The 72089-nt window shown below is 36.8% G+C and overlaps 1 pseudogene; it reads right to left on the bottom strand.

Moving 5' to 3' along the window:
- Positions 1-48939: 48939 nt before the first annotated feature.
- LOC138384798 (chromobox protein homolog 1-like) lies at positions 48940-67208 on the bottom strand (annotated as a pseudogene).
- Between the last annotated feature and the right edge of the window lie 4881 nt (positions 67209-72089).

Genomic DNA, 72089 nt, shown 5'->3' with positions numbered 1-72089 from the left:
TAATTAAATTTATCTTCTAAGAATTTCTTCTGGGCAGTGTTTTTTTTTGTTTGTTTGTTTTTTTAATTTAAAAGACAATTTTGAAAACTATCCCCATAATCATTCTCAATTCTTTGGCTTAGGGATTTAAATTTAAAGTGCTAACACAGAGGCCATGGCCAGCACCATGGGTGCCCTTGCAAGATATGTGCACACATACGCCTGAATGCAGTCTTGCAATTCCTTTGCCAATTTCCTTTTTTAAGGCAAGGGAAACAGAGCCATTAGTGAGCCTAACACAGCAGGAAATGCTGCTCTGGTACCAATGCAGTTTAGCCCAGTGGACTCAGTATTGACTTAGGTTGTAAAAACATTGAAGATCCCCGTTGCCAGCCAGAAGCTTTTGGGAAAAGGGGACACATAGGCATGGAAAATGGTAAAATTATCTTTAAGATCAAAGATCAATGTGTACAAAGAGACTTCTCAGCTTCAAGGAAAAAATCAGACTAGAGTGACCCACAGCTATGAATCTGATATGATATTTACACAAAGGAGAGCCTAGGATAAAAATCAGAAAAGAGACCACAGCGATTTTGAGGACAAAAAAAGTAAGAAAAAAGAAAAAAAGACCTTTTTCTGGACAGAATGTCCTTGGTTGATAGGTTATGCCTATAACTGAGATCAGCCTGGAAGACAAGGCTGTGGCACACCTGGAAGTCAATGTACCGGGGCAGTCAGTCCTGGCACACTCTTTACCGCTGGGCAACTTGGGGGAGCCACTTGGCTTCCCCAGGGCTCCATCCCTCACCATGTGATTGTGGATTGGACCAGCAGGGCCTCCGGTCTCCAGTTGCTGAGGTCTCTGTTTCTTCCCAGGTGGAGCCAGGTTCTACCTGACCAGTGTGAGAGCTGAGAAAGAGGATCTCCGGGAAGCTGACCTCACGTGGAGCTGGAAGGAGCCTGGGATACCAGTGACGGCCAAATGGTGCAGAAATCAGGCGGCACAAGATACTGGCTCACTTAACACTTTATCAGTTTTGATACTGGGATTCACAGTAAGATTTTATTTTTCAAAAGTGTTTGAGCTAATCGTTTGACATTCATGAAATCAGAGTTCAACAGCATAACTGACATGAGATGTCTGTGTGAAAATCCAAATCTTTCTTATGCACCAGCAGATGCCAATTAAAAATTATAATAAATAAATAAATGTAAAGTAACGTGTTAAAAATTATATGTTTAATATTTAAAACATATTGAATTAGTAGCAGTTTTAATAAATATAATAGCTGAATGAATATTCTAAGTATATAAGCTATTTAAATTCTTATCACAGTATTTGTATTTATCGGGGGAGGAGAGAGAGAGAGGGAAAATAAGAAACTCCATACCTTGGTCATAGTTTTGTCATTAGTCATATTCCTTGTTTTCTTTTAGCATACATAACAGAGAAACACTCTTGCAGCATTTTATGATTAACTGCGTTTACTTGTTAGAAATAATGAAATGCCTCCCAAAGAACCATATATACAAAAACACTGAAACAGCTTCCTTAAAGAAATTGAGCATAGTCAGCATTTAAGTATAGTATTACACAAACTAATGAACCCTAAATTACTACTTATCTTCTTCAACATTCCTGTATTTTCTCCAGTGGGTTTGACCATGAAAACAGACCATCTTCACGGCAGACCTAAGAACAATGGGGACGGTGTTGCATCCTCATTAAGAAAGTCATCAGAAAAAATGTAAGATTCCCTATATTTTTTACAGAAATAAAAAGGCATATGGCAAGCATATTTTACTTAAACATTATATTTTATAAGGTATTAATAACAGAAACAGCAGAGATAGTGGGGTTCTACCTAATAATAAAGATAAAGTGAGGACGTTGTTACCTGTGCTCTTCCAGTATTCTGTCATGGAATAAGGAATAAAATTCCTTCTGATTTAAAAGCAAAAGAGAGGCAAAGCAAACTGTTAAAAATAAATAAATGAAAGAGGAGAGGAATGGGGGCTCTAAGGATGAAATACCAATACAACCATTCTCACCCTTGTACTAGAAATTGTTTTTAACCTATATGTAACTGAAAATCAGAGTTACTTTTAATAGTACAGTTTGACTCAGAGACAATGGAAGCTATTGTGACTTTGTACACTGTCCAATTAGCTTAGTCGGAACTAGGGTTCCCAAAATTCTTTTCTTTACATGGTTCTAGGTTAGGATTGGCAGTGAGAAAAATTTTCATGAGATTTGAAAGGTAGAAGTGAAACAGCAGTTGTTCTATGCTCTGAAAGCTGACACAGGGCCAGCAGTGTTGCAGCTCAGATGTGTGTTGCTCATCTGCAGGCTCACCTTGGCATAGCACAGCAGCTAGAATGCAGCAACTCCAGATCTCACCAGATTTTCTTTTATAGACTAGAGGATACACAATCTACCAAAGCAATAAGGAATGCACTGGTGAGAAGAGTTCCAACATTATCATTAAGAAGTTCAGTGGAGGCTCTCTACCATAGGCTAGGATTGATGATAAAGGAAGCCATTAGAGATCTGAGCTCACTGATGGCAATGAGTGTGGCAGGAACCAAAATAACAATGGCCAGATTCCAGTTAATAGTCATAAGACAGGTGGATGCAATTATCCTAATGAGTGGCAAAACTGGAGAAGTATGCAGCACGGGTGCCTGGGCTACAGAAAGTTATGGAGATGGCTCATAGAATGTAGTGTTCCTGTGAACAAAATAGGTAGCCAAGGTAGTACTCAATATGTACAATCAAATAAATCAAGAATAAATTATCAGAATGCTGAGGAAGTCATCACAATAATAAGTTATGATGCCTTAAACAGTTTCTAAGCCTAAGCCATTTTTCATACCCAGAACCTATTTATTAGAAGAAAAGCTGTATCCCCAGGAGGAAAGACCCATCAATACCAGGGCAAATGTAGAGTTGTGCTCCCCACAATTCTTCCCTAGGGGATCTACAGCTATTTACTTGGGTAAATATTATACTTTAAGAAAACTTTTGAACATAGAGCTCAAGTTGACATCAATACCTGGAAACGCAAATTATCATCATAGTCCCACTATTTGAGCAACAGCATATGGAGACCGGATAATGAAAAACAGACACCTGGCCCAGGTCAGGCTCAAAGTAGGTCCTCTGGGACCATGGACCCATATGGTGATCATTTTCCTGGTAGCCAAATATACAATTGAAATATTCATACTTTGTAATTGGTTCCTCCTATGGGGAGAGGACTATTATACAGAAGAAAACAACTGGAAGCTTCTGAATCTACTACCCTATCTCCAGCCAAGATAATAAATAATACTTGAAGGCAGGTAATGGCATCTTTAGTGCCATAAAGACTTAAAAGTTGAAGGAGAGATCTGTCTCCATTATATCTCTGCTTGGCATGCCTGCAAGCTTGGAACTACAGGGGGTTTATCTATACTTCCAATGGTGAGTAAAAGCTTAGAACATTGATGTCCATGTTCTCTTTTAATATACACTCTTAAAGTTATAAATTTCCTTTTAAATACTGCGTTAGCTGCACCATAGCAATTTTAACATATTTTCATTTTCATTTAGTTAAAAAAACTATTTTTTAATTTCTTTTGTGATTTCTTCTTTAATCCATAGGCTATATGGTTTTAATTGCCAAATATCTGGGGATTTTCCAGATGGCCTTATGTTATTTTCCAGTATATGGTCTATCTTAGTGAATGTCCTAAGTATTATATACTTGAAAATACTGTGTATTCTCCTGTGGTTAGGCGGAGTGTTCTATAAATGTTAATTCAGTCAAGCTAGTCAATAGTATTCTTCAGATCTTCTGTAGCATTACTAATTTTCAGTGACATCACATTTTCAGGTTCCATATCAATAAATGTTTACTAATAGCCAGCCATGTACAAGCATTATGGTAGAGATTGTACTAGTTGTACCAGAAAGCATACAGTTATAACCAGCATAATGTGCTATGGTGGTTCCAGGGAATGCCTAATCCAGAGTTGGATGGAGTAAAGAGTTGATGGCAATGGACCAGAAGAAAGTTCAGTTGATGTTCCAGGAAAGGAGGCAGAAAAACAGTTTCAGGTAGAAATAACAACATGGATAAAGATACAACGGTAAGAAGCTCTGGTGGATGCCAGAAACAGTTAGAGGCAACTATTCTTAAGAGTGGCTTTCTACTAGAGGAGCACTTCTTTGCTTTTTATATGTTTCACTGAAAGGAGGAAGAGAGGCTTATCTGCTGAGTGATTTAAGGAGGAGAGAGTAAGCACATGAAGTTCAGTTCTCATTATCTTCCTCTCTCTCTCTCTTTCCTCTTTCTTTCTGAATCTGCCTCCTTTCAGGAAGGGGGGGGGGGTCTGCCTTACCTCTGTGTGGTAAGCAGGTTAGAGCCCAGACCAGCTTTTTAGATTCAGGTTCAAATGCTTGTCTCTCTCTGGGAAGCGTATCTGCTGGTCTGGCCAACTCTCCTTCAGGATGGTAATACTTCTGGGGAGATGGTTTTAGGGAGGCTAATTAAGGCTTTGAAACCAGTAACCAATCCATTTTTTTTTACAAAATTAAAGAAAATACTTTAACCTATCTCACACCTTTGTATGTTTTCTCAACTGAGCCTTTATGAGGGTAAAAGGGGGTTGAAACTTTATTAACTATTACTTCTTCAGGTATTAGTGTTGGTAGAGTGTAAACTCTTGGGCAGAAGGTTTTGAGAAATGACACTAGCAAGGTCAGATGGAGTCTTGCCTTCACAGGAACCAGGAGCACTCTTGTTGTACACTGAAGGAATATCTTTAGCCATACAGCCCTCATCCCTCACAATAGCCTACCTCAGTTTCACTGACACGTAAATCTCCAATCCTCAGATCCCAAGCAACATGAACTATTTAGTATAGTTTTTTCAAATTGCCCACCCTACTCCTTGCACAATTCTCTCTTCAGCATTCTCAAATCCTCCATATTTGGAACAGTGAATGGGGGGTGTCTAAACCAATCAGCAGTTACGAAGGAATATTTATTCCCATGTTCTGCTCAATCTGGGTGAGTTTCAAGTTATTAGCCTGTGTATAGTGATAACATACGTATCATAAATCTATGAGAAATTATTCCCTTAATATGAGACACAATAAAGCAATCTCACTTTCTGGAAAACTAAATGGCTAAAAAAATTTAATTTGGTTTACTTAAGTCTCCAGTAACTTGAAGAAATTTACTGAAAACCCCATTTGTAAAGCAGTTTCACTATATTCAATTTAAAATTTTCTCATTTGGCTCAACTCTGCACTATTACTAATAATTGCATATAGGCGGCCATGCCTTTATCGAGTTATTGATTCTGTTTGTAAAATTAAAAATCTGTGAATAATACCTGCTGAGGTCTAGTCTTAAGTGAACCATGGTAGATGGAAAACCTTGTTATGGCATGAGATATACCTCACGAACTCAAGATATGGTGAATTTTCTCTTGATCTTGAGATGAATACCAGGGAGGGAAAGGATTAATAGCAAACCCTTCTTATAATATTCACAGTAGTTATGTAAATTATTATTTTATTAATTTTATAAGAAGACAACCATATTCAAGTGCTTACTAGTAAAAGCTGGGAGAGGTTTTACATTGTCTATTATTGCCAAAACTTTCTAGGACACTGTATTAGTCAGGGTTTTCTAGAGAACCATAACCAAAAGAATATTTATTAATTTATTTATTATAAAGAATTGGTGTGCATGCTTATGAAGGCTAAGTCCAGACACTGGAGTACTGATGGCAGAGTTCTAGTCTGTCCAAAGACCTGAAAAGCAGGAAAGTTGATGGTGTAAATTTCAGTCTGAGTCCAGGTCCAAAGACAGGAGATGCTTGAAGTCCCAGCTTGAAGACAGACAGACAGAGAGAGAGAATTCTTTCTGATTCAGTCTCTTATTCTATTCCTTCAACAGACTGGATGAGGCCCTCTCACATCAGGGAGGGCAATCAGCTTTACTCAGTTTACCAATTCAAATGTTAATCTCATCCAGAAACACCCTCACAAACACACCCAGAAATAATATTTAACCAAATATCTGGGCACCCTGGGGCCAGTCAAGTTGACACATAAAATAGCCATCACAAACACTTTTTCATTGTTTTTACCTCCTGATGCATTATAAGTTGGTAAGAAAAAACAAAGTAGGAAATGAGCCTATCTTTTAAAGCAATAAAAAATAATCTTATTTAATGATACTTTAGAGTCTTCTACTTTTAGCAATAAGAAAGAATATATCATCTAAAGGTCTTTCTTCTATTATATAAATAAATAGATCTAGTGCAAATTAAAACAACATTTTTAATACATATTACACTCACAAGTAAATAAGGTAAAAAAAATACCTCCATAGGTTAATAATATTAATAACAAGAGCAATAAAATAATAATAAGCAGCAAATGAAAATCAAAGTGGTAAGCTCTGAGAACTCCAAGGACAATCATCTTCCCATCACTGAATCATTGGGACTGGAGGACATACTCATCATCTCTATGCAATGGTAGGGGGCTTGCACCTGAGACACATGAATCTGACATCTTCAGAAAGGTGTAAAGGTGTCCCAAGTCATTAGTACTCCCTGGATGCAAGAAGAAACTAACAAATTTCTTTAAGAGGAAATCCATTTCCATAGATTAAGTTTAACCATATAAAATCACAATTAAAAGTATCAACTCTACAAAGAACAAGCCACAATTAGTAAGAGACAGCTGCAAAAAAAAAAAAGAAAAAAATCATATCACCAATGATATAATTATTAGGCATAGAATATTAAAAAACTAAGAATGAAATGTTAAAGAATTAAAATATGGAATAAAAATAAGCAAGGGATGAAATAAGTTAAGTGAATAGATAAGATGTAATCTGAATCCCAGAAGAGATAATAGAATGCAGGAGAGGCAATGTTTAAAGAGCTAATACCCAGGAGTTTTACAAAATGACTTAGATGAATGATGACCAACAATTATAGGGAGTAAAAGTAATAGTAAGTGTTCTGGTAACTGGCTCTCTGAAATTAAAGGTCCAGATTTGTAGCAGTCGTTCACTAAATGAAATTCTAAATTATGCTGCAATAGACTAAGTGATTGTATCTCCCCAAAACTCATATAATGAAATCCCAACACTCAATGTGATGTTTTTAGGAGGTAAGTCCATTGGAAGGTATTAATAATTAGGTCATGAGGATGGAGCCTTCATGAATGGGATTAATGCATTTTAAAAGGGACTTCTGAAGGCTCACACATCCTTTTTCTGCCATGTAAGTATACAAGGAATTGTCAACTGTTTGCAATCTGGAAGAGGCCCCCTCACCAGAACCTAACCATGCTGACACCCTGATCTTGGACTTCCAACATTAAGATCTGTGAAAAATGCAATTCTGTTGTTTATAAGCCACCTAGTTTGTGGTTCTTTGTTATAGCAGCCCAAACTAAAACATACATATTTCACAAGAAGCAAAAATACCCCAAAAGAAATTATCATCTAGCTTAAAAGAACAAACTCAATAATAAACTAAGAATCACTTACTTGTAAAGATATAGACTCAAAACTGACAGTTTTCCAGAGGAAAATATAAGACAAAAACAATCTGCCATTAAATAGAATTAAATAAGAGATACTAAGGAAAGAATATTCAAGCAAGTTAATGGTTTATACTAAGTACAGTTTATAATCAATGACCCTTTTAATCAGTTAATTTGCCAGATATTATTGAAGCACTATGCCACGCTAGAGGTAGAGCCAAGCACTACTAACATAAAGACGAATAAGACATGGTCTTTGCCTAGAGGAATTGTGTGTAACTAGGAAGAGAAACACAAAAATGACAATAAGATGATAAGATAAGATAAGAGCTATGGCACATTCCCAGTGTGTTGTGGCATATAGCTGAGGAAGCAATTCGTTCTGCCCAAGCCAGTCAAGGAAAGCTACTGAAAAGAGGTGACACATCATTAAGCCAAGTAGAAGAAGAAATCATTCCAGCCTAAGGAAGGAGGATGAGCTAAAAGCAGGATGAAATGGAACTGCATCCCGTGTTTGGGAAACTGTTTAGTGTATTGAAAGAATACCGTGTTTTGGGAGAGAGTAACCAGAATTGAGTCAAAAAGGTAGACAGGAGATAGATAATATAGAGTGTTTCCTGAACATGCAAAGAGATCTGGACTCTGTTCTATTTCACAGCAGTAAAAATTCACTTCATAGATTCATTTCATTTTAAGATATAAGCTAAATTATAATTTTAAATGACTGAAGAATGTTACCAGTAATAATCAGACAATAAAAGTATTCATTTCTTAGTCATAGATGTACTTATTTATGAGTGAATGTTAATTGATTAATAAAGACCTTCTGTACAAAGATAATAATAAGAAATCACAGTGGAACTAAATCTGGAATATGAAAATTTAGAACTAAGGCTGCCAACTACTATATGAACAGCCTTGAACAAGTGATTTATAGTCCCTGAACGCCACATTCCTCACCTGTGGTGACATACTGGCTGCTCTTTCTATCTCACAGGATTGTTGCAACAATCAAATGTTTTGCTCATGAAAGAGCTTTCTAAAACTGTAAAGCAGCTGTGATGTGTTATTACTGTCAAAGCAAAATTTCCATTTAACATCTTCAGTAGGTGTGTCATAATATATGAAAGAAACATGGCATTCATAAAAACACAAACACATATACCAAATACTTTTACACAGAAGTTCGGGTATTTCACAGATATCCCACAAATATCCACAAACAACAAGAACTCAGCTCAGTGGACATAATTTCAAAAAGTTCATGCTAGATCCCTGCATTGTACTTGGTACCTAGTAACAGCTAATAAATAATTGTGGATAAATGAATAAATGAATGAATGACATATCTATTTTAAGACATAATTTCATTGAATCTCTAAGACTAAGGAAGAAGTCCAATAGCTAAGTCAACAGGAAACACCTTCAAATGTCAAAGATATTTCACATCCTAACCTCCATGGAAAGGTCCGTCCCTTACCTCTCTGTACCTGGAACTTGTGTATCTACTTGCACTTCTGACAGGCTTCATATTATTCATTCTTTTACTCAACCATCTTTTAGCAGCCACTGTCCTAGGTGCTAGGAATGTAGAGGTAACTACATAGTACTTGCTCTCATTATAGTCTAGTTGCAGAGACAGACAAGTAAATAAAGGGTCATAGTAAAATGTGGTGTATCGGACCAGTCAGTATGTAATTTATACCCTTTCCACGTGTTGCAGATGACTTCCAGCTGCCTAAGTATAATGCCTAACTATAATACTGCATCTCTGAGCCTGATTGCTTTTCTCAGAAACACACAAGTCTGTTCTGTCCAAAGAACAGTAATCCCCCAAATCTGAGAATTAGCACCTACCAGACACTCTCAACCAATGACTGAAATATGCTGGTATATAGATATTCTAGCCCCTTTTCCCTCGTGGGGCTTAATTCTAGGATGTGTGTTTCATGCCAATTCCTAAAAGTTTTCCTGTAGGAGTTAAGATCCACTCGCCCACTGTGGTTAATCACACATCCCACCCTTTTTGTCTAATTTTCTCTTCCCCGTATCATTTCCCCACTCCCTGCTTGAGGTGTGAAACAGCAATGTCATATCTGGAAACTACACGTTATTTCTGTGACTGGAGTGAAGTGTCCCTGTCCTTAGTGAGATGGCAGATGAGGAAGCTAGAGAAGTAGATTCAGGTCACCTCGTGAATTATCTTGTGTGCTAAGCTCAGGAGTCTGGGTTTTATCTTGGAATACAAGGGAGACAGAGACACGGAAGGACTTTAAGGATAGGAGTCACACAATCAGATTTGTATTTGAGAAAGATTACTTTGACAGCAAAGTAGAAGTGAGATTAGAGGAAAAACAGGTGGAGGCAGGGAAACCAGAATACTTTCAACAATTCTCACGAAGGAAATTGATGATAAAGTGGAAAATACAGAATTTGATAAAAATACAAACAAGGTTTCAATCCTGGTTTCATCTGTTGACAGCTAGATGACTTTTGGGGAATTATTTTTACCTCATTGTGCTTTAGTTTCTTCATGGGCAACATTAACCTATATTACTTTCCTTCAGTGTTTTGTGAGGACTAAATAAAAACGTATGTGACAAGTCCAGCACAGTTCCTGGCAAACAATAGGTCTCATTTGCTGAACGCCATTATTACTAAGGCACTGAGATTGATGTCGGAGAAAACAGGGCAACTATGGGAGATTTCTGATAGCATTTCCTACTTAAATGGATATGGACTGTGAGTTTAAAAGATTCATTTAATTTGTAGGTTTTGGTTTGGGTGACTAAATGGATGATGGGATAATTCAGCAAGGTAGAAGAGAGCTAGATTTCAAACACATATCCTTCAGTTATCAGGTAATCCCATTGCTCTCTTGCTTCCTTCCTCTTACCATGTGATGTTGCTCCTCTTCCCTTTCTACCATGAGTAGAGCCTTCCTGAGCCCCTCACCAGAAGCAGATGCTGGTACTTCTTGTACAGCCTGCAGAACCGTGAGCCAAATAAACCTCTTTTCTCTATAAATTACCCAGTCTCAGGTATTCCTTTATAGCAATGTAAAACAGACTAATACAATTGTATTGTTCTTTGACCACATTTGGTCACCAAATATCTTAGTGGAAGACTCCACAAATCATTGAATACTATCCAGTGCTAGTAATACAATGAAGAGTAGTCGCCTTAGAAACTATGCAATGACAATGAAGAGTTTGAATGTCTTATCCTAAACATGACAGTAAAATGGCCCTCTAAAGGAAATTGTTTAAAAATATTTTGTTTACTATTTGATACTGTGTTTATGTTTTCATTCAAACAATGAAAAATTAAATATTAAAAATTAAAATAATATGATATGATATACATCTTTCATATATATTTGAAAAGCTAATGAGCTTCTTATTAAAATACAAGGATCAAATAAATCTCAATAAAGTAATGAGAATTATTATGGAATTTAATTATAGACATTATTCATTATTTTGGACCAGAGAATTTTCAAGTTTCTATCTTTGCAGTTATCTAAGAACAATCTTAAAGAAAACTATTTGACAATGTATTGTTTTTACAATGGACTAAATGTTTGTGTCTCCCCAAAATTCATATGTTAAAATCCTAATTCCCAATGTGATGGTATCAGGAAGTGGGGCTGGGCCTTTGGGAAGTGATTAGGTCATGAAAGTGAGGCCCCCATGAATGTCATTAGTGCCTGATATGGTTTGAATGTTTGGCCCCTATCTCATTTTGAAATTTGATCCCCAGTGTTGAATGTGGGGACTGGTGGGAGGTGGATCCCTCATGAATGGATGGGTGCCTTCCCCACAATAATGAATGAGTTCTCACTTTATTAGTTCACGAGAGAGCTGGTTGTTTACAAGAGCCTGGCACAACCTCCTCCCTCTCTTTGCTCCTTCTCTCACCATGTGACACGCCTGCTCCCCCTTCACCTTCCACCTTGGTTGGAAGCTCCCTGAAGCCCTCACCAGAAGCAGATGCTGACATGATGTTTCTTGTACAGCCTGCAAAATGGTGAGCCAAATAAACCTCTTTTCTTTATAAATTACCCAGGCTCAGACATTTTCTTCACAGCAATACCAAATAGACTAATACAGTGCCCATATAAAAAGCACATTACAGAGCTTTCTCACTCTTTTTCTACCATGTGAGGATATAATGAGAAGACAGCAGTCTGCAACCCAGAAGAGGGCCGTCATCAAATTCCACTCTGCAGGCACCCTGATATCAGAGTTCCACCCTCCAGGATTGTGAGTGATACATTTCTGTTGTTTATAAGCCACCTAGTTCTGGGACTTTGTTATAGCAACCCAAACAGACTAAGGAAGCTCTCATTTGGATCCTATTTTAAAAGATCATCATCTATTCCCTGTCACCTAATGATAGACACAGTTTTTCCTGCCAGGGCCTCAGATAGTATAAATAGTGCACCCAAATCGAGTCATATAAGGAACATTCAATAAGTGAATTATTTTCTAAGACATCATTAGTGAGTAGAGAAACCAAAAATGGTAGTGTACGCACTGACACTAGTAAAACTAGGGCACCAGGTTACTAACTCCACAATCATTGTAATCACCCTTGTTGACTTAGTGACTAAAGGCTACAGACGTTTGACAACCTTCGCCTTGCCCTCCATCCCATGCCACCACCAATGACAACTGAAGTAAGCATGATACATCACATGACATGAATTACCTGCGCCTCATTTCCCCCAATCAAGGAGATTTTCCCTGTGCTCCTTAAATATATGAGCGACCCACTCCCAGGATCCCGTTTTGAGGGCTTCTTTCATGGAGCCATTTTGAATACAAATTACTACATTATTTAGTGCTGCAGTGAGAAATAAATGGCACACTCAGATGGGGTCATTTGAGGAAAATTTAGAGGGACTGTTTGTAAAGGTTTGGGCAAGATGCAGAATGAGAAGTGAGAAAACAGTACTTGGGAACTTGTACCTTGTGCCCCAGGCCTGAAATGAGAAAGAAAAAGAAGGCCAAGCTCACTTATGAGACTAACAAACTTACTTTTTCCACTTGAAATCTTAAATTAGTTTCTGCCTATTATTTCTTTTTTCTTTTTTTATATGTGTAAATAAATCTAGTCAATTATTAACCCTAATTTTCATTCTCATCTCCCTTGTATTTATGCTCTTCCATTTCCCTGACATGTTTTAGTATAATTTCTGATCTTTTTATTCTCTTGAATTTACACTTATATTTTACAAATAGGTGAAAGCATCTGACTAGTTCATTATAGTTCAGATCTACCTAAATATTGAAATAGATATTTTTAATTGAAATAGATATTTTAATGTCTATTTTTATACATATGATTTTCATTTCAGGACTAAAGATTTACTTATTATAAAAGAGACATCATCGGTCTGACAGTGTTGAGATTCAGTGTTAGGATCTCAACAGTCAGGCACAATGTGGCAATGAAATTGAGGCGATCATGAAATGTAGCCACCTTTCAATTATCTAATAAAATGGACTCAGTGTAGGTAGTGGTATCTTCATTAAATTTGGCTGGTTTGGACATTCATTTCTTCTATTCTTGGACTTTTCAATTGAAATGAAAAATGGTGTTAAATAGATACTTAAAAACCAAAAAAATTAACAAGGAAACCCTTAAAACTAAGAAGGGAGTTCAAAAGCTTACAATTTAGCAAGTCAGTATATCACACTAAAGAAAGTTTCTCTTTACAATAATCACAGAAATATAAATACCAAGAGATATACTTAAGAAGAAATATGCATCACCTGTATCAAAGAAATTATAGAACTTAATGGAGGTACCTAAACAAAACCCAAAGAAGTGAAAAGTTAAAATATGCTTCTTGATGATAAGACTCAATATAATACATCTGATGATATATCATTTTCTGTCAACTTCATTTATTAAATAATGCAAATTCAATCACTACATAACGTATATGGCTTAGAATACTATATAAATATATATGCACACATATACACACATATATACACACACAGAGTCATAAGTTTCTTTCAAACATAAAATAAGGAAGAGGATTTGCACTGCCAGATATTTATCACCAATACTTTTAGGTTCACTGTGTGCCATTTTCTATAATTAGTAGGTGCTGACTATAAAGTTCATGTTTTTATTTCTTCTGGTACACTACTTCTCCTTTAAAAGTGGAGGAAAGGCTTAGGAATAATTATACATACATTAATATGCAATCAGGTAAATAATGTTAGCAAATTTATAAGATGAAATCCTGCAAAATCATTAAAAATGTACATTTTGAAAGAGTATTTAATGTGGGAAATACTCATAGTATAAATCAGTGATTAAAAGTACAAACAGTAAACTATATGTCCAATATGAACCCATCTATAAATAAAAATGTGTATTGATCATACAAACGCTAGAAGAAACTACATCAAATTGTTAATATTGATGTCATCTCAGAGTAGCGGATTTACTTTCCTTCATTAATTTTTTTGAAAACATGGTATTTTTACCAACAGAAAAAAATTTAAGAGCCCTTTGAATCATTATTTGGGCACAACAACTATAATGTTGAGTCAAAGCTCTTTTACTGCCCCCATCCCCTCTCTAAACATGCTCCTGACGCCTGCCCGTGCCGAGGGCTTACAGTGAGGAGGATGCTCTCCAAGATGTTCCAGCACTAAAGCGCCAACAGTAAAGTGATGTTTACCGAGGATCCGTTATTGTTTCCCAAGCCTGTTTATGCCAGTTGCACTTATTATTGTTATTCTGTAATTTAATCAACTAGTGTGTAAATAGATGAAATAGGAGCAGGGAAACAGATGTTGTTTCTAAGAACTAAGTTCAGGATTTGAAGAGACTCCATAAAGTCCAGTCAGTTAAAAGGAACAGAGAGACAGGAGACAGACACAGAAAGATAGATAAGGAGGAACGTGAGAGAGGAGAAAGCAGGAGGAGGAGGAGGAGGAGGAGGAGGAGGAGGAGGAGGAGGAGGAGGAGGAGGAGGAGGAGGAGAAAAAGAAGAAGAAAGAGGAGAGAAGGAAGAGGGAGAGGGAAAGGAGGAGGGAAGGAAAAGAATAGGGGAAGGAGGAAGAAAGGAAGAAGGAAGGAAGGCAGGCAGGCCTAAATAAATGTATGTAGAGTTCATTTTTTTTTTAATGGGGAGAAGGAATTAAAAATCTAGAAAGATTCATCACTATATTACCTTGCAAGTGTATTTAAGTTCTCTAATAACCTAAAGAAATTGGCACTGAAAAGAGTAAATGCTATATTATTGGGGTGATTTAAAAAAAAAAAATGGGTAACCCAATCAATGGGCACATGCCAAGAGATATGACCTGAGTCCCACACCAAAAGACTGGTAAAAAATGCACATTTCAGATTTTAATGTAAAACAAAATGTTTCAGATCTCTCAGTGTTTTTGTTCTGAGTCCCCCTAACCAACATTTTCACTTAGTTATCTACCAATACTGACAGAGTAATAGGACCATGACCATATTGTGGTGGTGTTGTTAAAGTTTTATGTTTAATCTACATTATGGCAGAGTAGAAAGAACACAGAATGGGGTCTTGTGATCTAGGTTTAGTCCTAACTCAGTCACTAGCTAGCTATGGACTTCCATGCATGCCTTTTAACCTTTTGACTTTAATTTCCTTATTTGTAAATGAGAAGATTTAGCTAGAAAATGGTTTCAAAAGTCATTTTCACTTTTCATAACAATCTATTATTTGTAAATAAACATTTATAAAGTAACCACTAAGCTTACAATGGTATAAAAGCAAAATGTTTCAATGATTTATGGTATGTAAAATGCAATTAAAAATAGCCCTTTTTGGAGAAAATAGAAAAAAAAGAGGGTATAAAGTTAGCTGTACATCAATTATTTTACAGAGGAGAAAGACCAAAAATCACCCTTATAAACTTGAATAAATATAATAAATTTATATATTCAGTATTTAAAATCATTGTTAAGATTTGAAGGAATTTATCTCCTTTTTTTAGTTAAATCTGGTCTAAAGCTATTGTTAACAATAGCTAAATTGGTCTAAAGTTATTGTTAACACAACTGAACTCCAAATCCAAACCTATTACTGAATTGCTTTGGTACCCTAGAAAAGTCTCCCAATTGTAACTTGCCAAGACAATGACATCTATTTGTCATTTATCCCCCCCCCCAACCCTACCCTAGGAGGCATGAATAAAACCAGTAATATTCTGAACAATTAAAGAGTTTTCAGAAACATGTTATACAAATTAACAATTAATAGGTATAAACTCGGCAAGGAAACCATAATGCCTGTAGTGACCTCTCTGTTCACGGGCCCACTGGCCACAAATGGTCCAGACAAATGCAATTAAAATTCCTGATGTGTTTTTAAGGCCTCTAGAATCTGCTAAATTGCACATTCACAACAGAAGATTTAAAACATTCACCCTAAATTAGTTCAAATGTCCTGGGGGGAAAAAAATGCCCCAAATATCTTTATAACCAAGTCGTGCTTTATATAAAAAGCCAATCAAAAGAAGTCACTCAACCAGCTGATTTAATACCTCTACTTAAAGCTAAGTTTAGATTCAAAACTGAAGAGGCAAAGAAAAACACATTGCAAGTAAAATCAGTTCCAAACATTTTTGGCAAGTTCAGCTTATCCTAATCCTTAAAGTAGGAACCAATAAAAATATGATATGCAAGGAGGCATAAAATTATATATGCTTCAACACTTAACGTTTTGATTCTCATATAACATATGTGTCTTTAATCATCTTTCATACTCTGTGTTTTGAGAGATGGCAGCCACAGTGGAAAGAATCTGGGAACCTAAAGTGAGGTCAAACCCAAGTTATTTTTTGGTTGTGCTACTTTGGATAAATCATTTAACCTATCAGAACTCCAATTACTTATTAAGAAAACTAGGAGTATGGCCGGGCGCGGTGGCTCACGCCTGTAATCCTAGCACTCTGGGAGGCCGAGGCGGGTGGATCGCTCAAGGTCAGGAGTTCGAGACCAGCCTGAGCAAGAGCGAGACCCCGTCTCTACTATAAATAGAAAGAAATTATCTGGCCAACTAAAATATATATAGAAAAAATTAGCCGGGCATGGTGGCGCATGCCTGTAGTCCCAGCTACCTGGGAGGCTGAGGCAGTAGGATCGCTTAAGCCCAGGAGTTTGAGGTTGCTGTGAGCTAGGCTGACGCCATGGCACTCACTCTAGCCCGGACAACAAAGCAAGACTCTGTCTCAAAAAAAAAAAAAAAAAAGAAAGAAAACTAGGAGTGTAGTATTAATACGTATTTTTCCTATTAATAGATTAGAGGAATCATATGAGATAACATATGAGCCTTGTAAATTCTAAATTCTATACGTTGTTTTGTGCTTCAACATTAATAAGTATCCAACAATGTATAATTTGTGCTTGCTGCTCATTTCCTTTACAAGGTTATAACCTCCACAATACCTTGCACATCTCAGTATCTTTCAGAGAAGAAACTTAGTTTCCTTTTATGTGTTTATTTGCTTGTTTATTTATTAACATAATGAATACTGTGAATCTGCTGTTCAATAGGAGAACTGGAGCATCCCAGCCCCCTTCCCCTTTCTCAAGCTTAGCACTTGCCTGAAGATGATGATCGCCATTTTTTTCTTTTTTATTTTTAATATCATTTTATCATGTATATACTTCCTAGGAGTATATTGTTTAAGTTAGTTTTAATATCCTTTAAAAAAATACTGACTATATCACAGCTATAATAGATGTCAAAGAGGAAGCAGGGCTCTACTTTAGTCAGCATGATGGAATCCAAGGTACTGGGGAAAATCAAGAGATTGGGGATCTATCTTATCCGAGTTTATAACAGGGTTAGAATTTCTGGATCTCTGTTCCTGAGACTGAAAAAAAAATAGATTTCAGCTATATTTTGTGAATCAATACATATTGTTTTCAAAAGTGTATCCTGCTATATGCAATCTTAGCACTTTCTTAAAAAGCTAGAGGACTTATTTTGAAACTGTGATGATTAAAACAATATAGAAACAGCAAAACTGACCAACAGTGGAATAGAGAGTTTGCAGCAGACATATGAAAAAATAAAATTTAGTTTCTTCATTTATAAAATAAATTTCTAACTGGGTGAACTCGGAGCTCCCAACAGATGAAGTGATTAGCCCAAGGTTAAACGAATATTGAACAGTCCACTTATGAGGGTCATGCTTTACATTTGCAGTGGTTTTTACTATAAAAAATATCTGTCTTTCAAAGTCTATTTTGTTGTGGCAGTTATTTAAATATCTTTATTAAGATGCAATTTTCAAACCATAAAATTCACCCATTGCAAATGTAGAATTCAATAATTTTTAGTAAATTTGCAGAATTGTGCAATCTGTACCTCAATGTACTTTACATTTTGATCACACACTCATCCCCCATAAAAGTTCCCTTGAACCGGTTTGCAGTTAATCTCCACCACTGCTTTTAGGTAACTATTAATTTACTTTTTATCTCTATAGATATGAATTTTCTAGAAATATCATATAAATGGAATCACAATACATAGTCTTTTGTGTCTGGCTTTTTCACTTAGCATACTAGTTTTGAGGTTTTTCCATATGGTAGAATGTATCAGTAGTCTGTTCTTTTTTATTGGTAAGTAGCGTGCCATTGCATAATTATAACATATTCCACTCACCAGTTGATGGATACTTGTGTGTTGCTAGTTCGGGGCTATGATGAATCATGCTGCTGTTAACATTGGTATATAAGTCTTTGAAGGGACATATGTATTCATTTCTTTTGTGCAGATACCAAAGAGTGGAATTGCTAAGTCATATGGTAAAGTTATGTTTAACTTTTTAAAGAAACCACCAAGTGTTTTCAAAAATGGCTGTAGGATTACATTCCCCCCGTATTGTTTAAGGGTTCAGGTAGTCAGTTTCGCCTCTTTTGATTGTAGCCATTCTAGTGGATATGAAGCTCTACCTCATTGTGGTCTTAATTTGCATTTCCCCAATGACTAATAATGTTAAACACCTTTTCATGACTTTAGTAGTCATTCATATATTTTCTTTGTAAAATATCTGTTCAAATTTTTTGCCAATTAAAAAATTAATTGATTTAATTGGGGTTTATGTCTTATAAAGAACTTCGAGAAGTTCTTTATATATTATGGATATTAGCACTTTGTCAGCTATATCATTTGTAAATAGATTCACCCAGTTTTGGGATTTTTTTTTTTTTTCATTTTCATCATGGTGTCTTTTAAAGAGCAAAAGGTTTTAATTTTGACAAGATTCAATTTATCAATTGTTTGCTTTTATGGATCATTCTTCTGGTGTCATATTTAAAAAACCTTTGTTTATCGTAAGATAACAAAGAGTTTCTTCTATGTTTTTGACTAGAAGGTTTATTGTTTTCATTCTTACATTTGGGTCTCTAATCAATTTTGAGTTATTTTTGTATGTGCTGTGAGGTGAGGTTCTAAGATTTTCTTTTTATTTTTTGAACACATGGATATCCAATTCTTCAAATAACAGTTGTTGAAAAGATTGTCCTACCTCCATTGACTGTCCTTAGGAATCTTGTTGAAAATCAATTGACCATAAATGTAAATGCTTATTTCTGGACTTCCTATCCCATTCCATTGACATAAATGGGTATTCTGATGCCAATACCGCAAGTCTGGATGCCTGCAGTTGTATAGTAAGTGTAAGACCTCCAATTTTTTATCTTTCTGTATTATTTTGGTTAATCTTTCTTTGAATTTCCATATAAATTTTAGGATAAGCTTATAAATTTCTACAAAAAAACAACTTGCTAAGTAGGATTTTGATAAGGATTGTATCAAATCTACAGATCGATTTTGAAAAACAGCCATCTTCTAATCCATGAACATAGAATGTCTCTATTTATTTAAATCTTCCCTCATTCCTCCTAGCTATATTTTGCAATTTTTACTACACAAGTCTTCATTCTCTTCTGTTAAATTTATTCCTAATTATTTTATTCTTTTTGATGCTATTGTGTATGAAATTATTTTTTAATTTCCTTTTGAGTTTTTTATTGCTAGTACATAGAAATGCAATGTCTTTGTATATTTATCTTGTATTCCTAAAGTCTGTTTTGATGTGCTGTTTGGTTCTTTTAAATTAGCTAAATTCCATTTTATCACATTATTTTTCCTTTTACTTTAAAGACACTAGTTTTTGCGTTATATTTTGTTACATAATCATACTTCATTTTATTAGAACTGATTAAATTATTATACCTACATGCAATTTTACAATATCTTAATATATTGTACTTTTAGACAAATATGTGCTTCTTAATAGTTTTTTCCTTGGTGTTTTCCAATAAGTTTGTTTACATAAACCTATTGAACATTCATTGAAATTATGTGTGAAAAAGCACCAAAGTTGATTTTTGTTCTTTGATATTACATGTCATTACAGAACATAAATATGTACCTGCTCTATTATCAAAACACATGAGATTCTCATTTAATAAAGTATACATTTGTTTTGAGAATCTAATCATCTCTTTTTCTCTTAGTGTTTAAAATAAATTGATGTAGAGCTCAATAAACAAGTTTAAGAGTTATAGTCAGACATGCCATGATTAGTCACACATGCCATGATTAGTCACACATGTTCAAGTTTGACATGATGTACTGAATAATATTCTAGTGCAATGTTTTCCAAACTGTGTTTGATCAAATGTTTTTGTTATGAATAAAGAATCTCTGAAACAAACAACCTTGGAAAATTATAGCATAACAAAGTTAAATGGCTTTTGCTTCTGAAAGACTTCTCAAAGCATTTAATTTGCTAATATACATCATGACTCTCAGGAGGAAAAGTCCAGATTCTTAGTCTTTTGCCACATAGCACAAATCAGCAAAAACCCCCAGGATAAAGCATCTACAAAACATAACCTCTCTCTATGGTTCTCCCCTCACCTGAAATTTGTCCCCTACAACCCTCCTTGCTATGGCAGCACTCTAGTGTTGTAAAACTTTTTTAAATAAATTTATACATCTTCCCCAATTGCATCCTACTCAGAATCAGAAGTCTGTCTATGAATTTCTAGCCAAAGAAAATAAGTGAAGAAGAGAAGATAGGACCTGTAGGTATTGAAAACTAGGAGAAAACACTTAATTTCTGAAGATGATATTACCTTAAAAAAAATCAATAGATTTAACTGAAGAACAGTTATAAATAATAACTGTGTTCAGTAAATTAGCCAGTTAGAAAGTATTGTCACTAGCTATTAAGAAATCATAAACGAACCAAGTCCATTAATACTACCAAAGCAACAATGAAAAAAGCCAATACGTCATTTATCTGTGCATATGTATGTAATGATTAGAAATAAGTCTTAGCAAGATGCATTTAGGACCTTTATGAAAAAATCATAAAGCTTCAATAAAAGAGGTAAAGTGGTGAATTATCAAGAAAAGCTAGTAAACTTTTGAATAGAAAGAGTAATAATGAGCAAATTGCCTTATCAGATGTTAAAATGCATTTAAATATAATGTGATTTAAAGAGATATTACTAGACCACATATATAACTAAGACAGAATTATACCTAAGTGTATATTTTTATATATATTTTTGTTAAATATATGAATTAGTAGTGAAATTAGTGGGTAAAAATAGATTCTCCATAACTGTTCTTGGGCCTTCCTTTTTAGAATTTTATGCCTCAAAATCCATATGAGTTGAGACATGAACAGATGTTTCACACAAGAGAAAAAAATACATTTATAAATAAGTACATAGTGAATATTTTATTAGTTATCAACACTTATAAATTAAATTGATAATAAGATACCATTTATCACCTAGCAAATTTGCAAAATTAAACATACACATAATATTGCACATGCATAAGCATGTATATGTGTAAAATACTGGTAAATTTGGGGAAATTAAGCATTACTATACACTCAATGGTTATATAAATTTTATAACCTATTTGAAAGCAATTTATACATCATGGGCCATTTAAAAATCCTCCTTACTAATTATCCTAGGGAACAGGCTACTTATTATAAACACTGCACACAGTTGTGGGTTTTTACATATTAGAAAACAATATCTAAAACTTTTTTTAAAGTTTTTGACAATAACAAACTGCCTAGTTCAGGGCTATATCCTCCAGGCCTAGTATCTGACACACTATAAGGGCTTAATGAATATTTTTTAATAAATGAATGGAAGATACTTCATGAAAGGATGTGAAAAGATCCACATCCTTTCAAGAAAATATTATACAGATATTTAGGATAATACTTGAAAAAATTAAATAGCAACATGAATGTATACTATAATAAATAAATAGGATATAAACTTTTATACAGCTTCTATGTATATTATGGCTAAACTAAGTAAAAATATATATGCATATCAAAATAATGGAAGCAATTGTATTAAGATATGCCCAACTGTGAGAGAAAGATGGCAAGTTATTAATCATGAAATGCTGTGGAAGTCATAATCCAAATGCGCCTCAGTTTCCTTATCTGTTATAGGTGTATGACTTTATAGAGAGAGGTCAGTGAGATAATCTATATGAAAATCATTTTCCAAATTACAAAGAACTTCATAAATGTTTAGTAATTATCGTGGTTGACTATGAATTACGATCTTTACTGATTACAGGTATTTATATGTTGTAAATGAGTGACTGTTTTCTCTTTGGTTTAGTGATTTCCCTGGAAAAATATGAGCCAACATTTTTAAGGAAAGCAGGAAGATTTTATATACACCTATACACACAAAGTTATGCACAGCATAATGACGTTTCAGTCAAGGACAGACTGCATATACGATGGTGGCCCCGTAAGATTATAATGGAGCTGAAAAATTCCTATGGCCTCGTGACATCACAGTCATCATAATGTCATAGTGTAATTACTTTTATTTTTTAATAAGTTAGTGTAGCCTAAGTGTACAGTGTCTATAAAGACCACAGTAGTGTACAGTAATGTGTAGGCCTTCACATTTACTCACCACTCACTGACTCACTCAGAGCAAATTCTAGTCCTGCAAGTTCCATTCATGATGAGTGCCCTATACAGGTATACCAGTTGTTATCTTTTATACCACATTTGTACTGTTCCTTGTCTATATTTAGATATGTTTAGATACACAAATACTTGCCATTGTGCTACAATTGCCTACAATATTCAGTACAATAACATGCTGTACAGGTTTGTAAACTAAGAGCTACTAGGTGTGTAGTAGGCTATACCATCCAGATTTGTGTAAGTACACTCTACATGATGTTCACGCAGTGACAAAATCACCTAACAATACATTTCCCAGTATGCATCCCTATCATTAAGTGACGTATGACTCCGTGTGTGTATGTGTGTGTGTGTATAAATCTTTTAGTTTATCATCCTCAAACTTCTATTTTCTTCTTAAATATAAGTAAGAAATTCAGAATAAATTAGGCATGACTGTGTATGACAATGCATTTCAAGTCTGGGTCATAAACATAACCCTGTTGCCAACTAGAAATGTAGCAAAACTGTTTTAAGGAAACTCAATATATCCTCAAGAGAAACAATCCACTGTCTCATAATCTACATGCATGTCATTAAATTATCATCACCAATATTATTTTAGAGACTATAGTTTATAATAAAATATTTTCAGCATATCTGAAGTGAAAATATTATTAGAGAAATTGGACTCTATTGGGGTAAACTCTTTGGTTATCGCATAAGCAATGTTTTCAGATATGGATTTAGCTTTGCTCATTTATTCTGGCCACTAGATATTGAACACCATTGTGTTGATTTAATATATTTTCTACTGGTTTTTATGATTATTATTGAAAATGTATGTGATAGTTTATAGAATTAATGTGAATTGAGCAGTTGCTGTGTGCTAAACACATTTATAAGCAATAAGGATCAAGATGTGAACAAAATAAAAAAAATTTTTCTACTAATTACAAAGCTACATCTCACATCAGTGAATAAATTTTAATATTAGCAACTGTAGTTATTCAAAAAAAAGAAATTACAAAGTAAAAAAAGTCTTTAAATATTCAATTTATATTTATAAATAAAGGGAGAAAGTTGCTCAACATATAGTTCCCTCCCAAAAATTGTTACAATTTTCACTAAGCATTTAATGTTCTACTTTATGTAGTTTATTATTTATTATAATATAAATTTTATCCCTTGCTCCACAGGGCAAGGTCCGGCTGCTAGCTCCCATTGTATCTAGTGAAGGACATTGTATGTTGGTATGTGCTCAATAAACATTATTTTACATATTAGGCGATTGTTTTTTATTCATTCTTATTACCTTTCCTAAACAATAAGAGTATGAAATTTAACAACTTAAATTTTAAAAAAAAAAAAGATAAATGATTTGATCAGTTCAAAAGCACTTGAGGGACAAAATCTCTTCATGCAAGCAGAATACCAATAGTTTCTTACACAGTATGTCTATTTTCTGATAACATTTACAACATGTAGCTTTTTGTCTGAATCTGAAAATTATGGGCAATTTAAGAATCTGAATTACAAGTGGAATCCACTGGGAAGTAATCTTCCCAATTCATCAGAATACTTTTAGGTCAGATGAAAACTTAAAGTACATGGAATCTTCTTTAGTCAAAAATTCTAATATGTAGCAGATGTATCAAGATGTCTAATAAAGATAAAACTATATGAATATAATTAGCTATATGAATACTTTTTTCATAAAGTACATATGGACAAAATACACTTTTAATAATAAATCACACTAAACTGAGATTTCTCTTGTATCTCCTGCTATGTAAGTACAGACCAACCTACAACCTTGGGAAGGATAAATTATGCAAAACAAAAATTAGCCCTAGAAATAATTAGGCACATTCAGTTCATCCTGTACCAAGGTGTTCTCCACATCAGCAGAAAGGATAGGAATACTGTTTCCCATTTTCTCAGAATAATGCTTCTGTTCTCAAGGAGATTTAGATGAAGAATAGCTCTTGGGAATTACAAAGTCTTCAGGGCTATTCTAATTATAACATTCTATATTTTTGCAACTATCACAGAGTTTAGACTTTTAGTTTACAGAGATATCACTTAAAGACCTTGCCCAATAAATATCCTTTATAGACCATATACTATCATCCAGTGCACTCAGTTCTGATTAGTAAGGTGTCATCCTGACTAGAATTTGCTCTTTAACAGATACATAGTCTCTGGGACACAACACTAAAGAAAATAAGGTAAATAGTTTGAATTAGATTAATTTTGGACTCTAAATTCTGGTTCACCCAAGAAAATAAAGTGATTGCCTCCTTAAATCATTTGGCATTGTCTTGTAATGTTGAATAATCACATACCCTTCATCCCAGCAATTCTAATTGCAGGTATATGCCTGAAGGAGATTCTAGCACAGGTGCAAGAAACCATGTCCAAGAATGCTGATGCTGATAGTTTCACTTATACTAGCAAAGAGGTAAAAAAAAAAAAAAAAAAAAAAAAAAAAATCAAGCTCTGAAAGTCCATTGACAGGAGATGAAATAAAAAAATAAGCTGTGGTTTATTTGTACAGTGGAATATTAAACAGTAGTAAAAATGAATGAACTACAGCTGCATGCAACATAGATGAATTGTAGGAGCATCATGCTAAGTGAAAAAAAGCATGTTTCTGCAGACTTTTATAGTAAGATACCCTATTTTATAAAGTTCAAAACAAGCAAAGTTGAATAATGTAGTCTTCAGACACACATACACATATAAAAATATAAAGAATAAAAATGGTGGAATGATAAATAAAATGTTCAGATCAATCATTAGCCTTTAGTGCAGGAGGAAGGGGATGAGTGAGAGGGAGGAACACACACACAGGTGGGTATACACAGGTAAAAGCTATTGGTAATCATCTAGGATCTTATTTGGATGGTGGGTCATGAATAGTCACAATACCATGCTTTATTTTGTGTATATATTCTTTAGTATTATCAAATATTATATTTAAGAGAAAGAAAAAAGTAAAATAAATGTAAATAATTTTAAAATATGATCCAAAATTGGCTAGATACTATGAATGATCCAGCAAATATTATTCTCCTCTAACATTTTAAGTTAAAAAAAATAGTCTTCTCATTCACTTATTCATTGATTTATTCTCCACTTACTGAGAAATACAATGAGACAGGCACCATGATAGGTAGTAGGGATGCAGACAGGATAAATAAGACAGCCAGTGCCCTTGAAGAGCTCGCAATCCAGTGGAAGAATTTTAACAACATGTTCATAGTTCTCCATGAATAAGAAGGACATGTAAAATGTTATATAAAAAACTGCCTAACACATAGTGAATGCTAAAAAATTAACTATATTTATTATTATTATTACTATAGTTATTTGAGCTGGGATAAAAATAGCCTTGAGGGCATAGACAGTGAGCACTGGATATTCTTCGGAGGTACATTTTCTTTCTTACTAACCCAACATGTACACAATAATGGGTGTTTCTGTTTCATGTGGCGCCTCTAAGTAAGCAGAGTTTGAAAGGTAAGAGAACAAAGCAAACCAAATACTATTTAATCTAAGCTTTACACCATACTGCCTGTTCTTTTAATATTTACTCTCTTTATAAATGTTTGCCCTTCACTTTAGTCTAATAATTCTAAGAATGCAATTTCCTCACAGAGTTCTACTTATCTTGAGAAAATCAAAACTAGGAATAGTTTATGGGACAAATAGAACTAAAAAGCAACACATAACATGAAAGATCTTCAACTATGCTTATTGAATCAAATGGTCTTTGAAATCCAGTAGCCCACCCTTAAGCATTTGGAATAAAAGGAAATATCTTAATTAGATAAAGTGACTCATAAATACATCAGTTGACAATGCTTCATTTTGAGATTAAAGTCAGAAATATAATCTATTAACTAAGGCATGGTAAAGCTAAAACAAGATGAAATTTATCAGGAAAAACTACACATTTTTGTACAATCTTCAGCAGAATAATTACTGTCATTGTATAGATAAGCTTAAAAGTAGTTTAAGGGATCTTTGTTCATAGCCAAAAATATTTCTTTTAGGTCTCAGCAGACAACACCACACAAAGCCTAAAATCATATAAAACCAAGAGCTTAGATGCTAGATGTCCCACACAAGCCATGCAGTTTTCAAATCAAACCCTTAGCCTAGTAATGCTCACTGCTGGATATTCCAAAAATATCTCCACCAAATGGGTAATTAGAGAAGAGAAACAAATGCAGCCCTTGGCATAGGTTTTCCCCATAAACACAGCCCTGTAGGCACACTTCACATCGGGCCATCTGTTGCTGCATGATGGTGAGTTAATAGGTGGCCGAGACAAGCGAGAGCAACTCATTATTCAAAGCTCCCTCACAGAGTGAAGTTCTAATTGAACTGTGTGTGCTCCACACTCTGTTTTATTGGAGTCAGGGGAAAGGAAGGGCTCTTATTTAATCTTTCTTATCTTATCTTTTGACTTTACTTCCTGCAAATTGCCAAAAACAAAAGTGAAATAATCCCTCTAGTGGTAAAATAGATCAATAGCAAAGTGCAGGCCAAAGGGGCCAGGCTAAAGTTGTTTGATTTGGATTTGGAAAAGGCAGAAAATATTCAGAACTGTGAGACAAACTGGCAAGAAATTCAGGCTAGTAGTTATAGTTGCCAGATAAAATACAGGTGTTCAGTGAAGTTTGAATTTCAGATAAACAATGAATTCTTTTAGTGTAAGTATGACCCATGCAATATTTGGGATATACTTATACGAAAATATTAGTTATTTATCTGAAATTCAAATTTAACTGGGCACCCTGTATTTTATCTGAAAAATCTGGCAACTCTACTAGTAATACATTCCAACAATTATAGCAGCAGTGTATGGTCTCAAAATAGAAATCCCATAATCACCACACAGTGAATGACAATATATTTGCCAAAAATGGTACAGTGCATAATATACAATAAATATGGCCATCCTAACATAGTCCAAATTTACAGACTATTAGAATTTATTTAGTTAAATAATATGGTGAGACTTTGAGGGCTATAGCACAAGCTTATCTATAGAAGTATCTCATTATTTCTATTGATAACACATTCAGATGACTTTCCAACATACAGCTATTAAGCACATGCCATTAATTAATTTTTCATTAATGTCTTCATTCTTTTATGCACTATTCCAGGTACTTTTTTAAGCCTTGAGTATAGAGCAGTGAACAGAATAATACTTTATTCACATGGAGCTTACCTTCCAAGAGGAAGACAGAAAACAAATTAACACATGAAAATATAATACCTCAGAGAATAAGTGAATCAGAGAAAAATAAAGCCAAGTAAGGGAGATAGAGAGTGTTGGGAGATGGGTGAGTAATAATGTTTACATTGGGTAGAAAAGGAAGGCCTCTCTGATAAGTGACATTTGAGCAGAGACCTGAAAAATATAAGGGAGCAAGTCATGCAGGTGAAAAAGAAAGAACGTAGGTCCTGAGACTGATAAGTTCCTGGTACAGTCCACGTGCAGCAGGAGACCAGTGTGATTAGAGTTGATGTAGTAGGAAAGTGGTAGGAGATGAAGGCAGAGAGTTGGTGTGGGAAGCAGTCCCTAAAATGTAAATGAGTGCAACCACTATGGAGAGCAGTACAGAGGTTCCTCAAAAAGCTGAAAATAGAACTAATATATGACCCAGCAATCTCATTGCTGAGTATATATCCAAAGGAGGGGAATTCAGTACATCAAAAAGATATCTGCACCACGTTTATTGCAGCAATATTCACAATAGCCAAGATTTTCAATCAACCTAAGTGTCCATCAATGGAAGAATGGATAAAGAAATTGTGGTACATATATAAAATAGAATATTATATAACCAGAAAAAGGAATGAAATCCTGCCATTTGAAACAGCATGGATGGAACTGGAGAACATTATGTTAAACGAAATAAGCCAAGCACAGAAAAATAAATCTTGCATGTTCTCATTCATATGTGGGAGCTAAATATTAAAAACAATTGTTCTTATGGAGACAGAGAGTAGAATAATGATTACCAGAAGCTGGGAAGGGTATCAGGGGAGGGTTAAAGTTGGGATGGTTAATGAGTACAAAAATATAGTTAGATTGTTAGATAGAATGAGCAATATTTGATAGGATAACGAAGTGACTATAATTCACAAGTCTGTGTATACTTTAAAATAACTAAATGAGCAGAATTGCAATGTTCCTAACACAAAGAAATGATAAATGCCTGAAGTGATGGATACCCCTATTACCCTGATTTGATTAATTCACATTGTATACCTGTATCAGAACATCACATGTACCCTATAAATATATACAACATTTATGTACCCAGAATAATTAAAAATAAAAATAAATGACTTAGGGTTTTACACAAAGGGAAATAAGAAGCTTCTGAGAAGTTGTGAACTCTACCCAGGATCCCATCACTCTTCAGTTCAGTAGGATCACTCTAGACTCTGTGGAGGACAGCCTTCAGGCTCGCAAGCGGAGAGTCAAGGAGAGCTGTCAGGAGATAATGCCACCATCTGGGCAAGAGATGGCAGGGACCAGAATCACGTGGAGGCTGGTAGCAGTGAGGATCATGAGAAGTGATTGGATATGAATGTATTTTGAAGGCAGAGTCAACAAGAAACAAGAAAGGAGACACAGTTCCTGTCCTCAAAGATCTTTCTCGAGTGATAGCTGACATTTATTGAGTATCTTTGTGCCATCAATTATATACATACAAGCTAAGTTCTTTACATGCCTAATCTCACTAGTCTTCTCAACAACCCCATGAGGAAACTGAGGCTAAGAGAAGCGCTGAGATATTTTCTCAGGGTCAGATAGCTAGTAAGTAAAAGAGCACTGGAGAAACTTAGATTTGACTGACACCAAACAATGGAACATAGATTGTGAGTATATACAAAGAAATATAGGCCATAGGTTCTAACCTCATAGAGCTTGGGAGAGATTTTAGATCTAGACCTGAAATACAGCTAAATTACTTTCCTAGGCAGTGTGCTATTGAGAACCAAATGAGCAATCTGTGTTTAAGTGCTTTGTGAGTCCAGAAGAGTGGAAAACGTGTGTGACTTAAAGTGCTTAGAGAAGAATTCACGAGAGAGGGAGTACAAGCTGGGTCTGGTAGAAAGGGGAGCATTTGCACTGGGTGGAAAGGAGGAGGAAGATCTAAGCAGTAGCAACAACAGATACAGGTTTTCAAGTTTTAGAAACCAGCATGACATTTCCAGGACAGAGAATTGACCAACTTGCTTGAAACTGGGGGAAATAGAAACAGTACCCACGTTATTGAAAATCTGCACCATCTTAGCTGGTTTTGTCTGATGGTCTCTTTTAAGCAGATATGAAATGCCCTGGTATTGACAAAGAAAACAAACAGGCTGAAAATTGTCACGTAGAGCCATGAGGCTTTCTCATCTAAGATAAACGAAACATCTTTTGCTTATTCGCATTCACATACATATTAATTGACAATGCCCACACACATGGAAAATTTAAGTGTGGTTATTAACAGGTGAAAGCTGATGCAGTGGCGGCAAGGGAGGATGTGTCAAAAGTACACACGAAGCTCAAATGTATAACAAAAGCCAAGAGTCTTCATTCCTCTACAAATGCACTGAGCTTCCTGCCAAACACCCATTCTGGCATATGGCTGGAGGTGGGGTGGGGGAAGAGCCTTAAAATGCCAATTTGAGGTGAATCATTCTTTGTATTTCTGGTTCAAAATCGTCTTTTTTTAAGAGTCCCTTTCAGGAAAATATTCAGCCAATTTGAGCTATCTATCAGAGATGTCATCTCTCTCTCAGAAGGACTGTCTTCCTCTTTTGCAAGACAGTTTCTGAGAACAATGTAAAGCTCGTGTACACCCAGGGAGCTGGTGGGACAGGGGCTCCCATCCATCCTTGGTTGCAGTCCAGATGGAGAGGAGGTGTAGGATATATACCACAGCAACTTCATCTTGCCAGGTCTGTCAGCTTCTGTCCTTGCTACGTCTGCTTCTAGAATGTTCCACATATGTAGCTCATGGTCTGTTCTCACACCATGTCAGATGGTTGTTGCTCTTCACCCAAACCTCCCCACCTCAGGTCCCACAGGTGCTTTAGATCCTCTGGATATCCTCTGCTGTCTCCCATTGTCTCTCTGCCTCAGCTGGCCACGCCGTGGTCTGCCCTATATGGCCAACATCATCTTCACCACAGGGGCTCCATTGGTTCTTGCTCAGCTACATTCCAAGTCCTCCACAAGAAGCACACATGAAATTCTAGATCTCCCTCCGTGACATCCAGCTAAGGCGGTATTTAAGAGAAAGAAGCAATCTCTAGCACTCTTTCTGCCCAAATGTGCCAAATCATCATTTCTTCTCTACTATGGCCATTCTCCACGTTGGCCTGGGGGCTCCCTATGAAGTGGTCTTTGTCCTGAGACCAAACAGGACATGAGAGTAAGAGCTCTCTTCACTTTCACATTCCCCCTCAAACTAGCTGAGATTTCTCATTCTTTATTACCTCTGAGTTTCTTTAAACAGCTTTAGTGTGGTCTAACTCACACGCCATAAAACTTACCCATTTTAAGTGTACAGATCAACGTGTTTTGATAAATTTATACAGTTGTACAACCATTATCACAATGTAGCTTTAGAACACTTGCATTCCCCCAAAAAGTTCCCTCATAGCCATTTGCAGTCAATTTTCATCCCCTCCCCGGGCTCTAGCAACCACTGCTCTGCCTGCTTTCTGGCTAGAAGGACTTCCACTTCTAGTATGTTGGACCAGGTAATTAAAAACGATTCTCCTGCTGAGGACATCTAAAAAAAAAAAAACTGCATTATATGCATAATGTACACCATATGTATATGAATAATAATTTGTATGAAAATTACCAGACCAAAATCTAGGAAAATGTGGAAGCCTAACAAGGTAAGCCCAGCTTGCAAAACTGCTTTTGTCCAGAGGGCATTTATCCATATGCAGCTATAGCCGTAAACAGAACTGTGGTTTTAGTGGCTTCTCGGAATGAGGGCAACTAAAGGAAAAGCCAGTGCCTACCTAAGTAGGAAGTCTGACAAACACCACCACCCCTTCTTTAAGTTAGGGCCCTTGGAAAAAGAATAAATGGGAAGTAGGCTAACAGTTTAAGTATTACAAAAGAGCTTAATCTATGACTTTGACAACCAAGCATACAAAATCACCAACATGCAAGGAAACAAGATATTGTGAGAATAAAACAGGAGAAATAAGAGACGATGAAACAGACTCATAAAGCCCTCATGTACTGGAATTATCACACATACTGTGCTAAGTATATTTAAATAAATGTTTTAAATCTTGAAAATATCTGAAAGAACTGGAAACTATAAAAGTAATGTGACAAATTTTAAAAAGAGCTAAGTAGCACTTCTATAACAGAAAACACAGTAAGTGAAATTTAAAACCCTACTATACATTTTATATGGTGTTTTTGGCAACCTCTAATAAATTCTTATCCATTCTTTCTCCCTGTTGTTAGATCCCCTAATGTTCCTCCAACTTTACTATACTTTGCAATACGGAAACAAAAGGAACAGGAGTGTTGGCATCTTACAAGTAAATTTGTTTGCACATAGCTTCTTATTCAATGATCTGTGAATGTCTTTCCTAAAAATTTACATCCAAGCTCTTTATTGGAAGGAAATAAGATACTCTATCTCAAAATTGGACAGGAATTCTGTACTCATTAGATGCTTTCTGTTGCATGTCCTGGAAACACATCTTCAGCTAGCTTAAACATAAAAGAAAATCATCAACAACACTGTGTTCTCATGGGATACAAGTACAGAATTATGACAAGGCCTCATAATAAAACTTGAAAAATAGACTGAAATATATTTCTGCTTTCCATTTCCCTTCCTTTGCCCATGTTTGTTTGTCTCAAAGCCACCTGGCTTTACTTTCAGCCACTGGAGAGAGAATGACCTCATATTCTCATTTCCCAGCCCATTACCCCAACCCTCTGTGACCACGGGGCAGTATACAAGTTGATTTGGATTAACCCTTCCACTTCCAAAAAAGCAGAAAGAATATTTTTCTCCTCTCGTAAGCATTTTTTTTTTTTTTTTTTTGAGACAGAGTCTCCCCCTGTTGTCCGGGCTAGAGTACCGTGGCGTCAGCCTAGCTCACAGCAACCTCAAACTCCTGGGCTCAAGTGATCCTTCTGCCTCAGCCTCCTGAGTAGCTGGGACTACAGGCACATGCCACCATGCCCGACTAATTTTTTATATATATATATTTTTAGCTGTCCAAATAATTTCTTTCTATTTTTAGTAGAGACGGCGTCTCGCTCTTGCTCAGGCTGGCCTCGAACTCCTGACCTTGAGCTATCCTCCCGCCTTGGCCTCCCAGAGTGCTAGGATTACAGGCATGAGCCACCGCGCCTGGCCCATAAGCATTTTTTGACCTGAGTAGATACATGGTTGTTTACTTGAACAGTAATTTGGTATGAATTTTTCTGGGGCTATATATGTATTATGGTTCACAATAAAAAAAATAGGAAGTCTAAAAATGTTAAAAGAACAAATTAATTCCATAATACATAAAGCACTTTTATAAATAAATTTAAAAATATGAAAATGAACAAGAAAACATAACAGGAAATGTCATAAGAAAACAAAGCACAAATAGTCAATAAACAGATAAAAATAGGCGCACCTTCATTAATAATCAAAATATGAAATTTTTAAAGAAGGTTTCTTTCCCATCATCCAACAGGTAAAAATTAAAGAGAATGATTATTAATCAATGTTGATAAAGATGTGAGGAAACAGACACTCTTAAATATGCTTGATGGAGTATAAACTAATATAGCCATATTAGTGGACAATTTGACAGTATTAGTTAAAAGTAATTAATTATTGGAATTTAAAAGTATATAACCTTTGATGTAATAATTCAAACATATGCACCCATTGAACAGTTTTGTATTTTTTAACACATGAACAAAAATGTATAAGGATTTTCACTACAGCATTGTTTCAATAACAAAAAATAGAACTCTTATTATTTGTCTATCAATAGAAGAATAATTAAATACCATGGTACCACCCTGTGATGCTACTCTGCAATAGTTAAAAAAAAAAAAAATTGAAATCTAGGGATATACATCAGTGTGGAAAGATCACCAAGCCATATTTTAGGGGTAAAACATAAATTGCCAAACATTACCTTTCTGTTTATATAGAAAACTAAAATTATATTAAGATGGGACAAACAGAAAGAAGAGACCTATGAAATAAGCACTATAATAATAGTAGAGTAGGTAACAGGGTCCTGTGGTAGGTAAAAGGATTTGAAATATCCCAGTGGGTCCAAGGGCAATGTAAAGCCAAAAGTCTGGAAGCAATGAGAACAAGCCAGTATTGAGGGAATCATCAGTCTACCATAATCAAGAATATGTTGAAGGTCTAGGAGCCCATATAACACAATTAAGTTCCCACAATTAATAAATTCTAGAATTCAGAAGATTCAATGTACCTGAAAGTGCATCAGAAAGAGGAAAACAGAAATGAAAGGTGAGTCTTGCACAGAAATTTGCAAAAGTTGCCCATTTTCTTGCTGATTTGTTTGAGTTCTTATAGATTCTGGATGTTAGCCCTTTGTCAGATGTTGAGTTTGTTAATATTTTCTCCCATTCTGTAGGTTGTGTATTTACCCTGTTGATTATTTCCTTTGCTGTGCAGAAACATTTTAGTTTAAGTTCAATTTATTTACTTTTGTTGTTGCTGTATTTGCTTTTGGGGTCTTAGTCGTGAATTCTTCGCCTGGGCCAATGTCTAGATGAGTTTTTCCTACATTTTCTTCTAAAATTTTTACGGTTTCAGGACTTACATTTGAGTCTGTAATCCACCTTGAGATAATTTGTGTATATGATGAGAGCTAGAGATCCTGTTTCATTCTTCTGCATGTGGCTATCCAGTTTTCCCAGCACCATTTATTGTATAAGGCTTCCTTTCCCAATGTATGTTTTTGTCTGCTTTGCCACAAGTCAGCTGGTCATAGCTATATGGTTTTATTTCTAGGTTCTCTATTCTGTTCCATTGGTCTATGTATCTGCCTTTATACCAGTACCATGCTGTTTTGGTTACTAAAGCCTTGTAATATAATTTGAAGTCAGGTAATGTGAGGCCTCCAGAATTGTTCATTTTGCTTAGGATTGCTTTGGCTATTTGGGGTCTTTTTTGGTTTCATATGAAGTTTAGGATCATTTTTTTCTAGATCTGTGAGAAATGATATTGGAATTTTGATGGGAATTGCATTGAATCTGCAAATCACTTTGGGCAGTATGGACATTTTAACAATGTTGATTTTTTTCCAACCCATGAGCATGGGATGTTTTTCCATTTGTTTGGGTCAACTATGATTTCTTTCATCAATGTTTTATAGTTCTCATTGTAGAGATCTTTCACTTCCTTGGTTAAGTATAGTCTTAGGTATTTTATTTTCTTTGCAGCTACTGTAAATGGTATTGAGTCCTTGATACTGCCTTATCCCTGTTAAAATCGCCATTATTAGAAAATCAAAAATATTGGATGCTGGGGCAGATGCGGTGAAAAGGGAGTGCTTATGCACTGTTGGTGGAAATGTAAACTTATACACCACTATGGAGAGCAGTATGGAGATTCCTCAAAGAACTAAAAGTAGACCTACCATTCAATCCAGAATCCCACTAGTGGGTATCTATCCAAAGGAAAAGAAGTCATTTTATGAAAAAGACACCTGCACCTCAATGTTTATCATAGCACAATTCACCATAGCAAAGATATGGAATCAACCTAAGTGCCCATCAACTGATGAATGCATAAAGACACACATATACACCATGGAGTACTACTCAGCCATAAAAAGGAATAAAATAATATCTTTGCAGCAACTTGGATGGAACTAGAGACCATTATCCTAAAGTAAAGTACCTCAGGAATGGAAAAACAGATACCACCTGTTCTCACTTACAAGTGGGAGCTAAACAAAGGATATATATGGTCATAAAAAGTAGTAATAGACATTGGAAACTAAGAAGCAAGGAGAGTGGTAGAGCTTGAGAGATAAAAATCTACCTAGAGGGTACAGTATACACTATTCTAGTCACAGGTACACTGAAAGCCCAGACTACAGCATGATACAATTTATCCACGTAACAAAAAACACTTGCACCCCTGAAATTTTTTTTAAATAGAGAAATAATAATAAACAAAACAAGCAATAAAAAAAAGAAATTTGCAAAACTCTTCTAACTGGGAAAATTTTTAATGCATCTATGCTCTGATCCTAGTGAAGACAGGAAAAAGAGAGTGATCGTTCATGAGCTGCTCATACACAGGAAAGAAAAAAGAATGCTTATTCCAAATATATTCATGACAAAATAATGTAACTCAACCACACAGGATAATAATATGCTGTGTTGTTCTATCCTATGACCTCTCTCTCAGGCGAGACTAAACTCTGAGTTATTGGCTTCCTCTCTGCTGACCACAGTTGTGCATGAGAACAAAAAGTTCTATGAAGCAAATATCTCACAGTCTAAACTTTGAGAAATTCCAAGATTCTCAAAACATACTGAATTCAAATGGTACATCCTCAGCAATCAGATGAAACAGTAATTGAAATGACAACAAATAGTGTTTTGTTTTCTATTTGGTAGAAATGTACAGCAAAAATTAAACACTCTTTTCATTTTTACTAAAATAGTTTCTATTTATAGATAATACAATGAATCATCATACACATCAACAATATATTTAAATAGATCACCAAATCCATATATTTAGTTATTTTTCTTCTATTTTCTTTTTCAGCCACATCTGCCACTGCAACATGATGCAAAGCACTTTTTGAAACTAAAGAACAGAGAAAACATTCCTTTTGCATCCTGTCTCGTCTATCTTTGTTTCACCTCCCTCCTCCTCCCCACCCTTTATCTAAAAGTAAACTTCTGCCTGGTGAAATTGAGAAGCATTATTTATAAAAATGATTACAATAATAGATTGATATAATGAAAATATGTGACCATGGGAAAAAATTTGCTAAGCATAGCATAATAAACATTATATTTTAGAAAAATATACATAAAAATAAGTTTACTCATAATCTCAGTACCCAAAACTATCACTACTAATATTTTATGATGTTTCCCTCATCTTTTGTATACTTTACACATACAAAATGGAAGTGTACCATATATATTTTTTAAGCTTTCTATTGTTTAAATATATATATCATGAGAAATTTAGCCTATTAAATTAAATAGATGGCATAATATCCCACCATATAGATATAGCACAATTAATTTGATCATTATCCTCTTATTGGATTTCAGGTTACTTCAGTTATATTTTAAATAATGTTGAAGTAAATACTATTTAAACTAAACCTGTGTATGTATTTATTTCTTAAACATAACTTCCTAAAAGAGAAATTACTATGTCAGAAGTATTAATTTTATTGATATTTCTCAAACTTGTCACCATTTTACCCTACAGAAAGCATGTACTAATATAAGCCAACCCAAGTAGTTCATAAGAGTACACACCTTAAAAGAAAAAAAAAAGAATAGACACTTCATTTGACCTTTCCAGCACTGGGCATTATAATCTTATTAAACATTATGCTAATTCAATAATAAAAATATGGTTAACATTATTTAAAGTTCTGTTACTTCAGTTATTAAAAAAGTAAAATTATATTTTTGAAAACTTTTATAGTGATGTGTTCAAATATTTTTTCCTTTATAGGAATACGTTATATATTTAACTTAGTTTTTGTTACAATTTGTCCTCTTTCTAATTTGTAGTTCATATTTTGATTGAACATAGTGCTTTTTATGTACAGAAATACTTGATTTTATGTAGTCAGTGCAATCTTTTTATGTTTTCTTATCTCAGAGAGGCCTTTTCTATTTCATATCAAATTAATATACACTATTATATTATTTGGATTATTTTAAGCACACACAAATATTTAGCTGTTCATCTAAAATCCACAAGGAATTTTTGGGTCAAAAGACTATGCATGGCACAATAGGTCTTACTTAGGCAAAGCCTAAATATTTGAAATATATCATTATTTTACTTTTCTTTAAAGAAAATTGTCATTTATTTTGAATCACACATTATCAGAAATTCAAAAGAGTACCACTTAGAAGACACAATCATATTCTGTCTCAGAAAGCATAAGATTTACCTGGGAGTTTTGAAAGTTTCTATTTTCTCAAATTCAACAGCATTTAATTCAATTTGTTTTAACCTTATCAACTATTATACAATTGCCATTTTGTAAGAAGATACAATTGTAATCAAGTTAATATTAGAAATATTTTGTTGTCTGATGATACCTGGATATTGGCAATATCAAAGAAGATATCAATAGGAAAATATAGTACATTAACATTCACAAAGGAGCCCTGAGAAGAAACATGCTAGACAACAGTTGAAGAAAAACACTGAAGCAAAATGCAGAAACAGTTATTTTCATTTAATGAAAGCTGAAATCTATATATGTATTCTAATTAGACATCTGCTCCATTCTCATTTTTTATGTTTCTAAGATATTATCAAGCTAACTTCCCCCAATAATATAAACAAGCTATTCAGATGAACTCTTGAGTAAGTGAAATCTCTAAGGGCAAGAGAGAAAAACAAAACAAACAACAAACAGTGAGGTGAAACCTGTAAAAACATAAATTTAGGCTTGCATTTCCCTGGGCAAATAACAACAGAAGTAGGATTTGTGGACTAAACACCAGACTCTCCAAACTGGAGACTCTCAAATACGGTCAAGACCCTTTGGGAGGAAAAAGTGGTCTCAAGTTGGTAGTAACCGCTGGCCACTGGCTGAAGCAGCAATTTATACACATATTCCACTCTTTTCTGCCTTTGCTTTGCCTCTCACTGCCCCTAGCTTACGCTTCAGCCTTTTTTCTTTTCTTTTTTTCCTTTTTTAATAGAGACTGGGAAATATGCATGCTATGTCCAGCAGTTTCTATTTGTGTCTTTTAAATTCAGCCTCCTTTATCTTTCAAAATACAGTCTTCTTTCTCTTTGCCTTGTCTACACCACCAAGGTCTCTTGAACTTCTTTCACTGAAACAACTCCATGCCTTTTGGGTATACAAACTTTTGACTGAATTGAACTCCTTGGATCTTTTTTATTTTCCTTTTTTCATCAGATTTTTTTTTCCATTTGCTTTGTACACTATTAATTATGTTATATCTGAGAGTCTTGTCTAGCCTACATGCAGGAGCACATCACACAGGACTTTTTGTTTAACAAGCCCAAGGTTGCACAGCTATTTAAGATCAGAAAACTATGATAATACTTTACAGAGTTTGCATGCATTAAAAACTGAACAAGTATTTATTGAGTACCAAAATGAAATGCTATTTTTTTTTAAAAAAATAGGAACATTCAGATGAAAAATGAAATATCCAATCTTTAAAATTATGTCTTTACAAACTAAAACATCTGGATGGCCAGTGTTAATTTACAATGTTATTTTGAATGTTTAGTATTGCATAGAAGTAGCCACTGCTCATATTTATATTCACTTCATATTTTATGCAAGAGAAAGCCATGTAGTAGTCTATAATTCAGTTTGTATAAGGTCTTTTAATCAACTTCTACTAAACTGACTCACTGGACTAATCAAAAGTTTGCTTTCCTGCTTTAAAACTCATGTGTTAATAGACAATCCCTACTGTGTACTGCTCTTCTGCCCTACCTATCCCGGTATATGCCAAACAAGGTTGTGGTTCTTCACAAAACTGCTTAGGCCAGTTGTATTTGCTGTATAAATAGCATGGAATTTGATTAAATATTATGTAAAGAAATATGAATGTAAAAAGAAAATTGTTTCTCTGACCTCGTTTACTACTTTGGAAAAACTCACTAAAATCCAACGTAAAATTGCTGTTGAATTGGTCGCGGGAAAGACAACTTTGGGAAGAAAAATCATAGAAATCTAGGTAAATTTTGCTTTCAAAATGTATTTCAGTATAGTTGAATTCTTACTTCACTTATAAAAAAGTAGAAACAGGAAATGGCAAATACTGTATTATGGGTAGGATTTATGCAAGAAGTTGAAGAGAAAGCTCCAGTTGGCCAAACTCCAGTGCGCTCTTCTCACTGGACCTGGAAGGAGCTGGCAAACTTTTCACCACCCCTCCCTCAGTACCAGCGAGCTGACGTGGATTTACCATCCTGAGGCCACGTTACTATTAGAGGGCAATGTCAGGCCTTCCCTAAATGACTACTCTAATTCTCTGTTTGAAAAAAACTATCTCACGTGGGGAAAAGAGGAAGCGTAAGAAGCCAAAACTAGGGGGTTTTTTCTTCTTTGAGAACCAGAAGAGTATCAGACACTGGTAAATTTTTTGCATCTTCAAATCCCATTTAATTTTTATGATAATGCTAGCATAAGAGTATTATTCTCCTTTTACAAATGGTTTTTAAAAAATTGCCAAGAGAAGATACATAACACAGCCAAGCACCCCTAGCTGAAGTGCCAGAGTCTGGATTTCAGCCTATATTTTTCTGACTCCAGGGCCTGGCTCTTTCCACTCCCCTATTTCGTTAGCAATCAAATACTAATTCCTGTTATAAAATACCAATTTAGAGCAAATTTGATTTCTCCCAAACTCAACCCTTAAGTGTCGTATAATGAATTTTAGATTAAATCCATTAGTTCATAAAAGGAAATAAGAAAATGTTTATAAATCAATTCAAGAAAATATTTTTCAATAGCACATAGCTTCGAAACATCTATATTTTAAATCTGCAAAATTCACAGAAGTAATCTTACAAACAGTATACTTATTTTTAGTTTTTAAAGTAAAAATTTTCTTAATAATATAAGCAAAGCAAAGACTTTAAGGCTAAAAACTTTCCCAATATCCCATTCCAATAAAAAAAAATAGTTTTTAAATAATTCTGTATGCTATAATATTGAATGCATAATCTCATCATATTTTCTGAGATTTTGTTCTCAAAAAAAAGTATACATTTAAGAGGGTCTTCAAAATATCTTTTCTTCCTCCACTTTAACAAAAAAACACTTGCTTTAGGACTAATGCCTTGTCTCTAACTAAACTCGTCAACATTGACCTTGAATTTTCCCATAGGCTTCAGTGCTTGCTACTCCCTGCTTGGACATGATTTTTCCTACTGTACTAACATGGATTGATTTATACATTCACCCACTCATCCCTCCATTCACTCACTTATTCACTCAGTAAAGCATTTATTCAGCAACTGTTCATTGAGTTCTCACTGGGTTCCTACCACGTTGCAGACATTGTGCATGCAGTGATAAATAAACGACAGCCTCTGCCTTCATGGGGCTTACCTTCTAATAAGAGGAATCAGCATTACTTCAGTAAAAAATATAAACAATCCCTGTGCAGGGTATCAGGGGATGCCAGTGCTTGTCCTGCCCATGTTTCTGCTCTTCCTGGGCTCAGTTCTAGTCTGTATTTCCCAGCCCCCTTAAAGCTGCAAGGCAGGGAGTGGGGATAAGAACTGAGCAGTGGGCAATAAAAAAAACGAATAAAATAAATTTAAATTATTTTCAAGCCAGGCATCAAAAACTTCTCAGTAATCCCCCATGAATCCCTTCTTCCTCATCTCCTGGCTGGGTACAGGGGTCCTATAGTTCTTAGAGGATAATGAAGCCACCAGGCGGAAAGAACTTCTGTTCATAAAACACATGGAAGACCACTCACCCAAAAACTGTGACATAAATGAGAAATAAACAGGTACTCTGTTGAACCACTGAAATTTTGAACTTTTGTTTTCCCACAACACTATGTATGGCCTGATGTCCCTTTTTTTTAGCATTTTGTTATGGCAGTCCCCAACTTTAAAAATAGTAGCTGCATCCGTCAGGGTAAGAAAACAGTCTAGATGGCTGGAAATCCATGTTATGTGATGGCAAAACATTTGATAGGTGGTTGCCCAAGATAACTTGAAAGTCACACAACATGCCTAATAAGCTTAAAGTTCTACTTGAAAGCATTGAAAAACAAGACCTTTGTAGGGTGTAGTGATGAGTACTGATTACATCTGACAAAATCTTATTTTAAAAAAAGAGAGGAGCTCAAGAGAGAATTGGCTAGTATGCAAGCAGAAATGTAAAGGAAAATAGAGAATTCAATAATTGAGGTTCCTGCACCATCCCCACTGATATCAGTGAGATTAGACTGTAACAGCTTCTCCCACTATCATCCCTGGCCTGCAGAGGAGAACCAGCACCGAACTTCTTCATAACGCTGGTGACCGTCTCACCAGACCATTGCTTAAAACCCTAGAGAAGAGTCTATCTTCTGGACCTTCCTATGAAATATAATCATCTAATATGCTTTCTGGACTTATGTAGTATTTCCATTCTGGCATCCCCACTTCTCTGAGACTTCCATTCCCTTCCTCTACCATCTACTATGACAATTTGAACCATCACTTTTTTTCATGTGTCAAGGAGCATCTTGGACTTCGAGTTCTCATTTTCCCTTTCATATCTGTTAAGTTTGTCCTCTAAGTTTCAATCTTTCTTCTCAGGATATATTTTATTTCTCCAATTTAACCAAGCTATCTATCTTAAGTTTCCCCACAAGCAGACAGTGAGACAAAGTGAATGCAAACTTGTGTGGCAGTTGATTCTCGGAAGCACCAGAAGGAAATTGGAGAAGTGAAACAAGGAAGGGGACAAAGCCAACACTGGGTTCAATCATGAGAATGTGATGTCTGTGGGCACCTGGAGCTCAATCCTCCTGGCTGTTTTGGGTACTCTTTGTAAACATTCCTCAGAAATGTCCCACCCAAGAGTAAGGAAGACAGGTGTTTCTCCTCCAGCTCCTGTCTATCATTGGTTGTGAAAGCTACTCCCCCAGGAGTAATTCACCAGCATTTCCTACCTACTCTGCTTCTAAGGTCAGAAAAAAAGCCTCTGAGAAAGATGCAGGATCTTACAGAAGGAAAGGATCATGTATTAGAAAACGGTGGTGTCGACAAGATAGGAGTAGGGCACTGACAGAGTCTGCTACAGCCCACCCTGGGCACTGCTCACATCCCCTCACAATGACAACAGAGGGAAAGATATTCCAGCCAGTGGAAAGAAGTGTAAAGGCTCTAAGTAAGGCCTTACGCTCTATATTAGCTTCTTCCTCACTGGCTGGGCTCCAGTAACTTCGCCACATTCATTCATCATACAGCTTGGACCATTTCTAGGTTTTCCTTTTCTACTACTGTCTAGGTGCTGACATCTTCTAAAGGCTCTAATACTATGCTGCTGAGATGGGCCATTGTCTTTGTTTCAAAGAAAGTCGAAGGAATAGTATGATATGGGAAGAAAACATGAAAATATGATGAGTCTACTAATTCTGCAGAAGCCTGTAGTTTTCAAAGAAATGTGCTACCCCTGTGAAGAAAGTTTTAAGAACTTTCAACTGAATTCCATGTTGAACGTCAGTCTCTTTATTATTGTCATTGTTGACTCTGAATTCCTATAGTTTGCTCATCAAATGCTGTTACAGTCTTCCAGAAACATCAAAGATAGAAAACTGCCAGAAGCTTCAGCCAGAACCTACAACTAACATTTTATTTTATTTTTTTTTTTTTTTTGAGACAGAGTCTCACTTTGTTGCCCAGGCTAGAGTGAGTGCCGTGGCGTCAGCCTAGCTCACAGCAACCTCAAACTCCTGAGCTCAAAGGGATCCTCCTGTCTCAGCCTCCCCAGTAGTTGGGACTACAGGCATGCACCACCATGCCCCGCTAATTTTTTCTATATATATTTTTAGCTGTCCATATAATTTCTTTCTATTTTTAGTAGAGATGGGGTCTCGCTCTTGCTCAGGCTGGTCTCGAACTCCTGAGCTCAAACGATCTGCCCACCTTGGCCTCCCAGAGTGCTAGGATTACAGGCGTGAGCCACCGCGCCCGGCCAACAACTAACATTTTAATGACTAAGTCTAAGGCTGTCAACTCTAGGGGGGGTCTACATGTCATAATGATTTAAAGACACTGAGTTAATACCAATTTCACATTCTTTCTCTTCTTCCAACTCTTAAATTTTGTTTTCCTAAGTATTCCAGGCTCCTACTGATACACCAGCTCCAGGCGAGCTCATCTATACCCCCAGCTTTAACTATGCTCTACATGTGAATGGCTTCCAAATCACTAATCTCTGCTTCCACCTTTCTTATGTCCCCCAAATCTGTATAACCTCTTCCAGATAGATGCCTCCTCATCATCTCAAATTAATATATGCAAACTGGAATGCCTCCTCTTTCTCAGTATCCAATGCCTTTAATAAATTTTTATGATTATTGTAAGTTTTTGTGACAAAGAAAAAGGAAAGGCAGGAGGGAGAAAAATGAAGAAATGTATCCAGGAGAAAGAGAACAACACTTATAATACCATATCTCACAGAGACATTCTTTGGGCTTTCAAAAGCCAATAAACAAACCAAAACTCAGAATTAATAGAAGGCTAGAGTTGGGAGTTAGACTTTGGAGATCAATATGTCTCTTTTATTATTGATTTAAAATATAAACTTAGATTAGAGGACATTGCTTAAGTCTTCAATAAAATGGGCATGCTAACTTTTCTTTGAATAGAAATTACCTTCCTGGTTGGAGGAAAATGACGGATTAGTGGTGACCTCCAAGCTCTCTGCTCCCAGAGTAGGAGGTGAGGAACGCAGACAGCTACACACGAGTGGATCGCTCTCCCACAAGAACAGCATCGTGAATCTGCAGAGAAGCAGTGTGGCACGAGCAGCTCTGGGGAAAAAAAAGGTGAATCGCAGAATCAACCACAAAGTCTGGAAAGTGAGAGATATACAATAGGGAATAGAGCGTGAGACGCCGCTCCCATCAGCTGGAGGGCAGTGTGGTCTGACCCACAGGGGGACTCTTTCTCCACTGAGCTCCACATCCTCTCAGGCAGGGAAGCGCCTGAAGTCAGTGTGAAGCTGTGGCACAGGATGACAGCCTGTGTGAAGAGACATTAGCGGAAACATTTTGATCTCTCCAGTGCTCTGTGCTAGGTCTGCACTGGGTGGGGGAGGGATTGGTCTGAGTGGACACTTCCGGGCTCTGCAGGAGGGAGTTTGGAGACAGGCACCTCACCTCTAGCGGTCACTGGGTCCAGAACAAAAGGGGTGAACGCCGAAAGGCAGGCTCTGCCTCGGGAAACCACGGAAGATTCGGCTGGCGCAGGGTGGGACAGAGAATGCAGGACCTTCTACTGGACTGAGGTGAGTTAGTGGGTCAGGGAAGCGGTGGGGACAGCCGGTGGCTCGCTGAGACAGCCTGCCAACCCCAGCACCCGCTGCCCCCCCCCCCCAGCAGTCGCCTCCAGTGCTGGCTCTCTGTGGGTGGGCAGCCGCCATTTTGGGAGTCCATAGCCTAGAAACGCTGAGGCGCACTGGGGTTTTGGGCACCAGCCCTTCCCCAGCCCAGCAGGGCAAGCTCAGGCAACGGTCTCGGGCAACGCCCCTGCCCTGCCTGGCAGAGCAGGTCCCGCCCTTGGAGGAGGGGAGTAAGGAGACAATCTGCTTTCAGAACTTTCCTCCCCCAACCCGGCCGCTCGCCTTTTCCCGCTTGGAGGGGCGGAGTAACAAGAGAAGCTGTTTCCTGGGCTGAGACATGTGGGGGCCTCTGGCAGGGCCCCTCCCCCAGCCCAGCGGATTGACTTTCCCTCTGGCAGGGCAGACCCCAACCTTGGAGGAGGGGAGAAATGGGAGAAGACATTTTCTGGGCTAGGACATGCCCAGTCCCAGGCAACATCACTCCCCAAGCCTGGCAGGGCAGACTCCGCCCTTGGAGGTAGGGAGGAGGGAGAAAAGTCGCTTTCACTGTGCGACTGGCATGAATCTGTGGGATCCTGGAACTAAGCAAAAGGGGCAGACTGTTGATTCAGTACAGTGGGTTGGTTTTTATCAACTGATAAGAACATAACACTGGGGCTCGCCACTGGCACCCAGGCCACTACCAGCTTTGAGGTTTGTGGTCTGGGAAGGAAAAGCTGGCCAGAGTCCTTAGCAATTCCACCAATTAACATCCCCCACTTGGAGCTGCCTCGCAACCGTGGTGAAAGAGCCCTGAATAATGTATTAGCAGCTCTCTCTTAGCAGCAGATTAAGCAACCACAGAAGTATACGCTATCAGGCTTGCAGGTACCTGTTTCCCTTACCCCACCTAAAGTGGCAATAGGGCTCAAGTAACCTTTGGGAGTGACAAGACATTTCCCAAAGATCGGGGCACCTGTGTACACCATTCAGGGGTTTAAAGCCCAACACAAAGGCATTGGAATACCTTGATAATCAACTCCTCCATGCAAACTACAAGCAACAATAGAGAGGGTAACCCCATATCTCAACACAGTGCCTTCCATCTCAAACTACTGGAGGGCAGTGGAGTCGCACACACAAGAGGGATTCACCACCTGGGTAGCTTAAGCAAGGGGTCCAAACTCACTAATCTCCTTTGGCAAGAGGTGAAAACAATAGGTCAGAGATAACCCAACAAACTAAAACATCTCTAAGGCAATACAGGACCAGAGCGCATCTCCCCAGCACTGTCAAGGAATGTCCCTTTGGAGACTTGAAGATAAAGCCATAAACCAGCCCCAGTACCCCTAGTTCTCAGAAAAGTTGCCTAATGAGAAAGAATCAGCAAAATAACGCAGGAAACATGAAGGATCAGAGAGAAAAGTCACCCCCAAAAGAAAATATTCAATCTCCATCAATAGATGCCAACTTACATGATATCATTAAACTGACACAGGAAGAATTCTGAATATGGATTGTAAGAAAACTCAATGGAATTGAAGAGAAAATAGAAACCCAACGTAAAGAATCCACAAGAACAATACAGAAAATGAATGAAAAAAATCTCCAAAGAAATTGAAATACTGTGGAAAAACCAAACAGAAATTGTGGAAATGAAAGACGCATTTAGGGAACTACAAAACAGAGTGGAAAGCCCAAGAACAGAATGGATCATGCAGAGGAAAAAATCTCAGGGCTTGAAGATAATGCCTATGTGCTAAACAAATTGGATGAAGAAAAAGAATACAGAAACAGGAGACAAGACAAAAACATACAAGAAATGTGGGATTATGTAAAGAAGCCAAATGTAAGAATCATAGGCATCCCAGAGAGAGAAGAAAATACGCAAGGGCTGGAAAACTTATTTCATGAAATACTGAAGGAAAATACACCTGACCTGGCCAGAAATCTAGATCTCCAGATACAAAAGGCACACAGAACTCCTGGAGACTCAATGTGAAAAAGCAATCACCACATCACGTAGTTATTAGGCTGACCAAAGTAAACATGAAAGAAGCAATCCTTCGAGCAGTGAGGCAAAAACAGCAGATAACCTACAAAGGAAAACCTATCAGACTAACTGCAGACTTCTCAACTGAAACTTTACAAGCCAGAAGGGACTGGGTGCCTATCCTTAATCTTCTAAAACAGAATAATGGCCAACCTAGAATTCTCTACCTGGCAAAACTAAGCTTCATCTATGAGAGAAAAATAAAGGCCTTCCCAGAAAAGCAATCACTGATGGAGTTTGTGAAGACTAGACCAGCCCTACAGGAAGTACTCAAATCTGCATTACACACTGAACAGTACAATAGACACCCTCCAAAGTAAAATCACTCAAGAGTTAAAGTCTAGAACCTGGATTCCACTATGGCTCAAGGAGTAAAACAAAACAATAGGAATTCACCCAATAATATGAATGGAAATCTACCCCAAATATCAATCCTCAATAAATGTGAATGGCTCGAATTGTCCTCTGAAGAGACATAGACTGCCAGAGTGGATAAAAATCCACAAGCTTAGTATCTGCTGTCTACAGGAAATGCATCTAACCCACAAAGATGCTGACAGGATCAAAGTCAACAAATGGAAAACAATTCTCCAGGCAAATGGAAGCCAAAAGAAAGCAGGGGTAGCTATACTTATTTCAGATAGCATAAGCTTTAAAATAGCAAAAGTAAGAAAGGACAAAGATGGCCACTATATAATGGTGAAAGGGAAGATCCAACAAGAAGACTTAACAATTCTTAATATTTATGCACCCAACTCAGGAGCACCCAGATACATAAAGCAAACTCTTTCTGATCTAAATAACATGATAAATAATGATGCCATAGTAGCTGGGGATTTCAACACCCCACTGAATGAACTGGACAGATCTTTCAAACAGAAAATAAGCAAAGAAATAATGGACTTAAACAGAGCTCTAGAACAAAAGAGTCTAACAGACTTCTACAGAACATTCCATCCAAATAAAGCCAAATATACATTCTTCTTATCAGCTCATGGAACTTTCTCTAAAATTGATCACATACTAGACCACAAATCAGACCTTAATAAATTTAAAAAAAGAGAAATTATACCATGTATCTTCGCATATCATAGTGGGATAAAATTAGAGTTCAATTCCAACAGAAATACTCACCACTTCACAAAGTTATGGAAATTAAAAAATCTATTGTTGAATAACTATTGGGTCAAGGAGGAAATACAGAGGGAAATCAAAAGATTCTTCAAACTAAATGATAATGGGGACACATGTTATCAAAATCTGTGGGACACAGCAAAAGCCTTCTTTGCAGAAGAATTTTAGCTGATATACATAAAAGGAATGCCAGAAATGGGGAGAGGAAATCACCATTTTACAAACCCCAGTGAAATAATCGATTCAGTCAATGATCAATAATGAATGAAATCAAATAAAACTTGGCAGATGAGTACACTAATTATGAAGGGCTGTGCTGCTTTGTAATAAATAACATAGAAGCAAATCATTAGTTGTCTGTTCTTTCCATTATTTCACCATTTCCCCAATCAGGCTCCAAATTTTAACCAAAATAATCCTACTCATCTCCCCTTTTCTCTACCCCACCCCTCCCACCCCCAAATAATACACAGTCATAGCCAAAACCTACACACATGCTATGCTGTAAAAATGCAGAGTTAACACTCCTGGGAAGAAGACTGTGGGTTGTGGAGATGCTCTTTGAAGATCTACAGTATCTTTTTGCTCGCCCACACACCCAATTCTGCAAGCTTTGTTCTTCATAGAAAGCTCTTTGCTTTTCTCAGCTAAGTGCAGAATGGGTTGCCTTGGAACACTTATCCCCTTCCCCTCCACTGGGCGGGGTGTGCAAACTATACAGCTTGAACGGCTTTAAAGCACTTGCGCTGCTGCAGGGCACAAAAACTATACCGGCTCTTCAAAGGACATCTTCTCAAGCTACCTCTACGGTGTCAAGACAAGTAGAATTCCTTCCCTCCCCACTTGAAACCCACAGTCAGATGTGACAGGGGCTGGTACTCGGGAGAGTTAATTCTTGTCACCATTTTTGTCATCCTCCTCCGAGGGATAGGAATGCCATGTCAGCCTTTCCTCATAGAAGGATATGACAACCTGTGGGCACTTGGCACTGGCTTCCTCGGCAGAGACCAGGTCAGCCTTGTCAGAGTTTTTCCGTTTCATCAGGAACATGAGCTCTCTCCACTGGCATTCGCAGCTCCAGTTATCCGCTCCGGCTCCAAACCCCGAGCAAAGCCTCGTGGCTTTTCTGAATCTTCTTTCTTCTTCGGTTTTCTCTCCTCTTCCTTATCTTTCGAATCAGAATCAGCATTGCGCTTGCCTTGCTCTGATGTGTGTCTCAACTGCTGTTTTCTGTGACTGTGGAAACTCAGCAGTGGAGCCGGGGCGATCCAGGTGCTCATCTGGCTCCCACGAGCTGTCCTCATCCGAGAAACTCTTCCCGCTCAGGAGGTACCGCACTTTGCTCTTCACGACTCGACCGTCGAGAACTTTCTCCACCACATATTCCTCTTCCTCCTCTTCTAGCACCTCCTCCACTTTCTTGCAGTTTTGTTTTTTCCTTATAATGCCTGTCAGCTTTCTGGTGTACAGGGTGTCGCTGCTCAAAGCAGCGCTACTGCGCGTTGCGTGGGCCGGCCCCGGAGTGGCACCCAGGAAAGCAACTAGCCGCGTGGCCGCGGTGGAGCCCTCACTGAAGCGGCGTACAGGGCCTTCCCCTCTCAATCTGTTTTTTTGTGTTTTTGTTTGTTTGTTTGTTTGTTTTTTGGATGCGGTCTCACTATGTTGCCCAGGTTGTTCTCAAACTCCTAAGGTCAAGCAATCCTCCTGCGTCAGCCTCCCAAGTAGCTGGGACTACATGTGCGCCACCACGCCTGGCCAATCTCTGTGTGCAGCCTCATCCAGACATTCCCAGTGCTCGCCTTCCATGTGCCCCAGTTTTAAAGGGGCCAAAATGTTAATAATAATGCATACAGGGTTATCAGGCACTGTCCTCACCCTACCAAACTGAGGAAAGGTGGATTCCCAGCCCCTCACACAGTTTATTCCAGAACCAGTTGTTAATATGGCCAGAGACTATAGCAGAAACTCAGTAGTACTTGAGAGGAAAACATAGACAAAGATATTCTCTTTTAGCAGCCAATATGACAACTTGATTCCATGACTTGGGAATCTGATGAGAAATTTCGCCAATCGATTTAAAAGATTAACATTGGCATTGTGCATTTCCCACACCTGGAGGGGGAATCTGCCTGTGCACCTTGTCTCTCTCTCAGAGACTGGCATGCAAATAGTCTTCTCTTTATATATTTAGAAACTTGCCTTGAGTAAGACCCAGTTATCTCGCCTGAAGTGACTTTTCCCTTCCATTCTGCATATTCAAAACTCTTGCCTCATCCCTGGGATTCCAGAAATAAAGGAATGAAATGGGAGTGGGGAATGGAGTGAAGGTTCTGTCTGGCGGCAGAGACTCTTGGGTAGCCTGTGCACGGGCATTTTTCCCTTCTGTGCCACAGGCCAGGTGAGGCATTGATAAGCACTGGGAAACCCTCTTACTAGGGAGCATCTGATCCTAGTCCTCGTATTTGTTTTGACTGGAAAATGACACTTGTTCTGCAAATTCCCACAGCTGATACTGCCTCTAGGGGACTGGTGAGGACTAAGCATTGCTGGTGTGTGCTGCTTGGTCTTTTTTCTCAGCTACTGAATGTTCTAGGCCTTGAGCAGCTGTGATGGCTCTGCTGAGTTTGTCGCAGTTTGGCTTTACCTCTGCATTTCCTGGTTATGAGTGTCTCCTTTGCTTTTATGTTATTTTCGTTTAGCCAAACTTCTATTTTTTAAAATATCTTTTTTAGATTTTGCTTTTCAGGGTAAAAGAAGAAATAAACAGGTTCAGATTCTGCCTGATTTAACTTTCTAGTTTAAAAAATAAATGCACCCAACAAACCAACATGAAATCCTAGCGGAGACTTGAGCTATTACTAAGTACCCCTGCTAATCTGACTCATCTTGACTCTGCCTTTCTGTAAAGTTCGAATGCTTTAAATTTCTCAAGCATAGTCCCTCAGGAAAGTGGCAATAGCTGAATCCCCACCTGTGATTAATGCATTGCTTTGAAATCCGCCAGGAATTCTTTGAGTATTTTCCTCCAGTCTTCCTGGTCATCTCTTCTAAATCTACACATGTGCAACTATTTCATATAGCTATCCAAAGCTTACAGAGGTAGTTGTCCAATTTCTCTTACTATATAGATTTCTGGATTCTGGATTTCTGGACCGCTTTTAGATTTCTGGATTCTGATACCCTGTGGAACAATCATTACTCATTATAATTGTGCCCCACTTTTGCTGATTGGTTTTTCAGCCACACTCCATCTGATCTAGTGAAAAACTAAAATATCTATCCAATATCTAACATCCTCTTAAAGAGCAGTTAGAGTAAATCTTTTTCCTTTTTTAGCTTATGTCATTTCATCTTTAAGTTCTCATTTCCCTTTCTTATCTATCAAGTCTGTCCTCTAAGATTTAACTTTTCTAAGGGAATACTGTCTTTCTCCAGTTTCACCAAGCTGTCTGGTTTAGATTCCCTCAGCAACAGATCCTGAGATTAGGCAAGTGCAGTTTATTTGGCAGATGGTCCCAGGAAGCACCAGCAGCAGAGTGGGGAATGAGACAGGAGAGAGGAGACAGCACAGGGTTCAGTCATGAGCAGATGGCCTTTGTGGGCAACTGGGGCTCAATCTGATGGGTTTTTTGGATAATCCTCCTAAATAGACCTCAGAGATGTCCCACCCAAGACCGAAGAGAATGGGAATTTATCTTCCATCTCCTGTCCATTATTGGTGAGAGCTACTCCACAGTCCTTATAATTACTTTTGTTCCAGTCTCTTACAAGCTCTAGAGATATTGCATAAGTCAATGCCTTACCATCCACTGTGTCCATTCCCAAGTTTTCCACAGGTGAGAGCTTTAGTCATAGTGATGCTATAGCATACCAGATGTTTTCACCACCCCATTTACCACCAGCAACGAGGTACTTCCTGCTATTTGATCTGTGAATATTCCAATTCCAGTGTCCCACCCTGAGGTTCTGCTTTGCAGGCATGTACCTTAGAACCATTGTCTTCAGTTGAGCTACTCCTGAAAAAAAATTGTACATAAGGATTTGAGTAAAATTATTTTATTTGGGAAGTGATCCCAGGAAGCACTAATAAGAGAATGGTGAAATGAGACAAGGAAAACAATGAAGCCAATATAGTGTGTGTTAATGAGGAAATTACTGATGGGGACTTTATCTCACTGGACCATCTTAGAGTTTGTGTATGCCTCAGAATGATTTCAGCAGGACAGAAGCTGGTGGTTTAGCCACCGCCTCCTATCTGTCCTTGGTTGAAGGCTGCCCCACAGGTGTTATTTCCTGGTACTTCTGCCTTTTTCTAGGCATGGGCTAAGCATGTGTCTTAGTCTGCTTGGGCTGCTATAGCAAAATACCATAAATGGGGTCACTTATAAACAACACAAATTTATTTCTCACAATTCTGGAAGCTGAGAAGTCCAAGATCAAGGCACCAGGAGATTCAGTATCTGTATCAGTGAAGTAAGGGCCCTCTTCCTGGTCCACAGAGGGTTGTCTTCTCAGCCTGGCATGGCATAAGGGGCAAGGGAGCTCTCCAAGGTCTCTTATAAGGACACTAATCCCATTCATGAGGGCTCTGCCCTCATAACCTAATCACCTACCAAAGATGCTTCCTCCGAATACCATTACATTAGAGATTAGGGTTTCAACATATGGATTTTGGGGAAGACATAAATATTCAGTCTACATCAGCATGTGACCAGAGGATGTCCTCAAAGAGAGCATTGCAGGGTCCTGCAGTAAGAAGCTACAGAAATGTATAGGAATGGCTAGCATTTCAAAGATAAGGGTAGGCACCAATGTTTCACATACAGTCTTCCTTTATTTTATTTCCATGTTTCCACTCTTACTGTTGTGATAGTAAAACTGAAATATGTTTTTCAATTCAATCTGGTCACTCTTGAGTCCCTAAACAAAGCTGATTCCTGGAGAGGCACTATTCCAGGCATATGCCTTTTTAAATTGTCAACTTAGATTTGAGCTTGCAACTGCTTTATTTTATTATTTTTTAACCAAAAACTTGACATATTTTCTTTAAAATAATGGTACCCATTCTTTTAAATCTGTTTATGAAATACTCCCATTTCCTCTAGGCAAAGCTATAATTTGGATCTCTGAAATCTAAAGCAGTGATTAGAGAGAATTAATTAACTATAGTCAGATCCAACTAGAAGCCAAATAGTAGAGAGTGACTCTTGAGCTTGTTAGCAAGCCCCTCCAGATCCATCCTTGGCCCTGGATGCAGATAATGAAATTTGAGCAAGCTAGGTTAGCACTGACTACCTAGGCCTAGAACCAGCAATTCAAACAAGAGTGCTATAAGATCCTTGTATATATTATACTTGTCTATTCCAAGTTATATTTCTGGATATGAAAATTTTGTGCCAAAGGCATATACTTTAAGTTGTCTAAATACCTTTAAGAAAAGTTATTCCAATTTAAACTCCAACCAAGAGCATAAAAATGGGGCAGTTTCTATGAACTCTCTCCAATACTGAGCATTTTGATGTCCTCTTTACCTTTGACAAGATAGAGACATTCTGTCTCAGTTAAACTTTATTCCAGTGATTTTGTGTAGTTTTATAGTTCTGTTGTTCATTTGCATTGTGTGTGTGTGAATTGGTGTAAGATCTCTATATATTAGACTATCAGCTGTCATCTTATAAATATTTTCTAACATTTTCCATTTACCTTTGAAATTTCTTTATATTATGGCATACCAAAAATATACAATAATAGTCAAATCTATCCATTTTAAAATAATTTTTCAAATTATTGTATGTTTGCAACTACTTTTTTCTTTATGATTTTTTTCCCATTGCTTTTAAGTTCAGAAGTCATTCCCCATCTCTATGTTAGAAATATATACTTAGGTTTCGCGATGCGCACTGTCTGGGGAACGGACACGCTTGAAGTTCTGACTGTGGGGGATGGGGGTGGAGGGAGGGGATGGATGTATACCTACATGATAAGTGCGATGTGCACTGTCTAGGGAATGGACACGCTTGAAGCTCAGACTCAGGGGATGGGGAGGCATGGGCAATATATATAACCTGAACTTTTGTACCCCCATAATGAGCTGAAATAAAAAAAAAAAATTCCCTCTAACTCTGGTGGTAGAAACCATATGAGGTATTGCTGACTAATCTCTGTGATGCTAAATTGAAGGTCAATATAAAGATATAACATTTATCACCCCTCTATCTAAAAATGGCCCTGACAAAACCCAACACTGGACTATGTACCTCAGATTTTTCTCCAGGAATGACCACCTATCTATTTTAGATGGAGATTCTATTTTGGGGAAAACTGCCAATTGCCTGCTTGTCCATCAAGAAGATAGCTACATGCAATTCAGAGTCTTTTGCCTTAACAGGGTGCCACTTCTCAGGAAAAATCATAAAAGATAACACTTTTAGAGACAAGTCTCTAAGAAAGAACCTAGATTTAATTTTCTTCCTGATGTTTTTAACTGGCTCACAATGGAATAGGTTTTTGTTGTTGTTCTGGCATACAAATCCTCTTTTGGTTATCCTTATGAGCATTAAATTTCTTTTTTTTTTTTTTTTTTTTTTGAGACAGAGTCTCACTCTGTTGCCCAGGCTAGCGTGAGTGCCGTGGCGTCAGCCTAGCTCACAGCAACCTCAAACTCCTGGGCTCAAGCAATCCTCCTGCCTCAGCCTCCCGAGTAGCTGGGACTACAGGCATGCGCCACCATGCTCAGCTAATTTTTTCTATATATATATTTAGCTGTCTATATAATTTCTTTCTATTTTTAGTAGAGATGGGGTCTCGCTCTTGCTCAGGCTGGTCTCGAACTCCTGAGCTCAAACAATCCACCCACCTCGGCCTCCCAGAGTGCTAGGATTACAGGCGTGAGCCACTGCGCCCGGCCTAAATTTCTACTATTCAAATTATTAATGCTATGTACCTCATGGTTTTACTTCTTCCAAGAAAATTAAAATCATGGTATTCCAAAGATTAGACATAATAAAACAAGCAACAGCAGCTATATAAACCAAAATAAATAAATAAATAAATTTTCATATGTATGGAATTTATTTTAATACATGATAGGCTACTTTTTAAATTAATTGTTAATTGATCTTAAAATACTAGTTGACTCCTTTTTCCTAGTTGCTTGCAGTGTATTTTTAAATAAAGTCAAACATATGCACACAAGGATACCTTTGTAGGTTTCTTTACTGGGCCATTCATCTCTAAATCCCTATGCTAATATCACATTGTTTTGTTAATTATCTGAGATATCAAATACCCCCACACTTAAATCCATTTATAAAATTTTATTATCTGTACTTATTTACTTTTTCTTCAAATGAACTTCAAGGTTTTATTAGCTATTCTTACTTGTTTATTCTTCAGGAGAACTTTAAAATCATTGCCAAGTTTCAAAATTATCCTAAAATCTAATGGGATTTTTAAAGGCATTTCATTATAAATTAATGAAAAAATTGATTTTTAAATTGTATCTACCCTTTCCTTTTAGGACTGTGGTATGTAGCCTCATTTAGTCACTTCTACTTTTCATGTCCCATAGGAGTTTATTTTTTTTTAAATAGGTCTTGCTTGTATATTATTAAGGAATATATAGAGACAGCCAATGTACAAAAGCAAATAGGAGTATGTAAATAAACCCACACACTTTACACAATATACACACACCTACACGATGATAAAGATTTGCTTTGTCACCTGAGATGTCTTTTTGTAACTACTTGCTAGTCATTGCTGGTATATTTATTTGTGACCAGTTTTAATAAACAGATGACATACTCAAAGGGATAATTGATAAGAATTTATGAAAAGTCTGTTGAGAGAGGAAAGAGCAGGATTAGGGATCCAACAAGGGATGATGAAACACCAGGGACTGGTGACAATGAAAAGACATTATCTTGACTAGCCTGAAAGAGCAAGGGAAGGTCGTTGTGTGTTTCCAGGACCCCAGTGTCCCAGAATGCAAGGAGAGCTGTAGCTATAGGGGAAGACAGTCTGAACTAAGCCATGGCCTGACTGGGAGTGGACAGCAAATAAACGCCATGATTTCTGTTTCTACACTTTACTCTCCAACTGGTGCCTCCCACTTGCTGAATCCAACCAAAAGGAAAGGAGCAGGTAATAGACTATTTTGAAGAAATTGATTTCCCTACCAGGTAGAAAAGTGTAGAAAAGGACAAAGAAGGGCTCTCAAGATAAGGGGACAGAAAAAGTATGATTTTTAAATAGGATGGAAATCTATGTATCCGAAAAGAGATAAAAAAGATTTACACAGGTTGACAAGAATAAAGACTGAAAATATTAAGTGAATAAAAACAGGTTAAAAACTATAAGTTCCATACAATTCAATTCATGCATATTTTGGAAACAGAGGAAGCAACAAATATATGTTTTATGCACATAAACCTACTTATTAAAATATGAAAATGTAAAAACATAGAAAGGAAAATATGCATTAATTTCAGGTTGGCAGTTACCTCTGGGAACGAGGAAAGTAAACACTATATAGATGAGAGGTTTATTCTCCTATTTTATTTTGTTTAATTAGAAAAGAAATTTGATACCTTTTAAAATCTAGGTGGTGAGTACATGAATTTCTGTTATACTTTACTTTTCTGTATTTTTAGCCATTTCACAATTAACTATAAAATAAAAAGCCGATGTGAGAAGGAAGGAGGGAAAGAGTAGTCCGGCCCATTGGAGAAGGCAGCTCCATGTTTTCTCACATATACAAATCAGGGCTCTGACTCAAGACACACAAACTGGAGGGGCAAAAAGTACCTTCCTGCATCCATTCTTCCAGCAGCCTCTGCTTCAAGCCATGCCTGGAAGCGTCTTTCTCACTCCAGTGCCATCTGCCTCAGTGTCAATGGGACTTGCAACCAGACTCTGGCATTAGGTTTTCCCTAGGCCTTAACTTTAAGTGGTGTTGCCAGTCTTCCCCCTTTGTGGTGACTGATGGGTATTTTTGAAAGGAAGCCAAGATAACCCACATTAGCTGCTGGTATCCAGGCATCATTTTAAACTGGAGCTTACAATAATGAATCGGCTTAAGTGAATCTGTTTGTGTTAAGGTTCTTAAGATATCATACTGTAATTTATCTGTTTTCTGTTCTCTTCCCTCATATCCTGTCAGTTCTTCTGGGGCAGAAAACATTTTTTCCTTATTTAGGAAATAAGGCTTTGAGGTTTCAACACCTGGCACAGTGCCTGACATCAATCAAGGGAAACACCTGTGTTCAAAACGTAGTGAAAATTTAGAAGTATAGAGAATCCAATAGTAAAAGGAACAAACTCAAAAGAAGAAGACCATAGGAAAAGGATTTTGGAAAGTAATCTATCTTATAATGAAATACATTTACTGCACATAGGACAATTTTGACAATACATGTATTTCTGAATATGGATTAATTATAAGGTGTATTAGTCTGTAACATATGCATATATGGAGTTTATATTATTAGGTCATTAAACATGAAATGTCGATTTCAAATCAAAAGTGTAGTTTATTATATCTCAAACAAGAAGCAGTATAATTAATCAAAGTATGTGCCTAAACTATCGACTGAGTTTTGCTACCTTGTTTATGCCAGCAGCGAAGAAACCTGAAGAGTGAGTGGTAAGTAGTGATGAAATCAAGAAAGGCATTTTCCACAGCTTGTTGAGAATTGAATATTTTTCCTTGCAAGAAGTGGTCCAAAGCCTGGAAGAAGTGGTAATTAGTTGGTGCAAGGTCTGGTGAATACAGTGGATGACAGTTTCCAAGTCCAGCCTCTGTAGTTTGAGCAGCATTGTGTGTGTGACATGTGGTTGATCATTGTCTTGCAAGAGGATTTGCCTGTCTCTGTTGACCAATCTTGGCTGCTTAATCCCAAGCATCCTCATCATTTCATCCAGTTGGTTGCAGTAGACACCCGCTGTAATGGATTGACCAGGTTTCATGAAGCTGTAGTGGATAATACCAGCACTAGACCACCAAACAGATGCCATTAGCTTTTTTTGATGAATATTTGGTTTTGACTGTGTTTGAGCACTTCACCTTTATCCAACTATTGTGCTAAATGCTTGTGATTGTCAAAAAGAATCCATCTTTCATCACTCATAACAATATGGTGTGGAAATGGTTTGCCTTTATGTCGTGACAGCAAAGAAAGACAAGCTTCGAGACGAATTCTCTCCTGACACTCATTTAATTCATGCAGAACCCATCCATCCAGCTTAACTTTACCTTGCCAATTTGTTTGAAACGGTCCAATATTTTTGTAATAGTAACATCAAACCTTGTTGCTAATTCATGCATAGGTTGAGATGGATTCACTTCCACTACAGCTTTCAGCTCATCATTATCCACCTTGGTCTCAGGTGGCCAACGTGGCTCATTTTCAAGATTAAAATCACCAGAACAGAACTTCTCAAACTATCAGCATACTGTGTGTTCATTAGCCACATCCTTCCCAAACACTTCATTGATATTTTGAGCTGTCGGCACTGCCTTGGTTCCACGACAGAACTCATAGTACGAAAATAACTTGAATTTTTGACTTATCCATGGTTTCACAAAAACTGCTCTAAAAAAAATTTGAAAGAGAATCATAAGCCAAACTATGTGTTTGAAAGAAGGAATATATACCTTCACAATAAAAATAAAACAAGAAGTGTCAAAGTGTAAGATCAGAGACATCAACTGTCAAACTTAATACTTAAGGAAATCAAACATTTCATGCTTAATAATATATGGCATGTTTTAGACAGAGTATACTATGTCCACTGATGTAATCTTTCCTACTGAAGGCCTCCTACCTATTGCCTTTTTATTGCTTTTAATTTGTTTCAGTTTCCTTACTTTCCCAAACTTCAAACTGACAGAATAGTTGATGAAACAATACAATGAGCTCTTGTATAATCTTCAGCAAGATAAAGGCCCTCTCTAGCTGCTTTTCCCCTGACCAGTACTAAATCAGGGATTATGCATTGCATTTGATTGTCAAGTCTCCTAAGCTTTTAACCAAGAAGTCACACACACACAAGCTTTTTTTTATTCTTCATGACATTGGCAATTTTGAAGAGTTCAGGTAATATGTCTTGTAAAATATATTTCAATCTAGATTTGTCTAATGGCTTCCTCACATTTAGATGCAGGTTAAAAATGTCTGGCAAAAATACTACTTAGGTGATTGTGTGTGTCTCAAAAGATGTTTGTATCATCACAAGAAATATATAATGTCAGTTTGTCCCAATGTTGGTGATGTCAAATTTGATCACTCAGTTAAGGTAGTGTCACCAAGTCACTCCAGTAAAGGTAATACTTTCTCTTTGTAATTAAATTATCTATAGAGTAATGTTTTCAGACTCTGAATATCCTGTTAAACCAATGAATTTAGTGTCCATTGATGAATCTTGCTTGAATCAATTATTACATATGTGTTGCAAAATAATGATTTTCTAATTCTATCACACATTCTACATTTGTTAACTAACATCCTTCTGTAAAGAATTTTCTCTCCACGTACTCACCTTCACTTTGTAAGTGTGTACTTGCAGATTACATCTGTCTTCAACATATTTTAATCCATTACCATTATTATGATTTTGATGCTCAAAATGCCTCACATTTAGCCAATGAGAGCTCCTCCAGAATGGCTTCTGAATCATTTTGAAGCATTCCTATCAATTGTTGAATATGTCTTTGCTTTCTGTCCCAACAATATATGACAGTCTCTCCTTTTACTTCCCCTTCTCCAGACCTGGAAACAACCTTTACTCTCAGGACCCTGATGCCTTTTACTGAGGGTGAGACTTAGTAATAGATCTCAAGACCTGTGCAATAGATGTGTCCATTGCTACCGAGCTGTAGCCTAAAGTCTCTAACCCAACTCCACTACCTCCACCCTACTCCACAGCAACAACCTCCAGCTGGTCTTCTGGCAGGCGATTTGCTGTCCTTTCAGCCACTTCTTCACACAGCAGTCTGAGTGATCTTTCCAAATCTAAATCTGTTCGTGTCCCACCCAGGGCACAGGGATGCATGTGCATGCACACATTCATGCAGTTCATAACACACATAAAACCAGTCAGTGGTTGCCCTTTTGTCATAGGATAAACACCAAAAACACTAGCATGACCAAAAAGCATCTGGGGACATGGCCTGTCCTTTCCCTGTACCTAGTCACATTTTGACCACTTGACCCCAGCTCCCTGTGCTGTATCAGCACTGGCCTCTTTTCCACACATATCATGCTTTCTCCCACCACAGGCTGCTGTGTGTTCTGCTCTGCCTACCTGAAATACTCTCCTCCTCTTCCCATTCACCTGGTATTTCAGATAGCCAAGGTGCCTCAGCTGCCACCCCATGCATGGCTGGAGTGGACACCTTGACCTTGGACTTCTATCCTCCAGAACTGCGAGAAAATAAATTTCTATTGTTTAAGCCACCCAGTCTGTGGTCCACTGTTACAGCAGTCTTAGTAAATTAATACATTCCTTTTTTTTCCCTTTTTAATTCATTAGCATATAGCACAGAGAAAATATACCATAGACATCGATAAATATTTTTCCATGTGAATTGAATTAATCACCATGTGTTTGACTTCCCAGTAAGGATGTAAAAACTTTGGCTTTGGAGTCAAAACTGAGTTAACATTTCTACCACCAGTAAGGTGGCTGAGTTCGATTGAGAAAGAAACCAGATCTTAAGTTAAAAATGGGAATAATAATCATGTAACTCATGGGAGTATTTTGATAATTAAATGAGATACTATATGGAAAATACTCAACATAGTACCTGAAAAATAATAAGCACTCAATAAATATTAACTACTATTGCTGCCATAATTACTTTATTGTATGTGTAATGAAAATATGGTATAGCAGGATGGAGAAATATATAGAATTACATTTTAGTGATCCAGTGTAGGGTAGATAATTTATGATATATTGTACATTTTCTTCAACAGCTTAATTATAAATGAACTGAAGAACATACTAAGCCCCACCAAAGAAGGATGTCTTTTCTCACTGTGTACTAAAATGCTTTATGGGAATATTCCCACTTTTTGGCTCTCACAACCAAGATTCATTACCAAGAGACATGTCCACAGGATGAGATAAGCCCAACTGCCCAGAAAATTCCCCAAATTGACAGGCTATTAAGTTTCAGCTTCAGAAGGAGCTTCATCCAGGGATAGGGCCTCTGAATCACTGAAACTATCCTGAATGACATTCTTATCAGGACAGAACTGAATTGGAGGAAAGTAGATCTAAGCACCCGAACAATATTGTTACTCCTTTCTAGAAAATGGTATTCTCACTTTGGGTCACTTTAGTGTTGGAGTGAAAAATTTTATATGGAGTAAAAGGAAAATTCAATTTAGAAGAAGATACTAAGGGCTGTTGTTTTTATTAAACACACACACACATACACAATAAATTAGGGCCCCTTGTCTCTGAGATAACAAGGGAAATGTAGACTATTTTGGGTCACAGGTGAAATCAATAAACTTTACTTAAGCAAAGAAGAAACAGAGAAGGAAAAAGACAAAGACAAGGAATAGGCCAACTGTAAACTGAGGTAATGAAGTTGAGACACACTGGCTTCAGTCATCCCTGGGACAAGCTGGGACTAACATTTCAAATTAAGAAAAACAATCTACCATCTTGGTTTGAGGAAGCAGACATTGGCAACTGGTTATCTATTTTCCTTTATCCTTTAAGGATGGAGTAGGATGTTTCTGTGTCCCTATGGCTAAGTATTCTTATAATTAGTCAAGAAAATGCTCTAAATTTCATTAGGATCATATCAATTGGCATACTGCTCTCACAACATCCCCGGAGGGTCTGCTCCACTTGCAAAATTATTCTGACCCTTGGAAATAAGATACCTCCCCATCTCCAGCCACTCTTCCAGTCTCTACAATCCACAGGTACAAAATCTGCAGAGGAACCCAAGATTAGGAGATACCTAAATGCCTAGATGCCCTTTCCCACTGAGCAGGAGAAAGCATCAATTTCTGTGAGCATGCTGTATCCCAAATTACTTCACTCTCAAGACTGATAGTTCCTACCCCCAAAATGCCCCCATGATTTCTATCTTCAGCTAAGACATCTTACCCACTCCCCTCTGTAATTCATGAGACGTTTACCCCAGGATGAAGTACCATTACCTCTTCCTCCATATTTCCAATCATTTCCCTCTGAAATTTAGGAGATTACTAAGTAAAATGAGAGAGATCCTCAGGGTAATTCCTAGTGGTGAATTTATTTCATTTTACTTGTTATATTCAGAAAATGGTACTCTGTGATTAAAAATAAATGAACTATGGCTACCATTTTAAAAATAAACACAGCTTTACATCTGCATCGATGTGCTCCCTGATAAAGATGTCTGTTCATTTTCTATTACTAACTCCCCGTTCTATGAGTGATTTCTGAGAAAATGCTGTATTACAAACACCAGGTGGATCAACGGGCCTGCTGATGATATCAGAGTATAAACCAGTCATAACCCTTCCCATTAAACTTTAGGCAATCACAATACCCACCACTGATGATGATGAAAGAAAAACATTTTTCTAGAGAAGCAAAAACCATTTATGGGAATGTTTGAATTGCTGTTCAGTAAACACAGACACTTGAGAAGAGTCAGCCATAAACTGAAAAGCTTGAGTATGAGGGAGTGGGTGGAAAGGACAGCTAACAGCACAAGGTTTTTATGACCTAAGGATAACAGTTTGTACATATTGTGTCTATTATAAATATTTCTACAATCCATTGAGGCAAAGATCTCTTTTCTGAAAATGAACACTGAATTGTAGATAGTTAATGCCTCAGTTTGTAATAGCTATATTTGTACATTTAATTTATGGCATTTTCTTTGATCATCATTTAAAAATTGTTTAATCGTTAAAAATTAAATTCATCAGTTATAGCGGATATTTTTGCTGTTCCACGTTTCATCCCCCCAGCCCATCTCTAATTCCAGCTGCAATTGGGATGGACCTTGTCTATGTCAGCTGCCAACATCCCATCTTGAGCATGTTCATGTTGTCTCTGCTTCTCTACAGTTTCAAGGCCAAGGAGCTGGCTCAGCCCTGCAAAAAGCACAGCCCGGAAGCACAGGGAAGTTAAAGGCACCAAGGCAGGCTCAAGCAATGAGAGATGGAAGGCTGGTGGATAAGTGCCCCAACCTGTAGCCCTTTAGATGGACAGTCCCGGGAGGCATTCTGGATACTTCTCAGAGGGTCTTGCAAAATTGTGCCACCAGAGCTGTAACTTCAGTGACTCATCATAATATTGGCTCTTTCTCTTCCCCTAGCTCATTCTCTCTTAGCTTCTTCACCACTGGTTCCTGGATTCCCCTCCCAATTAAAATACTGCTCTCAACTTCTAATCTCAGCCTCTGCTTTCAGGAGAACCCAAACAAAGACATGAAATACCTTAAAATCTAGAGATATCTAGACAGTGGAAATCTAGACAATGAAAAGGCAGAAACCTGGAAATAAAGGCAGTGGAAGCAACTTGGAAAAATTATCATTAGTCATTAAACAATATCCGTTTAGTACTTAATAAGTGCCATGCACTGTTCCAAGCCCTGGAGATACTGCTCCGGAACCAGACAGTAAAAATAGTCATTTACTGCCAGGCTCGGTTGCACCTGTTGTCCCAGCTACTTGGGAAGCTGAGGCAGGAGGATCACTTGAGCCCAGAAGTTAGAGACCAGCCTGGATGACATAGTGAGGCTCTATCTCTCTCTACCAAAAAAAAAGTCATTTACTGAGTTAATGTTTGTAAAGCACTTAAGACTGTGCCTAATACATATTAAGTGCTATGTATCTATTAAATGAATAGAAAATAGATAAATATATTAAATCCTAAGTGTCTACTTCTTATTATTCAAAGTTTAAGCCATTTCTCAGTCTTTTATCAAACCCTGATATTTTAATTAAAGTTTTTCTTTTGAGATAATTATAAATCCAATGAAGAGAGGTTGGTTAATGGGTACAAATATAGAGTTAGAAAGAAGGAATAAATTCTAGCTTGATAGCACAGAAGGGTGACTATAGTTTTACAACTGATTGTATGTTTCACAATAGCTAGAAGATTTGAAATGTTTCCAACACAAAGAAATGATAAATCGTTGAGGAAATGGATATCCTAAATACCCTAATTTGATCATTACACATTGTATACATGTATCAGGTGGGACAGGGAGGAGGGAATGGGTAAATTCACACCTAATGGGTGCAGTGCCCACTGTCTGGGGGATGGGCACGCTTGTAGCTGTGACTTGGGCAGAACAAAGGCAATATAGGTAACCAAAGCATTTTTACCCCTCTAATATTCTGAAATAAAAAAAAAAATCACATCTACTCCAAAAATATGTATAATTATTATGTATCAAAAAGAAGAAATAATAATAGATCCCATGGACCCTTTATCTAAGTAACTTAACTATAATTCTACTGCCTGGTGCCTTTTTTTTTTTTCCTGCCTGGAACTTAGGGTCAATGCTTTTTTGTTTTTAATTGAGGTGAAATTCATATAACATAAAATCATAAAATTTAACTGTTTTAATGTACACAGTTTCTGTTCATTTCCTCTGTGAATAGGTCACACTTTCTTGTTTCTTTGCATACTTCACAATTTTTGTTGAAAACTGGCTATTTTGAATATTATAAGGTGGTAACCCTGGAAATCAGATACTTTCCCCTTTATCAGTTTTCTCATTTTATTTTAGCTTGCTGTGTTTTGTAGTGGTTTGTTTCTTTAGTTACTTTTCCTTTTTCTTTTTCTTTTTTTTGTTTTTTTTGTTTGTTTGTTTGTTTGTTTTTCCTAGCGGTCATATGGTTTTATTTATTTATTTTTTTATTTCAGCTTATTATGGGGGGTACAAAAGTTCAGGTTACATACGTTGCCCAAGTACCGCCTATCCCCCCAAGTCAGAGCTCCAGGCGTGTCCATTCCCCAGACAGTGCGCATTGCACTCGTCATGTAGGTATATACCCATCTCCTCCTCGCACCCCCCGCCCCAGTCAGCACCTTCAAGCGTGTCTATTCCCCAGACGGTGCCCAACGCACTCATTATGTAGGCATATACCCATCCCCTCCCCCCACCCCCCACCTCAGTCTGATATCCGATTGCTATCATTTCCAGATGTGAATTTAGGTGATGATCAGGGGAACCAATTTTCTGGTGAGTACATGTGATGCTTGTTTTTCCATTCTTGGGATACCTCACTTAATATAATGGGTTCCAACTCTCTCCAGGAGAACCAAAGAGATGTCGTATCACTGTTATTTCTTATAGCTGAGTAATACTCCATGATATACATATACCATAATTTACTAATCCAATCATGAATTGATGGGCATTTGGGTTGTTTCCACATCTTTGTGATTGTGAATTGTACTGCTCTAAACATTTGGGTACAGATGTCTTTGTCATAGAATGACTTATGTTCTTTTGGGTAGGTGCCCAATAATGGGATTGCTGGATCGAATGGTAGGTCTATTTGAATCTGTTTAAGGTATCTCCATATTGTTTTCCACAGGGGTTGCACTAGTTTGCAGTCCCACCAGCAGTGTATGAGGGTTCCTGTCTCTCAGCATCTACACCAACATGTGTTGTTTTGGGACTTTTTGACAAAGGCCATTCTCACTGGAGTTAAGTGATATCTCATTGTGGTTTTGATTTGCATTTCTCTGATGATTAGGGATGTTGAGCATTTTTTCATATATTTGTTAGCCATTCTTATATCTTCTTTTGAAAAATTTCTATTCTTGTCGTTTGCCCACTTCTTGATAGGGTTGTTTGATTTTTTCTTGCTGATTTTCCTGAGTTCTAAATAGATTCTTGTTATCAGTCCTTTATCTGATGTGTAGTATGGGAAAATTTTTTCCCATTGTGTTGGTGGTCTGTTTATTCTCGTGACTGTTTCTTTGGCTGTGCAGAAGCTTTTTAATTTAATCAGGTCCCATTCATTTATTTTTGTTGTTGCTGTGATTGCCTTAGGGGTCTTCCTCATAAATTCTTTGCCTAGGCCAATGTCTGTAACAGTCTTTCCTACATTTTCTTCTAGAATTCTAATCGTTTCCCACCTAAGGTTTAAGTCTGTTATCCACTATGATTTGATTTTTGTGAGAGGTGAAAGCTGTGGGTCCTGTTTCAGTCTTCTACATGTGGCTATCCAATTTTCCCAGCACTATTTATTGAATAGGGATTCTTGTCCCCAGAGTATGTTTTTGTCTGCTTTGTCAAAGATTAGGTGTCTATATAAGGATGGATTTATATTTGGATTTTCTGTTCTGTTCCACTGGTCTAAACTATTTTTGTAAAGTCTGTATTCTTTGTTGAGTGCAGCCTCTGAAGTCTTTGTCCCGTTGGCTAGTATTGACAGGTATCCCCTTCAATGCCTGGAGCCAAAAGAGAAAAGAAACACATTCCCAGTCTTTGCAAATTGGCTTTGGGTTGGGGAACTCTTTCAATACTTAGGCAGGCTATTTACAACTCTGCATTAGCCCACACTTTGTGCTTGCACTGAGCACACATCCTGCCCTGGGCATGCATGTGGCATTCTAAACTTCCCCGTATATGCAGGCACTTTTCAATACCCTAATTTACCAAAGAAACTCTCTCCCTGGCTTTTCCTCCCAGGCTGTAAGAGTGTCTATTTTTTGCCTCAACTGTAATCTTTTGCCCCAGGCAGCAGTTCATTTGCCTAACAATGTTTTTAAGGAATGCGCTGCCTAGGCACTTTTCCACCCTTGGGGAGTTCCCAGTGAGATGCAGCAAAACTCAGCAATACATCAGTCCTTCAGGTGCCCCCAGATAGGTCAAAACAGACATTTCTCTGAAAATAAGATCTGCCTTGCTTCCTTCAGAACCAGGGACCAAGGTCCCACAGTGGGAATGCAGGCTGCTGTCTTCAAGGCCACCACCAAGCCAGACAGGAGAGTGAAGGAAGAGTAAGCAAAATGCCACAAAGCTTTCCTGTCGTTTGTTTTTTTCTTCAGCATTTGTTTGCTTTCTACAAACCTTTAGCGATTTTCCAGAGTTCTGGTGACATTGCTTCTGACAGATTTTGCTTGAGTTTTGGTGTTTTTGTGGCAGGATGAACCCTTGTATACTCCACCATATTCGCTAACATCACTCTTTCTGACAGTTTTTTTGAATTTCATTTTCAACTTACAGGAGTTTTCAAAGGAGAGAAAACTAATAAGAAGTATTATCACCAGCCACTATATAACAACTTTCGTGAGGATTTATTGCCCATACTTATGTATATAAAAATATTTAAATATATATAGAAATGTTTGTAATAGAAATCAGCATCACTTGTGAAAAATGGTACATGCCTGACCAGCAAACTCATTTTCATGAAATGAATTTCCACCTCTTTTACACTATTCTTAAATATAGGCTGGCATCAATTTCAGGGTCAAAATTCCACAAAAATCCGCAGCGGTTTTGGGTGATAGTGAAAAGACAATTTCCACATCTTAATTTGACAGGAAATTTTCCAGCTACTCATCTTTGAAACCAAGTGAGAAAGCACCAGATCCATGTGCCCACTCCCCCACCCCCACCCCCATCCCCCGCCAACTCACCTCCCACTAACTTAATCCTTCTGGTTATCCTTCTAGAATCTCGATCCCAATCAAGATCAGCCATCTTAATGAATGAAATATGGGACACACTTCTGTCTACTTTCGTCTCTCTTATCTCAACTTCTAGAGGACTTATTTCTAACATTTATTTTCCTTTTTAGTAAACTAACGTAAACATCTAAAACTCTTAAATGATAGCGTGAAGATACCCTTTAAATACGGAAAGTCTTTGCAGGCAACAACACTATTTAAACATCTTACTTTTGTATTTATCTCAGTGCTGAACACATAAGGATGCATTTCAAAACCAAATGAACATGATCTTCCTTGTCAGATAGATCCACAAAGCACTGCCTTAATCAGGAGTGTACATAATTCTCAATAGTTTTCCAACTTCTACTACTTTCTAAAAATAAAATAAATACCAAAATGATGAATATTGAATCAAAGCAAAAAGGCATCTATTTGACAAATAGGCAAGTCTACATATCTATTTTTTCCTCCATTTCAGCCAATGAAAAATTCCAAGCATCTTAGACTCACATACCTGGATCTGAGAAAACAACATACTTTCCAATCTTCCTTCAAATGACTGAAATATTTCCAAAATATGTAAGAAAACAAACAAACAACAGTTAGAAAAACATATGTCCCAGGAAAATGTTATTCTGGGAAAACTATCAAGCATTACAAATATCTTTTGGGTTTTTGTTTTGCTCTTGAGTTATGAATGATTAATAATCTGTCACACTATCCTTTTCACATCTGAGCAATATGTTGCGAGTAACAGTGGCGCAGAGGTAATAATGTTCCCTAGTATGCAGGTGGTGCTGGCCAGGGGAATAAATCTGCACAATACACACAGCAATAAAATATGAGGTATGATTAAAACGAGTAAAGTTTGTTCACTTTAAAAAGTCTCCTTGGCTTTATTTTTTTTTTTCACAAGAAGAAGCAATTAGTACATCTTCAAGGCAAGAGGCAAGGAGTTAATGAAATGCTATATTCGAGTTTCTTAGCTTGTTATCTAGGGCTTTCCAATCCAAAGAGATGAGAACATGTTATCCAAATTAAAAAATTAAAAGTACTCATATTTTGGAGAATGGAATCAAAAGCCCTTTTGAACTATGCTTTGTGACAAAACACCCATGTGGTCATATATCTTAAGATTTCACATTATTTTTTTAATCTGACAGTTTAAATTTACATGAAAAACACTATTCATGTCTTTGTTTGATTTATGTGTTAAAGGATCCCCAGAGCTCACCTTCCGAATTACTATGTTAAGGAAGTGTTCTCCCCATGAGAACATATGCAGAGACTTAAAGTATTATCCAGAAAAATGAAGCCAATGAGCCGCATGCAGTGGTTAACTGATATCATGAGTTATAATGATATTATGAGTGTGTATGCGCCTTGGGTAAACATACTTCTCTGGTGCTAGCCAGCAAATCTGCACTAATAAATTCTAAGTATACACAGGTTGTCTCTCATTCCAAAAAAATGTGTTCAAAAGTTCAATGTCTTTGTGGCAACATGAGTGCGCTTGGAGGATATCATGTTAAGTGAAATAAGCCAGGCACAGAAAAACAAATAACACATGTTCTCACTTGTAAGTGAAAGATTAAAAAGTTGATCTCATAGAAATAGAGAGTAGAATAGTGGTTAGTAGGGGCTGGAGAGGTGGGGATAGGGGATAGCTGGAGGCTGGTTAGTGGATATGGAAGGACAGCCAGACAGGGGGAATACATTCTATTGTTCTATACCACTGTAGAGTGTATACAAATTTATTGTACATTTTCAAATCACTAGGAGAGCAGATTTTGAATATTCCCAATACAAAGAAATGATAAATGTTTGAGGTGATAGCTATGCTAATTATTCTGATTTAATCATTACACATGATATACATGTATCAAAATATCACATTGTGCCCATAAATATGTACTATTATGTGTCAATTAAAAATAATAATAAATGCAAAAAATAATATTGAATGTCTAAAAAGCAAATAAAAGGTAGACATGTGTTAAGGAAAGTTTACATTTCCAAAAAGCTACATTTGTTAACCAAACTGTGTATATGATACCTTTCAGATCTGCGATTTATTCTAACAACTAAGGAAACCAAGGGAGGCATCTCCCCTCCTCCCACATGTGTATATACATGGGTCATGGGGTCAGATCAGAACACCTCCATCTTCATGCCCATGGGCACCTTAAAGAATCCAAAGTTAATTCACAGCCCTCCACCAAAAAAAAAAAAACCCTCATAGTTTTACTCTAACTAAATGACATCTACTCTAGTGAATTATAGAATGCAATTGCTGAGAGAGAGGTAGAGAATCTAGAATAACTCTCAGATCTCAAACTTATGCAGCATACTGTTAATTCTACTTTCTAAACATTTACATCCTCATTGACTTACCCTAGGTTCAGACATTCATCATTTCCTAATTGGATTAGTGATCTTGGCAGTTCTCCGCGTTTTCAGTTTGCTGACTTCCCTCCAGACAATCAATCCCCAGCATTGTTTTGGGTGATATTTCTACAATATAAATATGATGAATAGTTGGTGTTCAATAACAGTTGGCATTGTTAAGTGCTTGAAAAATCGAAATTGGATAAATCATTGCCTCTAACGTCAGAATGCTTGAAATATACATGAAGAAACAACCAGAAACTGACAGACCAATTTTTCCATCTACACCATTGTACACTTTTAATATTTTTCTTAATTTATAAAATAATTGTTGTAATAAGACATTTTACATTTTGAATTTTAAAGGTTTTACATCTTAGCTAAGCTTTTTAAGAAATTGGTATTTAGGAAAATAACATTACATTTCATAGTAATATGTCATAGTAATATAGTTAATTGTATATATAATATATATGTATTGTATGTAATATATGTAATGTATAATATAGTAATTATAGTTAATGAGGAAAACCCATTGTCAGACTTAATATGTAATTGATGCGTTGGCACCAAGTAATTACTACATCATGTTACAGGATATGGATAAATGTTCTACTGTGATTCAGTGCAACAAAAGAGCTGGGAGAATTGTGGTAGTAGAGATTTCTGAACACAATAGTACATAGCACTCAGTGCCATATCACTTAGAGCAGCTACATGTGCAAATTGTTTTATTCAAAACAACTTACAATTAAATATGCAGGGAAAATGTTCCCTAAAGAATAAGAAAAAAACAGAAAATATAAAATTTTCTTTTTTGCTTGTTTTTTTTTGTTGTTGTTGTTGCTGTTGTTTTTTTTGCTGTACAATATTAAATTTATTGGCCAAAAAATATAATGGATCAATAGCCAAAGCCTAGCTAAAAAAGGATATTAATGACACTGATAATGATGGTGACTCTAAGGGTCAAAATAAAACGAATAAATGTATAAAAGAATAAATAGGCTAATAGATAAATGCCAGCAGATATTTCTTTCTACTATTAAATTTAAGCTCAACCACCACCTATTGCTTCAAATTCCTACAATTAATTTGACTTTTATAAGGCTTATAGTTTTGTTTTTATTTAATTTATAAATTTGTATTTGTTTGCTAGAAATAAAGAAGCTCAAACATGAAGGGATTATAACTAGTTTTATATCTGTACATATTTAAGAAATAGCATAATAATATTTAAATCAACACTGGAAATCCTTGAAAAATATTTTCTTGTTAATAGGATTTCAGTAGTTCTCATGATTGAGAAACACAGCTGAAGGTAATGGGAGAAACACTGATTTTTAATTAAGAGAAGGTCAAAATGTTTGGCATGGCAAATGACTACAAAATCTACTTCCCTTTCTTTCCATCTTCACTTCTGCCACTTCCCCAACCTAAACTATTACACAAAGCTCCTGTGATTCTATGAACATGTCTGTTCTCTCATTATTCCAATTCTTGACAACAGAATCTTAGTAAACCTCCTAAACTTCCAAAATTACTTGGTGCCCTTCCATATGTCCCCTGTCTTTCACACATTTGGTGTGACACTGCCAATCATTCTTACAAACTCAGCTAAGGAGTCACTCACTCATTCAGTCCCTGACCCCCAAGAGCAAATGCTCTCAAAGGAGGAGAAAAATCTAATCCAGTGAGTGAGGAAGGGCATCCTAGATCTAGGAAGCGTGATTTTGTGAAGAATGATCTGGACCAGATGAAGACTAAAGGGAAGGACTAAAAGAGTAGTGAGAAAAGCAATGGAGCAGAGAGGCCAGCATTTCGGAGATAGATCCACAAGTATTGGTGATGGGTTGCATGGACATGGTGAAAGCTTCAAAGGAGTTTCAAAGACTAAGTGAACAGCAGGGTTTTCAATTCAGAAGGAAGGTGCTGGAAGAACATGAGTTCAGTTTTGCCCCCAACCCTTGCCATCCTTAATTTCTCTTCCT

This window comes from Eulemur rufifrons, chromosome 6 (assembly GCF_041146395.1).
Source record: "Eulemur rufifrons isolate Redbay chromosome 6, OSU_ERuf_1, whole genome shotgun sequence".
NCBI classification, from domain to species: Eukaryota; Metazoa; Chordata; class Mammalia; order Primates; family Lemuridae; genus Eulemur; species Eulemur rufifrons.
This window is presented reverse-complemented; position numbering and strand designations above follow the sequence as displayed.